Source organism: Anopheles ziemanni, chromosome 2 (assembly GCF_943734765.1).
Source record: "Anopheles ziemanni chromosome 2, idAnoZiCoDA_A2_x.2, whole genome shotgun sequence".
NCBI lineage: Eukaryota > Metazoa > Arthropoda > Insecta > Diptera > Culicidae > Anopheles > Anopheles ziemanni.
The window spans coordinates 85772564-85843501 of NC_080705.1; the positions used below are offsets into that span (position 1 = coordinate 85772564).

At 43.4% G+C, this 70938-nt stretch overlaps 6 protein-coding genes across 7 annotated transcripts; 4 read left to right on the forward strand and 2 right to left on the reverse strand.

Annotated features, from left to right (window-relative positions):
• The first annotated feature begins 2366 nt into the window (after positions 1 to 2366).
• Positions 2367 to 4039, forward strand: LOC131281664 (uncharacterized). The gene is made up of 3 exons (XM_058311010.1): positions 2367 to 3167; positions 3247 to 3922; positions 4014 to 4039. Exons 1-3 carry the CDS (start codon positions 2367 to 2369, stop codon positions 4037 to 4039), a joined length of 1503 nt encoding a protein of 500 aa, XP_058166993.1.
• A 1172-nt stretch (positions 4040 to 5211) lies between these two features.
• Positions 5212 to 6684, reverse strand: LOC131294683 (nuclear migration protein nudC). The gene is made up of 5 exons (XM_058322730.1): positions 6510 to 6684; positions 6136 to 6419; positions 5865 to 6045; positions 5361 to 5755; positions 5212 to 5284 (listed from the first exon to the last, which is right to left on the reverse strand). Exons 1-5 carry the CDS (start codon positions 6582 to 6584, stop codon positions 5233 to 5235), a joined length of 987 nt encoding a protein of 328 aa, XP_058178713.1. The 5' UTR covers positions 6585 to 6684; the 3' UTR covers positions 5212 to 5232.
• A 10800-nt stretch (positions 6685 to 17484) lies between these two features.
• Positions 17485 to 18921, forward strand: LOC131294604 (basic helix-loop-helix neural transcription factor TAP). Its single transcript, XM_058322650.1, has one exon. It carries the CDS (start codon positions 17485 to 17487, stop codon positions 18919 to 18921), a length of 1437 nt encoding a protein of 478 aa, XP_058178633.1.
• Positions 18922 to 34367: 15446 nt separating this feature from the next.
• LOC131289613 (pyridoxal kinase) lies at positions 34368 to 36117 on the forward strand. Of its 2 annotated transcripts, XM_058318918.1 has the most exons (4): positions 34368 to 34556; positions 34621 to 34787; positions 34853 to 35102; positions 35283 to 36117. In XM_058318918.1, exons 2-4 carry the CDS (start codon positions 34695 to 34697, stop codon positions 35864 to 35866), a joined length of 927 nt encoding a protein of 308 aa, XP_058174901.1. In that variant the 5' UTR covers positions 34368 to 34556; positions 34621 to 34694; the 3' UTR covers positions 35867 to 36117. The 2 variants fall into 2 exon arrangements, with proteins under 2 accessions (XP_058174901.1, XP_058174893.1); XM_058318910.1 differs by having other exon boundaries at positions 34368 to 34787.
• Positions 36118 to 41593: 5476 nt separating this feature from the next.
• Positions 41594 to 48395, forward strand: LOC131282459 (serine/threonine-protein kinase PRP4 homolog). Its single transcript, XM_058311933.1, has 6 exons — positions 41594 to 41619; positions 41730 to 43260; positions 43327 to 43928; positions 44014 to 44122; positions 44209 to 44745; positions 47212 to 48395. The coding sequence occupies exons 1-6, from the start codon at positions 41600 to 41602 to the stop codon at positions 47413 to 47415; spliced, it is 3003 nt and encodes a 1000-aa protein (XP_058167916.1). The 5' UTR covers positions 41594 to 41599; the 3' UTR covers positions 47416 to 48395.
• Positions 48396 to 50432: 2037 nt separating this feature from the next.
• On the reverse strand, positions 50433 to 58974 carry LOC131281675 (uncharacterized). The gene is made up of 7 exons (XM_058311022.1): positions 58806 to 58974; positions 53481 to 54179; positions 53337 to 53414; positions 52862 to 52903; positions 50909 to 51046; positions 50702 to 50798; positions 50433 to 50586 (listed from the first exon to the last, which is right to left on the reverse strand). Exons 1-7 carry the CDS (start codon positions 58972 to 58974, stop codon positions 50433 to 50435), a joined length of 1377 nt encoding a protein of 458 aa, XP_058167005.1.
• Positions 58975 to 70938: the final 11964 nt, after the last annotated feature.

Here is a 70938-nt window from a genome sequence, read left to right on the forward strand (position 1 = left end):
CGGAAGAAGTGCTTGCGGACGTAGAAGCGTACTCCAAAAACTTCAAACGCACAAGGTCGTTCATTAGCCGAGCCGAGTTCGGAGAGGGTCCTTCTGAAAATAAACCAGTAGCAACTGGCGGCATTTAACGCAACACAACACATAAGCGCCAGCCAAAGCCAATAAGCCACACACGGTCGGACAGCACAACCTGCCTCACTGACCACTACGGATTGGTCCGCTCCATCGTAGTGGTCATCCATGTGTTGAAGCGTTCTTCAGAGCACCGAGCCACAATCGACGGAAGTGCTTCGGTGCCTACAGGAACTGGTGATCCTTTACGAAAAACAAACCGAAGCGACACCATTCTCTACCCTTCACTTCATATTCCGCTACGTGCAGCTGTATGAAACGATACGAAAAGAGATACAAAAGTGAGAGCGAAAGAACAAGGAACTCCGGTGCAGGAGTGTCAAGTGGTTACCGGCCTGCGGTCTGCATAAACGCCGAGTAATGTGACCATGAGACGACGCCGTCGATTGCGCAACACACAACACATGCTATAGCTCACGCAATCATAAGTCGCAGCTGTTTTCGGGTCGGGCATGCCGTAATATAAACCGGGACACGGACCATTCCTCTCGGGGGGCGGATAATATCCCATGACGCTGTGCAGCTCCAACGATCCGACTGGAGGCAACGCGTTGTTTTAATCCCGTGTCTGTGGCTCTCTTCCCCTGGCTGGTCGGTTGCGATTAATTGTTTAATTTATATTGACCACTTGGAAGGTGCCACGGGCGTAAACACGTACACGTTCGCGAGTGCCATACGGCAGGCAGTGTCCGTCGCCGCCGCCGTTCGGGCCAAGGTGTGGCCGGGTAATGACATTACGATCAGCTCCACTCGAGCCGGACCTTCTTTTCGGCAAGGAGGTCGCACTGCTTTGTGTGCAACTCCAAGGCAGGCCCCGCAAGCCACCATTATTCGCTGGATGGATACGGGACGCTGACTCATAGAGGTGCCCCATTCGAATATCGTTGTCCCGGTGCACTCGATGCTGCAAACGGGGCACACAATCGTGTGGCTACGTGCGGATGCAAGCGTGCAATGCCGTGGTTTATGACTTCTTGAAGGATTGGTCGCTACCAGCGACGCACTGTGCTAACGGGGCGTCGGACGTAATTGGGGGCATGTGTCCGGATGGTGGTGTTTGCTAAACATAATGGCAAGCGATTTGTTTGTTTCTGTAATTCTGCCATTCCAATAAGGACCCAGGGGCAGATAGATAGGGCATTCGTTTTGCACTGAAAACTAGATTGTCTGTAAACAAAAACAAAACAAAAATAAACGGAGCAAAAGTGCATACTTGTCGTTAGCGTCCCTTTTTCGTGCTTCGGACAATTTGATCATGCCGGGTTAAAACAAGCTAAGTGGTTATTATTGAATTGCCGTGTTTCAATCACGATCAGAAAAATGGCGTAAATTAAATCGTTCGCTAGACACCGTGGAAAAACACATGTTTTGTTCTGTTGCTATTGCTCATGTGGTTTTTTAAATTAAACTGTACAACAAGCATTTGGAGTTTAATGTTTATCAATTCAGTATTGATATGAATTTTGATCTTTTCTATGCTACAGCTATGTTATGGGTATATTTTCCTTGTCTCGTTTAGATTTGTCTTTGTGGGAGGACTCCCATAATTGATGAAGTCCTTAAGCTAACTTTGCACCACAAGGACCGAATTTTTCGTTCTATTTAGTACAAAAAATTGCTGACTTTATCACTACCGGAAAATCAGTAATAAAGCATTCCACTATCACTGATTTGGTAAGAAGTCTTTAGGTTATGCTTAACAATTCGTTTGCCCCTCAAATACCAAGGCTTATTTTTACACAATTAACAAATAGACTACGCTTCCCTAAGGATGATTTTTTGCGAATGATATGACCTTCTTCTTTTTTAGTGTATTACTACAATAGTTTCATGTCAAGATCGGAATTGCCTGCCCCCTACTATGTGGGTCATTGGCAGTCAAAGTGTTACGGGAGTACTAACCTAATGTACTTAAGAAAACTTGGTACCTCAAGTAACCGATATAGCGTACTATTAAAAGTTCTGTTAAAGAATCCCAGACCGAGTGATCACCACGAAATCAGAAATAAAGCATTGCACTGACATGCTATTTGTTCAGAAGACTAACAGTTACGTAAAAATTATTTTTAATTTAATTTAAATTTTAATTATTCGATGCGTTTCTTTGGTATCTACATTTAATTGTGTTTATGTAATTTAATAACCAAACAAACTATGTTCACTTATAAATACCAAAACACTCCTACCTGTATACTGAATGTTTCTGAACTATAAATTGTTTTTTCCTTCCCCAGATGACTAACAGTTGGGAGGCCGCTCGAGCCTCACTAGGCTCCCTCTCTGGCAGCAGTAGTTCGGCACAGTCCAACCCACATCAACAACAACAACAACAGCCACAGCCGCAGCAGCCAGCGAAGCATAAGCAACAGAAGTATCTAGCAGCTCCTGGACCGGCAATGGTGCCCACTGCGCCATCCGGTAGCGGAACCTATAATTATTTCGATACCCCCGTCAATGCCAATGCCATCGTGTCCGAGCGAACCAACAGCCTCCGCCGGCTGCGAAGGGCAGGTTACGCCAACAGAAGCTTCATGCACCACGGCGAGTACCTCCATCATCAGCCCGCCGAACTGGACGATGGCTACGGAGACGACTTCCCCGGTGGTGGTGGTGGTGGACGATTGCCGTACTTTGTGGAACCAACCTATCGGTCGCTGGAGTACGATCGACGACAAAGGCGCCGGCATAGCGTGCACCAGCTGGCGAGCTTGAACGTGGCCCAGTTGGAGGACGCGCGGCACCGATTCGACGACTACAACCAATCGGCGGCCATCGCCAAGGGAGCATACTACGGGTACTACACGCTCGATCGCAGCAAGAAATTGTCCCGGCAACTGGCGGCAAACCAGGCTCATCATCAGGGGATGACGTACGGGAAGCCTTTAACATTTGGGCAAACCGGAGGCCGCGGTTACAGTGGGAGCAGAACGTTAGAGCGTGTCGTTGTGGAGGATGAACGGGGGCAGCATCGAAAGGGCCCCAAACGAGGATCCCGCTCATCGCAGGGTTCCACTGATAGTAATAATAGTACACATGTAAGTGAAATCCTCCAAAACGTTGGACATTTGTTGATGGTATGCATTGTATGTATTCTTCTCTCCACTGACTTTCCAGAGTGCATCATCCGGGTCGCTACTGCTGACGGTAGCAAACCTTGAGAACTTTGCCAAAATACACCGCAAACCGGTGTCCGGTTCCGGCGGCAACTCCAAGCTGCCAGGTGCCGGCAGCAGCCGTACGCTGGAGCGATACCTTTCCTCGACGCTCGAGCTGGTACCCCATCACGGAACGCTCGGTCGTCGATCGCGCTACAACAGCAACATCCTCCTGCCGCACGAAGCCATCGAAGACGACGAGGACGACGCCGCCGACGATGGTGTACATCCGGCCGATCGTGCCGCCATCGACTACCGGAAAGACGTGCAGCTGCAGCACCAGCTTCAGCTGGCTACCAGCACGATCGTGCCGATCGATGAAATTTCCATCGACGAGGGCGACGAAGAGGCCAGCGGTAATGGAAGCGAACAGCAGCTGGCCGGAAGTGGCCCCGGTGCCGGCGGCGGTGCTGCACCGAGCCTCGTTTCGCCGTTCCGGTCGCTAAAGGGCAAGGATCCGGATTCGGTATCGATGGCTAGCTCAACGCACTTTACCATGGTGAACGGGATCGGCGGACCGCAGCGCGTCATGAAGAGCGGTATCTGTTCCAGCGGCCATCAGATCACGATACTGATCGTAACGATGAGCATCATATTCATGATCGGTATCTGTTCGGCCGTTTTTCTGCTCGAAAGTAAGTAGCAACGTCAGCCAAAAACCATCTAAGGTCATATAAACTAATGATTTCCTTTTTTCTTCCTTCGCCTATAAAATTCCCGTTCCAGTGCGAGCAAGAGAAATGCCAAAGTAGCATTTCATTTCCTTCATAAAAGTTCACAAGGAAAACAAGAGGATCACCCCCGGATCCATCCCCGATGGACTTCCAATGGACATGGATTTTCGCAGTAGATATAAGCAAACGAAACTGATAGATTTAGCGCTGCCGGTCTGCAACAAATCGTTGCCATATGGAATAAATTGTACTTAATTACTTGGAGAAGACTTTTAGCCACTAGATACCCCTCTATATATATTCCCATTGTGTCACACGACTGTGACGCAGAGGACCAATTACCGTTAGGAAGCAAATTCTTCCCCAAACCGACACGGTTTGAAGGGGGAAGGCGCATGTATACCTTCTTAGTTTCCTGTTAACATTAAAGAAAAAAGCTCGAGAAAAAAGCTACTATTAAATGATTTCATTTCCTTGACGTGGGTTTAACTACAACCCCTATGTCCCACATCTTTCTCTCCACGAAGGGAAACAAAGATAAAACACGCAATAGGTGTTAGTTTTAGTTCGATTTAAGTAATGAGTGGTCGGGATGGGTCATTGTTTTGCACATCCTACGATTTGGCAAATGTGCCTCTCACATAGCCTGGGATGGCGCAGTTCCACTAGTGCCTACCATATAATCCTCTCCTCTCCTTCGAAAACCCAATTCCTTTCAAGGAGCCCCCCCCACTATCTTTTGTCTTTGCCTTTGTTTACTCTACCATTCCTCTTTCAATCCTGATTTTCACTGATTCAGTTCTGTGATATTTATTAAATTATTTAAATTATGATGAGAGGATAAAGCAATACATGAAAATCTTTAATAATGTGTTTTTTCTTAAATAAGCAATACATGAAAGAAACTAATTGAGTTCTAATTACGACCAACTACAATCATGCGATATTTCTTTCTCTGGGCAATAAAAAAATCGATGTTACTGATGAAAATTGTTTAACAAGACGAAGTTCTATTGCTTATATCATATTTTAAGTCAAATATTATAATACGTGAACGGGTGCCGAATGGGCGACTAAAAGCGCTCATGAATGGTAAGCCTTTACAACCACAAAAGTTTACGTGCGCAATTCTACCCCCTTTCCGGAACCGACTGACAAAATGGTCCAAAACAAAAATGGAACGTAAGCCAGCTCACTACCGTTCAATGCCGTATAATTCTTATAAGACTCGGGGCATATTTTTTCACAGATCCACAGGAAACGTGCAGGTTTTAGTTAAATTTACATTTGGAAAAGTCCATCTCAGGATGTTGTTCCATAAACCTGGCGGGTAAAGAGATATGGGTTATGTTATTGACTCGATGGAAACCACTAAGAAATCAGCCAATATCAACATTACTTTTTCAACACCTCCTGCTTCTTTTGCTCGTCGCTCGTCGGCAGGCCCATCTCCTTCTGGCGCTGGTCGTACATCATCTTTTCGACCATGCTGCGCGTCGATCCGTCCAGATCGGACAACTTTGACGATTCGGGATTAATTTTGCGCGTATTTATGACCGGATCTGTCGTTACCAGTCGCTCCCACCAGGACATCTGATTGATCTTCTCGAAAGTTACCACCACCGTATTTTTGTCCAGATGCCAGAGGGAATCCTCTATTTTGATCTCACTATGCAGCTCACCGTCAATCACTGGCGGGTGACCTTTGAGACCGACCTTAAGGGTCTTCCTTTGAATATTAACCACGACATCTTTTGCTTTCAGTGTGAACTTTACATCGAACGGAACACGCAACTGTAAAATGAGGGGAAAGTACAGGGCGTAGAGATATGACAGACGACCGAAAAGCATCGGGGAAACCATGGGGTTAGGAGATTGCTATTGTTAGTCCCATAATGCATACCTCGATTTCTTGCAGCGTCTGTGTCCATTTATAGTTGTCTAGATCGCAGCCGTTGCCCCGGTTCGGTTTTAACTTACCTTCATCGCCTGGTTCTATATCTTCTGAGTCACTTTCTGCTTTCTTATCTTCACTGTCCTTACCGCTACTGGAAGGTTCGGGTTCCGGTTCACTCACTTTTTTCCTACAATCACAAAAGTAGGTACGTTAGCAATCTGATATGCCGTGCCGCAGCCATAGCAACCACCGATCAATAATATATCCATAGACCTACTTTTTCGCGTCGAGCTCTTTCTGGAGCTGCTCGGCCTCCTCATCCGTAAGCTCGGTTATCGTGGCCGTTTTACTCTGTTCTTCCTCTTCGCGCTTCTTGCGCAGCACCTCCTGACGACGCCTTTCTTCCTCCTCACGCTGCTGGCGCTTCTTTCGCGCAACCTCCTGCGCTTTATTCGCCTCATTGCGGAATATTTTCAACACCAGTTTTTCCCAATCGCAATCTTCGCCACCGACGAAGAAATCAGTCTTTCTGTTTAGAAATCCGGCGATTGTTGCAAGCATCTGTGAAGACCGGAGGAAAGCGTACCGGCGGCAAAATGAAATAGTAAGGTTATGTGCGGTTCGATGATGTAGCATTCTCGTCGTATTTACCTCTGGCACACCACCGGGATGCTGTTCTGCCATCGCGAACAGAATGGTATCGAATTTTCCTTCGTCATCAGACATTTTTGTTACTCACTAGCACGATAAATTCGATCACAAAAGCACTAACGCACAAACCACACGCGACTGATTCACAGATGTTCTGGAAATGTCGGTAAACAACAACGGTTGCTGTCAGATTTGTCTAAAATTGCTTGTAGCTTCTTTATAGAGTTGGGTAACCCAGATTCGGATTTAGATTGGTTTGGAATTAATTGGTTTGGAATCTGAATCTCAAAAAGAGGAGTCGATGAATCTCTAAAAAAACTAGAAGATACCTGCATATTCATTGATCAATGACAAAGGGGTAATAATAAAAAGGGATGTCGATGAATCTCTAAAAATTCACGAAGATACCCGGATATTCATTGATCAATGACGAAGTATTAAGAATTATGATAGTTTGTTGATTTATGATTTAGTCGATTGATTGTTTTGAGATAGTTATTTTGAAAGATACATTGATCAATTCGAATGAGACTTGGGTGATGGATTATTAATATGACTGAATCTCACGAAAAGATTCATTAGATACAACTCTACACCACTCTATCTGCAATAGCTTCGATGCAACAATCTTAAACGATCGCATGGATGACGGATTTTAAACGAGGAATTTTTTTATGAAAGCATATGCGACATATTAAATTTAATACGTTTAAGCGTGTTTCATCTTCCGAACCTAATTATTTAGATGTAATTTATAATCCTTCTTATATTTTCTATGTTGATTAAACTGTGTTTTCAAGGTGTTCCTCAATAACACCTGCACCACAATCACTTCCCCTCCCCATCTTCAGCAACCCTTTCGTTCCGTGCAATGGGAAATCCACAGATCCGTGGAGTGCCTGTTAGCACTCCCCACGTAGGATTATTTTTACGACACGAACGATGATGGATCGATTTCCCATCAGCACTATGCTAAACGGTGGCCAACGCAGGAAAATTCCCAGTGCAATACTTTCAATATTTACCAACAGTTACTGTTTGCTAGTGTACATAATATCGTAACGCTACCAATTTGTATGGCTTAATTGAATATCGCCCAAGTGTGGGGTGAATGATAGGCTTGATAAACATCGCCGTACTATCAGCTATAAACATTAACTACCATTTAAATTTCCTCCTTCGTTTAGCATCGTATAAATTTATTCTTTGTTTTTGCCACCCACATTTTTCGTAATCTTGAACAATACAAAAATCGTCCTTTTTACACTCAAGCTTTAAGTTTTTTTTACTCAAGTTAAATATTGTCGGGTTTCCCCTTGTCTCTCAACGTTTTAGCCGTTATTGCTAGTTGGCACCTCGTGAAGCGATGTCTAAGCTCGACCCTACCGCCATCAAACGACAATAATCTCGTCAAACTGTCCACGGACACGACAAGAGGTCCTCGTTAGCGTCCAGTGCACACACCGCGTCCTGAGGAATCGTAATTATTTGATTTCTTTTTATTTTTCCTCCTATCATTGTTTCAATGCCTCTCTGGTGCAAATCCGATGCACCGCGGTTATGATGGCGTTCGCAGGGTTGGTCACCATCACCATTAAAGGATATCCTTCGGCAGTTTCAGAAATCCGTTAACCCGTTTCGCATGTCCCGTGACGTACCCCCGGGTACCGATTATGATTGCGATGAAATTTATGGGTTTTTCCCCCTCCGCCACACCCCTAGTTCAAGTTTCCTCTTGTCCCCTTGCATGGGGTTATGCCCCGAGGGAGGTGGAAAACTTCTACCCACATTCGAACGATGCCCCAATGCAGTCGATTAGCCCTTTGCTTCCAAACAAAAAAAAAACCCGGGAAAAACAGTGCAGCAATTGTTTTTGCATTTCGATCTTGTCCCAAGTATGTGTGTGTGCGTGTGTGTATGTGTCCTTCTCGTGGAGGAGTAAGCGCGGCGGTCGGGAAAACTAACATAATTTTTTCGACATTAACGGTGCGGAGGTTTTTTTCTTCTTGTGTGTGCCTTTGTTGTACTTGAACGATTTTATGCTCCGGCGGCGGGTTTATGTGATTTTATGACATTATTTTTTTTACACCCTATATCTCAACCCTCTCTCCCTTTGGGATGCATTCAAGTAAAAGGGAGATAAACTACATCCACTGATAGGTAGGAAAAACCGGGCAGTGAACGGGATGGATGGTCGATTTTTCCTTGCCCACTCCGCTTCCGAGCCGGTGCAGGCGGGTTTTACTTTTTCACAACTTTAAACTGGTAAACTGGGACAATGCGAGTAGAACGTAGAGGCCCTCCGGCAAAAAAGGGGTTGCCAAACGGTTGCACACAGGGTTTGCGTTTCGGGGTTACTGCTGCATTTGTTTAACTTTTGATAGAGTAGCAATAACTGTCGGCGGAGGAAAATCCTGCTCGTGCGCGCGAAAGTGAGAGAGGGAGAAGGATTGGTTTAGGAATGAAAAACATACACACGTTCAACGGTACGGGCAGCTGAGAGGAAGAGGACTCTTCAAATACCGATCGTGAGGTGAGGCCAGGGGGACAGGGAAGCGATCCTCTATCAAGGAGAAAGTCAGATAGGGGATGTCCGTTCCGGAACACGTGTAGTTTTTGGTACAACAAACGCGTGTTTACAGTAGCCTTGGGTTGGGTTAGTTGAAAAGTTCGTTGGATTGTTTTGTGGAAGGATTTTTAATGCGATATCAACGGTGTCTTTGATAGCTTTTCAATGGAAACTTAAACTACTCGTTCTGTTAAATTGTCACAAACATTCCTTGGTGTTGGAAAATTTTATAAATTAACAGAATATTCGCTAGAATTTTCGTAGATTTTCAACTTTTCAAGGTTTCACATTTTCCGTAAAAATCAATTCAGCAAAGAAAAACAGGAACTTTTTATTACACCTAAAATCCACATTTGCTGGCTACGAAAACTAGAGCACTTACTCTACCGCCAGTGGAAAGGGGTAGCAACAACAACAACATCAACAAAAAAAGGGGATTGATAATTTACTCCCCCTTATGCGCCTACCCTTGTTTGCGCACCCTTCCATCGTTCATCGAAGTGTAGCATTTATTTTGATACTTTTTCATGTCGCGCGCGCGATGCAGTGAAAAATTGAAAAAAGAACCAACCCCTTTCCCGGAAGAGCGCCTCGTAGAAGCGCCAGGAGATCGCGATGCCCGATGGATGCACCGACCGGGCGGCAGGAAGTGAAGGATTAGCCCGTGAATGTATTCATTACCGTCGCGTCGATGTGCGGGTTTTGCGCCGGGTGACAGGATTAAGGCTTGTAATTAGAATTTTATTCACATTTTACAGCCTAGCGGTGAAGGTAACCGATAGAACGAAACAGTAACAGTGAGGTTAAGCAAAACATATCACAGGCGGAACCCGGAAGGAAAATACAATCCATACAACTACGTGGCGGAACGGATTCCGATCTTTTTTTACCGACACACAAAACATCGAACAAACCCTTCCAGTGCTTCCCATTCAATTGTAGTGATCTGTAACGGGTTGTATGTTTACGGAGCGGCTGATGAGGAATAATCCGGGTAGTGTTGTAAAATATGTTATTTTAAAGTATTTATCAGTTCAAATACGTGCCGGATTAGTGCCATTCATTACATGATTTTGATGGGGATTTTTTATTTTATTGATGTTGTTTTAGTTATACTATGACGATTCTTAATTCTAAATATTTTTTGTTGCATTTACTCTGGTAGAATGAAAATGTGTTTGGGCGACTCGTTAATTTAAATTATCTATGCACGGGCTCGTCTCATTATAATTCATACCGGCATTGAAGTCTTTCGATAGTGTTTTCATGCGATATCAACAAATTCCCTTTGAAAAAAACCGATAATGTAACCTATCATTTAATTTCCTCATCATAAAGCCAAACGCAATCATTGTTGTGCATTGACGCCCCCTACGTTTTTCCCTCAACCGAACGCTCCCAGTTTCCAAAAGGTCGGAAAATCCGGATTCCTCCCTTGTGTACCATTTTCCGACGGATAAGGTGGCTGTGGTTGAGCGTTTTTAATTAAATTTTTCCACTCCGGTTCGGTTGATTCTGGACGCTTCCTTACGCTAATGAAAAATTGCCTCTCCAAAGTCAAAAGGTTCATTACCAATGTGATTGTTATTCAAATCTATCCCTCGTTGGACATCAAACCTTCCGCACGAAAAAGATAGGCTCGAAAGGGAAAAGAACAGTAACACTAGATTCCGAAAGCAAAAAAAAAAAAACATAACATAAACCGAATGCATTTCGATTTCTTTATCGTTAGCAAATGATGAAGAATTTCATTTGTTTTATGTCTCCCGCCGCTTGATTCGCTGCAAATGTTTTCCACCAGCCATCCTTACGGCAGAAATAAGCTCTGTTGAACGGATCGGAGGTCGAGAACTAACGAGAAGAATCCGGTATGCGCTGCTCATCAGTCCATGGAACCGAAATCGTTTGCATAAATTAAATTTTTCATGTTTATTTGCGACTGACAAAACAACGCATAATTTATGGGCCAACGCCATCCCGAGCTCGTTGCATTCTCTCGGGGGAACAAAATGCTATGATAGTGAGGTGTCCGGAAAAATGGGCCAGGAAAAGTGGCCCAACGTGTGACTGTGTGTGTATATATGTGTTGATGCGTTGCTCTAGAGAATGGATCTTTGCTCCTCGTGGGGGAAGACAATGTTGCCTCGATACTCTGGCCCGAAACTGGACGTGAAAAGTCTCGGAGGGAAACGTGCAATACCGAAGAGGGAAGTGAAAAGGTGCGAGAAAACGATGGATGTATAAATATTATGCAAATTAATTTTCATCAACGAGCATTCCGTATTCCAGCCACGATTAGCTACACACGACGATACATTAGTTTTGGTACGATTTTGGTTTGGGTTTTAAGGCCTTTGGTTTTGGAACAATCACTATTAGCTCAAAAGGGTAATGTAGAACGAATGTCATTAAACAACGGGCTATCAAGGGTGGAAAGCCGTTTTCGTCTGTAGCGAAACGATTCTGTGGCCAACCACTTGAGCGATCGTGAGGCGTTAAGGAGTGCGAAGAAAATAAGACCTTTCGTTTAATTCCCATTTGCATTTTTAATCATTGTGGATTTTTTATTCCGACAAGTAAATATAAGTGATATTAGAAAAATGTTCCTTTTTTCCGTGAAAAATATATTGCACAAAAAATATTTTGTGATATATTTGTGATATTAGAAAAATGTTCGCATCGAAAGAAAAGGAATATCAATTTCAAACATAAAGGAGAAACCGCGAATTATTCAGACATGCAATTGAATCTTTGTATGCAAAACATTTCATGATACACACAAAGAAAGTTTACGTTATATATTTTATCAGTTTGTGATTAATTTAACAAGACTTAAAAAATTAATAATTTCAAAACGAACGTTGATAAAAATACATGAAGAAGCAATTTAAAAGAAACCTATTTAATTACATTATGTTCTGAATACTTGGGTTTTGGTAATTTTCTACGATAAATCATGGTACAAAAGTATGTAATAAACTGACCCATATTTTTATTATTAAGTTTTACACCTTTGATGAAAATGAAAAAAAATTATTTGAAAAAATTGACAAAAAATTATCAGAAATAAATATTTCAAATTGTACGATTTAAATGAGTTTATACTTTGAAGAGTTACACAACAACAGCTCTTATACACATCCCTCCATATTGTATGTGTTCACACAAGTATATAAAATGCTCCAACAAATGTGTCTGTAATATCGCTGTTACTTAAATAGAAAACGCAAAAGTTCAACTTTCCTATTAAGCACGTCACACGCCATGAGTGACACAAACTATTAACTTTTTTATGACGAAAAAATAAGTTTTTCCAACTCGGGAGAGTGTCATAGCACGCGAAAGGTTTGACTGTGTTTGCCCACCGTATGTTTACCATTCGAAGCCAATGCTACGGTGAGCAGATCGAGCATATGTTCCATTTATGATCTGTAATGTTTGCATTAGCGGCATGATGGCGATGATGATGGTGAGGGTGGCGGTGGGTCAGCTTTACACCTACGCACGAACGTCACAGGTGTTCTTGCCTTTCGTATTGTTTGCTATGTTGATTGCTATCGAGAGGTGGAATAAAAGTTATTAGTCGTTTTGGACGGTAGTACACAAATAAACTACTGCATGATAGTTTGTCCCATGGGGGTGTTGGGGGCGATGCATATTTGAATAGAGTTTGATTAAGAAACAAATTGTTTTCTTCTAATGAAATAATTTTTAAACCATTTCAAATTTTTAAAGCAACATTTTGGCGAAAATTTTCCTATAGAAAAATAAAAATAATATTTAAGGTCCTTTCCGAAAGATAATCTTTTTCATATGAACTTTTTGTTTTGGTGAAAATTATCCTTCACAAGAACTAATTGCTACCCTTGCATCGGATTTCTTGCGTATGCAAATGCGCTTCCGGAAGGAAGTGTATCCTCCCAGGAATTCAAACCATAATAACAATAATCAACCCAGGTCCACGACCTTGCCCACATGCTTTTCCGCCGATCCGCAGGATGATCCTCCCCGGTCGGATAATTGTTTCCTTCCTTTGCTCTCCTTCTCGGAAGCCTGACACTGCACTTTCTGACACTGCTTCCGTTTTCCGGTCCAACTCTTCCACTCCGTTCCTTTCGGTGCAGATTATCCTTCTCACTGTAGTGCCATCAGGACACGTGCGAGTGGTTTCGCTACCATCGCTTCGGTGTTGGCAGGGTTGAGAACTTTGTAGGGGAGCTACCCCCGAAGACTTCCTGGTCCGTCCAACCCACCGTAGCAGTTTAGGAATAACAATGTATCGTTTGGCTTCGCACGTGTCCTCACTTAGTTAACGGATCGGCAGCAGGACCCGTTTATCCGTGGCTGTTTGTTTGCTTTAACGCCTGTTCGATTGTCGTTTTCGACCAACGCTCAACTGCTTTCAGCGACTCATCTTTCGTGCTTCCTCTGGTTGGGTTTTGTAAAACCTTCGAGGCGGTCAAGAGTGTCCGAAAATCAAAAGTTCACTTCAATCCTTTCAGAAAAGGAAATAAAACATCCCGAATATCTTTCGAAGAAAACTGCTTCTGAAGAAAGCAGCAAAACTTGAGACAATCGTCCTTCCGCGAGCGAATCCAGATTAGAAGGATAATCCCTTTGCATTGTTTATCCACTCGTAAACTCTTTTGCTTGGAAGATTCAAAGAGGTTTCGAAGAACTTCGGAACAGGAACCACTCGCCCACGAAACGGTGATCAACATCCACATTTTACCAAGCATCTGCCGTTCAATTTATCACTTTCAATTATTAGCCGATTCGGGTGTAAAAAAATATGTGCACCATCAATAAAATCAAATAAAATTTCGCTACGCCACCGAACCGAGTCCCATTTTGGGACAACGGAAACGGGTTAAACGGGCGGGTGCCGAAAAAAGCGGCTGCGAAAAGGACATCTTTTGCACTTCGAACAAATAAACAAAAAAAAGTGCCACACCCGATTTGAATTGATTTGGCGAGAAACATTCCGAAACGAATCAATCTGTCGGCGGGTCGTAAGGTTGGCAAAGCGTGCTAAAAAGCCCGCTGCCATCAAAGGGTTCACACAACAGAAAACCTGGATCTCGATACCGGATGGAACACCTTTGGAAAACCCACGTTCAAAAGGACCGACCGACCAAACGGTGGCCTACTTTTGTCAGCGCGTCCGGAAAAATGGAATCGTACCGACTCATCGATCAGCATCGATCAGCGTAAAGTGCTGACCCCGGGCGACATTGCCATCCGAACATAAAACACGCACAATCGAAAGGGGTTGCAGAAATGATGCAGCATAAAATAGCTCCGAAACCCGGGCGGGGCCGTTGAAGAACAAACAATTTTCATTGATCCGGCACCGCCTTCGGATGACTCTTTTTCAAGGGTGAACGAACGATTCGTGGCACTTTTTTTTTTGGGTTCGGGGTGTATCTATTGTGTTTCATCGTTTGATTCATTGCTGTCAGGACTCGTGCCGTGGTTGATGAAAAAAGGACACATTTTTTATGGAACTTGTACCGGGTTGCAAATTTTACGCATATTTGTTCGACCGTGTTCAAACGATGCCAGTGCATGGGACTGGAACAGGACGAAATCTGAATAAAAGTAAAACATTTTGTCAATGATTTCACAATATAAAACGGAAAAAAGGCCTGAAGGAAACATTATGTGCTAGTAATTTGCTACTAAATCATATCAAAAATAGATGACCAAATTTGTTTAAGAAATGTGAATGTGATAATCCTGAGTTCCTCAAGAATTAATTGTTTGCTAGTGAAAAAAACGTTCTTGTAATATTTTCTGCTAAAGCCTACATGAACGAGGTGATAAAAGTAGTGTTAAACAAAATATTACTTTAAGCTTATGTATGACAGTAAAATATTATCATATCGCTCATAGATTGAAACTGATAAACAATTAAACAAACAGCATGACTAAAGAAGCTATAAATGATTAAATTAATTGTTATGATTTTTTTGTTTTTACAAATATGTTAAATAACAAATTGCAAGTTAGGTCAGTTTAAAACACTTAATAAGCTTGAATAAATTTATCAGAATATGAAGTCAAAGTTAGATGAATATGAAAACATTTAATAAATTGACTTTATTTGGAGATTTAACCGTAAGTGATACTCCATTTTTTTCAAACTATGCAATTATAAAGCAACATTAGGGGTCCGCGACAGCCGAGCGGTAGCGCCGGTTAGAAAATCGGCCCATGAGCGCCGGGGCTCCCCACCTCGACGGCGTGGGTTCGAATCCCAACCGAGACCGGACCCTCCCCTGTACGAGAGGACTGACTATCCACGTACTACAACAGGGAAACAAGTCTCGTAAGCCCTTAACGGGCAGGCATGACCAAGAGGTCGTTACGCCAAGAAGAAGAAGAAGAAGAAAGCAACATTGCTGAGTAAAATGTCAAAATATTTCCTAAACCTTACCAAAAGAAGGAAAACATAAAAGAAAGTAATCTCCTTTAAAGAAGCATATTATCAAAAGCGGAACTACTGTAACCCTAGAATTATATGTCCTTACGAAATAAAGAATTTTGATTGATTTTCTGCGTACACATACAATTTATAAATGACCACAAACTGTTATTATGCTTATTGAATTTCTCTTCTGTACAAACATGTCACTTACCGAACCGCATCGCTTCGTCGTCTCAACTTCCAGACAGCACCCGAATGGACTAATCTCTACCGTCGATTTACAAATTGTTTGTCACTTCGCAATGGGATGGCAGTTCCATTAAAATTCAATAGCTACCACCGGTTTATCCCGGTACGCAGGCACAAGGCGGGCGAAAGTGCTGCCGAGATAAATCCGACAAGATTAGCAACAGCATTAGCAGCCCTCTCTCCGCAGAAAAAGGCTCGATAATGCATCGTTACTCCCGCCCCGTGGCGGGAGGGAAGAAAAAATGTCCCCTCCGGCAAAAACTATCCGGCATCTTGAGATCGAGATGTGATCGTTTTCCGAACCAGCCTCAACAGCTTCAAGTTCATTTTTCCAAGCCAGGGCGAACTTCCCAAACAAAGCGGGGGTTCCTTGAAACGCGGGCCGTGATTAGCATTCGTAAAATGAAACGTCTAGCCGTTGGTTGGGTGTTGGGGGAAAACACATCAAAAGGACATTTTCCTCACCACCCAATTGGTGGAAATTGGATTGATGCTCGCCGGAGCTGGTGGAGGGAATCGGCGAGTAAGTTTTTCCTGCTTGTCGTAATAAATAACACCCCGAAAAAGGTTAGCGTTGTGCTCTGGATAAATGTAGTTTTAACATTTTACATGATTTGTAGTTCATATGTGTACAACACTACGGAAACCTAAAACAATCTCATGCTAAAGAAAAAGATTTATCTTACATATACTGTGGGCAAAACATGCTTTACTAATGCTCATATTTGAATCTCAACGATTTTAACTAATTTCATGTTTGATACTTTCTGTTCCAAAAGTAGCATTTCTCGGAGTTATTAAAATATTAAAGCATATAACTTTTAAACATAACTCGTTGCTCTTGAAGACGTCACCGCGCGAACCACCACCCATTCGACCGGGGAAACCGGTTGAAAATACCACCTCCCGGAAACTGACCTGTAGCAGCGTCCATGTCACCGGGCGCGCGAACAATCGAGCACTCCACCAACAAGTGAATGGTGCGCCGAACGGAGGTCCTTCGAAGAGAACTACCCTTGTAACGATTTTCCATCTCACGCAAGCACCAGCTCGGCACGATCCATCCTAACGAGGGGTTGCCAAACAACCCCTGCGAAGTTGAAAGGGTGAGCAGGACGATACAGGGACCGATTTCGAAGCGACAAGCACATATATAGAAGAACAAGCGAGAACGAAATGGAGAGAAAATGTACGAAAAACTCTAGCAGCGTGTAGGGTTCGGAAAACAAATCGGGGAAAACAAACCTCTGGTGGACGGGAACGAAGGTGGGACAAAGGGCAATACGAGAGGGGACGCCCAAACGTCCGACTCGGGAGGGTGAGCGAGAGGAAGAAGGGATCCTTTGGTGCCGGGGTTTGTACCCGGTACCAGTTTTCCAGGGGTAAGTTATAAAACTTCCCCGTCCTTGCTGGTAGACGCTTAGTTGGTGTTCGTAGACGGTAGAGTACGGGTGGCGAACCAGTGCTCACCAAAGAGATCCGTTTTCTCCATGATTTCCCTCGCAGTACTATGAGTCGGTTGCGACATTACAGTGGTATTTAAACCTTTAAAACTTCTTCATGGTAAATCAGTGCCTGAACGCAAGAGTGTGTGCCTATGCTTTGTGTATGATTGTACACTTGAACTGTGAAGCAAAAAAAAAAACATCGAGTGATCGTGCAATTCTGAGGATCGTTGAGAACTTAGAGGCTCCCGGTGAGCTCCGGAGTCGTTGAGACCCTCAAGAATGTCCTCTTACTGTGGATTCGATGATCGTTCGTTTGAGGACTTCGACGAATACACGTCGGAGGACAGTGGGTTCGAGAAGAGTTATGAATCGTGTCCTGGGGAGCTACCGTTCTCCGGCTACACCAATGTCGGTCCTCGGAAGTTGGTATTTGAACATCTGACGCCGGGAGTACAACAGATTCCGGGTGTGCATCCTACCGGAGTGATACCAGCGTTGGAACAAGCTCCACCGATGCCAGCAGAAGGTCAGCCAAAGAAACGAGGACGCCAGTCGCTTAAGGATAAGGCGGCGACGGTGGCGCCTACACCTGGCAACGACTCGGTAGCATCATTCTGTCCAAGTCTCGGTGTGAAGACGTCCACCCCGGTCAAACCCACGCCGCAAGAGAACAAGGACGGTGTCGAGCCGAAACCGAAGCGTAAGTACGCCATGGGCAAGAGCCGGATCACGCGCAACCGAAGTCCTATGCAGGTGATGCGCATCAAGCGCGTGCGCCGTCTGAAGGCGAACGATCGCGAACGGAATCGGATGCATACGCTCAACGAGGCGCTAGAGAGGTTACGCCTGACACTGCCCACGTTCCCCGAGGATACTAAGCTGACGAAGATCGAGACGCTGCGGTTTGCGTACAACTACATCTTCTCGCTGGTGCACCTCCTCGAGCTGGACGGTTCGATCGAGCTCGACCTAGAGAAGCTCCAGAGTCTTACGCTGAGCGGCGAGCGCATCAACAAGGACCTGTTCGATGCGATGTTCATCAATCCGTCGACGGCGCACCACCATTGGGGCTTGGGAGGACCGCAGCCGTTTACGGCGGGCGATTTCTACAGCAGCATGCAGCAGTACGGCTCGACGATGGGCGGTCCCGTGGCTGCTGAAGGCAACTCCTTCGTGCCGACGGCAACAGCTCAACCGGTTGGACAGTTTTCCAAGCAAAATTATCACCTGTTCCGTGGTGCCTTCGATGTGGCCTACGGTGGACGGTCTCCCGCAGCACAACAAACATATCCCCCAGCATATCCTGCACAGGCAGCACCTCAACAACGACCTCACCCACACCCAGCTGGACACACTCCAGTGACACATGCGTGCCATCTCCCGCAACAACCTCTACACAGCAACGTTCGACCGATGCCTTCCACCGTAGCTCCAACGGTGCCGCATTCGTACAACCGTGATGGCTACTACCCTCAGATGCCGACAACAACCTGTGGACTTCCGAACGAGACGGCCAACTACGGACATCCAGGAATGGGCGCTTCCGACCTACCCGCCCAGCGACATTCTCCCTCGGGAAGCGCACAGGCGATGCACTTCAACAGCAGCTTCTACAACCAGACTCCACCGTGGCGCGACAGCAATGGCGGCGATGGCGCATACTCCGCACTCGACTCGGGAATATTCGACGAGTTTGGCGGTGCGACTGTTGTCTAGCGTGCGGGACATCCCGCTGGAAAATGGCAGCCCAATGTTTACCTAAAGTTTCCACAGGTGATACGAAAGAAAAGGAACATTTTCTAAAGCAATCCTAGAGGTATCATGTTGCTAAAGTTAAGTGGAAGAAAAAGTTGTTCTAGGTGATAGGATTTCGATTGCTTTGCGTGGCTCATTCAGAGGCTTTGCAGAGTGGAAAAGAGTTAGCATTCATGCCAAGGCAATGGACATTTTATCCCAGTGTAGTTATCTGATGGTGCATGCAATTGTTCGACATATTATTCTCTTTAATGCAACCATGTTGGAACAAATAATTAGTATCAGTTTCGTACCTTATTTTTTTTAACAATATTTTGTTCACTGAAAGATCTAATTTTAGTTAAATGTTTATACTTTTATTTTACGTAAAATAGTTTTATTTGCAAGACTTCATTTTATTTTATTGATAATTTTACGATTTGTTCAAAATGTGTTTCTTTAATTTTTATACTCTAGTTATATTTTTTAATATTAGTTACTTACTCTAGTTCTTTTCTTTGTTTGATTTAAAGAAACTGTCTATCTTCCAATATGGTTACATTTTTTAATGTAAGGTTTATTATATACTTATTTGTTTCTATGCGATGCAGTAACTTTCTTATTTCATTTCAAGAAAACTAATTCTAATAAGAATGCATTTACTTGAAACGAAGTGATGTAATTACTGCCGGAGAATGTTCTCTCAACCAAATGGTCTGATGCAACTAGTCAAGTTAACTAAATGACCTCAACTATGTGAACCAAACAGGATAAAGGATCTGATCGGACGCGTTTTCGTTTTTCCTGTTGATGTTTAAAGTGCTTGTTTTAAAACTTGTCGGGAAAAACCTTCTCCCTTGATCGATGGGACGAGACTAAAAATCGAGTACGATTTGTGCTGTTTTTACTCTGGCCGATCGACTAACACGCGTCCGTGTGTTTCAATCCTTTCGAAACATATGAAATGCCTTCGAGATAATACAAAGCGGATAGATTTTAGCAGTTTAGGAGGTTAGCTATTAAGTGCTCTTCGACCGTTTTATAAAGTATCCATATACACGAAAAACAAACAAATATTTTTATCACGATTTTAGCCAAGCAACGTAGGATAGATGAAACAGCGGAGAAAGATGAATGGATGAAACGAATAAAATATGAAACACCAACAATTGAAATTAAATGTGTTTTCCATGTAGTCCGCGTAGTGACCTCACCGAATATGGGTGTTAACAACTATTGCAGGGAATAATAAGTAGCGTCTAATCAGCGCTTCCAATCGCAATGTCATGCCATTCGTTGCGCAAATCATGCGCCTGGACATCGAAGTTACGGAGGAAGAGCAGAGAAAAACCACCGCAAACTTGCCTAAATCTTTTTTTTCTGTCCAAGCGTCGGAAAGGACGAGATCTAAAATTCATTGCCGTATCGGAAAAACGGACTGTCAGCCCGCACAAAGGTTGACGTTTGTCGGGTTTGGAAAGCAAAACAAACGCACAAAGCAATCCAACCCCCTGTGCAGTACGAAAAGCGTGATTGCAAAGAATTGACCAGGGAGGAATGGTGGAGTTCCAGTTCGGTCGCCCTTTAAATCTGCCAACTCGCCAACCTGTCCGCTAACTCCCCGCTCGGAAGAATGGCTACGTCACTCCGTTCGGTAAGCGCGAAACCTCAATTCATCACAATTATCCGAAGCAAACAAACAGAATGCAAGCCAGACAGCCAGCCGGCTTCGACAAACCAGCGCCGGAGGACGGTTTGAATTGCAGGGTCGGTTTACATCGACGGTGTACGCGTGGCAAGTACAGAACGACAAAAAGGACCCCACGAAACAGGGCCCTGCGCTTCGTGCAGCCGGGAAAGCGTCCCCCGAGTTGGGCGAATGGTGGCTGACAGCATCCTTGACAACCGACTCCGAGACAGCCCTGCCGAGGTCCTTTTCGACCCCGGATACCCTCGTCGCTATATTCATACCTTTCCCGAACGGCTCATGCGATTCCTGTCGAGCGGCCGAATTATGCGAATAATCCGCCGTTCAACACCTCAGGGGTTCTCCCGGGCCCGTCGGATATAAACGAGCCAAGGCCGGCCGAAGCCACGGATTTCCGGGCGCCCCGAAACGAGTCCCGTGCGTTCTCGAGGGCTTGGAATTGAATTTCCACTGCACCATTATTTTTATAGCCATTGTTCGGGGAACTCACGCTGTACGCGGTGTGAATCCTGAATCGTTCGTTCGTTTGTGCTTTTCCCCCGTCCCGGTCGCCTCGCCATAAATCTCGCCAATGCCCTTTCACCTCCACCCAGATTTTCCTTCGGGGACACACTCTCGTCTGACAAACTGCTAAATGCGGCTGATTGATGATTTTCTTCTTTTTTTGTCACTGACAGAATCCTTGCCACGGTTTGGTTCTTCTTTCCCAAAACAGCATACGTCGGCGGTGCCACTAAATCCAGCAGTCAGAAGCTCCTGGTTTATGCCGGTTGTAGCTCATCTCAGAAAAAAACTGTCCTCTTCGCTGACCCGACCAGAATCATTAACTAACTGGCCTCGCGCAGATAAGAGCCGGCTAATTGCACCGATTCCACGCCGGCAAAATATTAATGTGCTTGGTGCAGTCTCTCCGAACTCCTTCATCAATCAGAACGATTTGATGGATGACACCGGGAGACAGAGAACCCTAACAAAAACAATGAAGAACTGTCGTATCCTCTTCGAACCTGCATATACTTTCGAACCGCTATCCTTCTTCTGAAGTTGGGATCTGTAAAACATGACTAACTTATACAAACAATGAGAGGGAATTAAGGAACTGTTACTGGTTTATGTTTACTCTCGAGAGAATAAGCTATGTACCTTCGGTAATTTGTAGTTCTAATCATTAATGCTAATTTCTATCAGGATTTTTTCCAAAGAACCACCATCGGAACGAAAGCCAACTTAAAGTACCGTAAAACATATTCCAAAGAAATCAATTAAATTATTGAAACTGAAAACAGTCTTTAATTTGGTATTAAAAATTATTCAATTTGTAATTAACAATATAAATTGTAATGATCTTTTTTTCCAACATATTAAAAATTTTCTTAAAGATTTAAAAAGTGTCTATATCAAACTGTAAACAATATACAACTAACTGAATTATACAAGCTTACTTTTTTTAGAGAATAAAGAATGTACAGCAAATAATTTGAAACCGTCTGTCATGAAGACATTCCTGGATTACAAAACTGATTCTTTTCAAAACTTGTTCATTAAAAAACATGACTTTCCGATGTCCTAAACTAATAATTGGCATAAAAATATGAGCAAGTCGTAGTGCTCAAACTATTAAGCACTTTCTACATTCCGCTAAAGATAAACTTATTTAAATAAATCCTTTTCTCATTCGAATTGAAAGTAGATTTCGATGTTAACGTTGCTGTTCACAACTTGCCTTATTCAATTTATTACGACCTACTACACATTTCTTTACATAACAAGATTTCTTTAGTTGAATAAACTCTGCTACATCCCTTTTTCATGTGAAAACAGCCTTTAGCTAGCGAAATCTTGTATGAAATACGAATCACATATTCAAATCACTACTATCCACCATCACCTTGACGAAGGTCCTGTGCTAGTTCCCCCATTTTCGAACGACCTTGCCGAAAACGGGAAAAAGGGCACAATCCATTTACAAACAATGTGTAAAACTCAAATTTGAGTTGCGCTTCCGATCCCTTTCCGGTGGCTTCAAACAAAAATAGGACGAATGGTGCGTCCCTTTGCTAAGCGCTGTCCCTACGAGGCGCATTACAATGGTGTCGCCCCCGTATAATTCCGCCATAAAGTGCTGGAGCGAAAGGAGCCGTTCGCTCCGTAAGCCCGTTATTGCCATTCGATCGCTGGACAAATCAAATATTGGCATAATTTTTATTACCAGTCGAGGCCTCGAAATCGGGCAGCAGGAGGTCCTCGCTCATTGGGCATGGGCATTTGACCGGTCGTAAAAATCGCTGCCAGTTTCCGGGACCGTAATTGGCCACCAAACCAGACCGCTGCAGTAAACGCTAATGCACCACACAGCGAAGTGGCCATTTGGATCCAGCGGGAAGTGGGATGACATTTTAACGATCGTCTGCCAACGTTCAAGGTGTCCCTAAGGCAGGACTAGACAACGGCGCTGACAACTTTCCATTGTTTCAAATAATTTCTTTGTGATTGTTATCGTTTTGCAGTCGTAAAACGAATCAACGAAAGGAAAGAAGTTTACTGTAAAGTAATAAAATTCATCCTCAACCGAATTTCAAGTTCAAAGTACCCTACGATCGACCTAGATCAGGGTTGCCAGATGCATTTCTACGGCGTCCATGGGGTTCCAGTTTTTCGATCGTAGATTTATCACCAGCACCATCGCCCACAGACTGCATTGAAGGCGAAACAACATAAAATATGCAGCACCCAATTGGCAAAAGGGTTTGCAGCTGCCGATGGTGGTGTAACGGTGCTGCAATTGTCACCACGGCTAAGTCCTTTTTGATTCAAGCCCATAGAAACACGGCCAAAAGAGGTAGACATGTGAAATAACAGAAGCGTTTCAAGTGACCAGGACTATTTATTTTGTCGATGATTGATTCATTCGGTTTCCTAGCATAAGAAGTGAAGCAACAGATGGAAGGCATTGAAGTATTCTACAAGTGTAGAAAATTTTCAACACAACAATCATTTGTGGACTTCATGTAAGGACTTAAAAACATGTTAAATAATAAAGGAAAGTATCATTTTTTTATACGAATTTTGCTATTGTACGTCTTTTGCTATTGTGTTTGCCTATATTTTCAAAATTGTTTTATTTTTATTTGATAAAAGCCTTATAACGTTTTAGTTAAAGATTCCTATAATCAGTTTTGAGCAAACTAAAAGAATTGCTAAAATGTATAAACCATGTTTTCATCTATATAACACCTTCTCAGTGTTTTTGATCTGTTGTTGTAATGAGGAATTTTTTATTCTGTTTTTTTATTAAAGTAAATTTTCCAAATGTCTTTGATTTGAATGAATTCTAATTTTTTTTTTATAATGGATACTTTTGCATATTTGACTTCACTTCAATCGTTTGCTTGAATTGATCTTTTATATTTGTTTACATCAATTCTTTCGCAATGTTTCCAATCTTTTTGTTAATCGTTGCGTAGTGTTCAGAGTAAAAACTTTGTTGAATGGATTTATGTAAGTGAAGATTCCGTACAAACAGAAAATTTTCAATTCATGGAAAATTCATGCATGAGAACCAAAAAACATCAAAACTAATTCGCTTTTACACTAACTTTATGGAATAAAATTAGTTGAAAAGGTAGCACTCAAAAGTATTGTATTCCAAGTACGATAAATAGAAAACAAAACAATTTTCAACTTTCAATTGACACGTCAACGTCAACAAAAAATAGAAATCACTCGGCTTATCAAGGCATTAAACTTGTTGAAATATAAAAAAATATAAACTTAAAATCAATCCATCACCATCAGCTGGCTTCGAGAGGTATTACACTTTAAAGTACAACGGTTTGCGGTTTAATGTTTCGGGAGACAAACAAAAAACAAACAACCACCGATCAGTCCGTTCACCTTCAATAGCAGGATTCGTTAAGCAGTTTTTAATTTGATTCGATTTGGTCACGACCAACGCATGGAGAAGAAATTGGCTACACTCTTCTTCCGGTCGGATAACATGCGTTCTGTTTTATCCTCACTTTACCGTTCAGATAAACATTCGCTCCCGGTGCGTAGGAAACGGTGAAGCTAAATGGTAAGGCCAACTAACCTCTAATCCTATCACCAAACACTATGACGGGTTGACGGATGTCGGAAGGGAAAAATCAGACGAACTGAGCCGCTACCGAATCATTCCAACGAGCAAACGGTCTATGGATAATTCCAATTCCAGTGAGCCAATCTGCCCCTCGAGCCTTTCCTTTTCGTTCCATGCGTCCTTTTCTCGTTTGCTTCCAGCAAAACCGCTCGTAAGCCGGCAAAGCATGATTGACGTTAGGTAAATATGTAATGAATGCATTTGCGCAGCGCGCATCGAATGAGCGAACCGAATCGTGTTGGGCCAATTTTCCCGCCGCGTCACCAAGGGCGGAGGAAATGTGAATGTTTTCCGATTTTATTAGCTTTTAATAGCCAGCGGGCATTCGCTAGTGGAGGATTCGACTCTCGGCGAATAACGAACGATTGTTCGAATTTTTTGACTTTCAGGTTTACGTCCTTGTTTTCCTTGGGGTAGTTCCGGCAAAGTAATTTCCCGGATGCAGGAACCGGTAGATCGGAGGAAAACAAAAAAAAACGAAATGCCTATTTCCTCAGCGTGGGACGGCCAATTGAATTTTCCGCCCACCCAGATGCAGTCGGAGCGAAGCCACCCATAATTAAGCGTGCCCAACATGCGAAGGAAGCCGGTAATATTTCACTTACCAAACGGTACCGCCTCGGGCAACGGAAAATAAGGCCACTACACCGTAACTTCCAAATACTTGGGAAATTTTAAAAACTGATAAACAAAACGAAGGCTTACAGTTTCGTCCCCGAAACGATTCGATTCGCCTTGTGGAACCGTTTTTCCTTATCGCGCTCGGGGGCCGCATACCCGGTTTGCCCGAGGCAGCGGAAAGATTTACATTTCCTGCCATTCCGCTTCCGGTACATTCCGCGGATTTTGGAACAGATTTAGCATGAAATTGTCTCCGATTGGGTACGGGTTTACGATCGGGTTCCTTTCACGTTCCCGATCGCCCGCATCGGCATCTGCTCGTGGTAAAAGTGAAGAAACCATCGTGTCACCTTCTTTCTCAAGAGGAACGGCAAACGAAATCCCAGAAAAAGGAGCAATAAAACCGAAATTTCTAACGATATTCAAATATACCACTCCGAGCGAGATGATTGACCGTGCGGCGAGACGAATCGGTACAAAGTGTTTTCCAATTTTTACGACCTTAAAATGTCCTTTTTTCCCGTCCGCACCCGTTTCCGCTGACATGTGACATTTTCACTTTCTTTTCCTCTGGTTCTTATGCTGAGATTATTTGAGCTGATGCAATGGAAATCCACTGAAGAACAGATCCCATCGGGGCAACTAGCCCCTTACGGGATTAGCCAGATCGGACCCTAAAGCATAAATGACAACCAAAGAAGGAAAAATGAATCAGTGAAAAGGGGACAACGAATGCGGTGCAGAAGAACGCAATCAAACTAACGGGTTCTTTTGTAAACAAAATTTAAATTCATCTCAATTTTCCTGCAGAAAAATTCAGTCCTGATGCATCGAAAATCCGACAAATGTCGCAAACCAACCGCAGTTGGTATGTACAGCGGAAGGACAGGCGGAACGAATTGCCAAATTTCACGCTCTTTAAACAACTCAATCGGCAGGAGGACCGTTGGCCGGAGGGGTTCGAAGTATTTGAATCTTTCTATGTGATTTTGCTACCAAGGAAGCAGTTGAACAAACACATACGATGATGTGCCCGAGAAGCCAATTATCCAATTAAACAGATCGGGTTGACGCGTTTGACACGTGCCAACAGACCGCTAAAATAGTTGTTGAAACGTATTTAATTTGGTAGATATAAAAAATGCTCACATGTACCTAGAACGTTGGGGAGATGATTTGCCTAATTGTTTAATCATTGATGCTGATTTTTCCTGCCACGTGACATCCCACTCGAGCGAGTGGTGGTGAAAGGATAAACAAAATACCGAGCCGCCGCGGCGTTTGTTGGTAAGGAAAGGTATAACCACCCGGTCGCCACGTGGCAACCACTTGTTGTTGGCGGGCGTGCGAACGCGTGGCGTCACTTAAAGGAAGCGACAAACCGTTCTTCACGGGGGAAAATGGTGGCCAACGGAACGGCACGACTGTACCGGAAGCCGAAGTTAAAGGAGCAACTTATAGGAGGAGCTGAACGGGTTTCGGTATGGACTAACGCCTCCTCGAGTTTACGCACTCTAGTCACGTTTCGCGCGCGTTTCCTCCATTTCTTTCACCAGAGTATCGTTTACCGACCGACGCGTGGCGGCGTGTGAAAACGGACAGCTTGCAGGCGGCACAATAGATAAACCACACTGCCTTGGCATATGGTGGAATGGTGGTTTTGTGGATGATTTTTTGGCATGCGTCTTCCCAAGTGGATTGAGAGGCGGTTAAAAAGAAATTAACCAAACGCCATCGATTTGGATGAGAAATCACGCATGGTTTATTTTGGCAGCCGGTATAATTAACACCCAATAAAAAAGCATAACAGTTTCCTGATAGCACTTCGCCACACACGTGCGCCAGCAAATGAAGCATTTGAATACTTGAAGTGTAAACTGTTTCCCATGGGAAGATAATCAATGCCATTTGGGAAATTAAGAGACTCGTTCAGTTATTATGGTAAAATACACTGGCGGATTTAACGGTGCGCGGACTGAGCGGCCGCGGGGGGTCCCAAGCTTGCAAGGATCCCCGAACTTTCAGCGGCCAAGTTTGTAAAATTTATACTTAAACAAATACTCGATAGAATTCATTAATTTGCTCTTATGATCGACAAGTAATAAATTGTAACTGGTCAATAATGGATAATTTTACTGTATCCTATAAAAGTTAATGCTAAGAACCATAATAAAATAAAGAAAGTTTGGTCCGGTATATAATCAAAGTTGAAGAGTAACAGAAGATACATTTTCTATAGTTTATTAATTGTAAACAAGCATGTATTTGCATCAAAACAACAAAATTTTGGAATATATCAACCATAAGAATAAAATAATGTGAATGAAAAACTTAAACAACTTCAATGTAAGCAATGCTTTTGTTCTGCATGCTATTTTTAATAAAAATTCTTTATTGCATAAGACTTGTTAAACAACATATACACTGCGTCCCAAAATGATAGCCTCACCTAGTTTTTTTCTGTGCAGGGCAAATACCAAGCATACAATTTTTTTCAAAAATACACAAATATTTATAAGTATACAATGACTACTTTGCATAAATATTGTTGAAGAAAACGAATGAACAATCCCTTTTTTAGCAAGAAACTAAAATCAGTGGTGTCCCAAAATGATAGCCTCACTTAGAATTTTGATTAAATTATCAACAAAAATAGCATAAATGAATTCAAAAGTCATGATATAATAATCAGTACGATTTATTGCTTGGAAAATTCGTGATGGCATGCTCTCCGATAATTTTTCTAACGTATTTACTGATAAGGAACGCCAAGCATTTCGGATAGCAAGTTTAAGGTCCTTTATGGTCTCGTAATGTCTCCCATCTTCACAAATCTCTTGAACTAGCCTTCCGCAAATATTGTCTATTGGATTAAGGTCTGGGGAAACGGCTGGCTAAGACATTGTTTCGACACTCGATCGTGCAAGGTGAGTTCTTGTTGTCTTGCGTGCGTGCCCGGCAGCATTTTCTTGCTTAAAAATGGGCTGTTGGGTGTTGTGATTTTCCAGATAAGGCTTCAAATGATTCGCCAGGATGTCGATAAACATATCGCTGTTCATACGTGTTGGTACAAGAGCCAATTCACTTTTACTATGACCGCTGAACGCAGCCCAAATCATGATCGATTCACCTTCAAAGTTGCGACGGTAGAAAAATCGTGCTATCGTCTCAAATCTCGCCAGTAATGGATGTAACTATCCCATCCATCAATATTTTACTTTTTTTCATCAATATAATCCACCTAACATGAATTATCAATTTAAAATTTGAACAAGACTACAAAGTGAAAACTTACGTTTCTCCACACATTCTTCCATGTCATATGTTCTGTAGCAAACTCCAATCTAGCGACTTTTTGGTGAAGTTTGAGGGCAGAAACTTTCTTCATGGACTCTCTTACAACATCAGAACATTAATTCAAAGCACGCAACACAGCAGTTTGGTGCACATTCAACCAGAAATCGTTTTTTATCCTACGGCAACCTTTGGTTGAATTGAACGCAACTTAAAAAATCATCCGATTATCACGCGAGGAAAGATTTTGAAGATGACCAGGAGACTTCTGAACCCCATATTAACTGGAATCTTTTACATAATCGTTAATGACGTTTGTGAATCTATTTATTAGCACACCAATCTCATGACTTGACTTGCCATTAAAGCGATAAGCATCAATTCGACTTTTTTCTCGTTCCTAGAGTTGTTTTCTGCCTCCAATGTTCAAATTAAATTACAAATTAAAGTAAGAGAACTTAAAAATTACTTTTGGCAACTGCTAACGTGGCTAGGAACTGGGTTGCTTTGTTAATTTGAATGATTTTTGAAGTGAGGCTATCATTATGGGACACTCCATTTTTTAAATTTTTCACCAAAATGTTATAATTAAATTTTTTTTCTGATAAAATAGAAGTGAAACACATTTCTTTTAGATTAAGGAATATGTTTCTATCGTTTGTTTTACCTTGCGATCATTTAAAATAGCATATGAGTGAAAAAACTGGGTGAGGCTATCATTTTGGGACGCAGTGTAGATAGCACTTCGAGGAGTCAGCCAGAAAACTTTTTGATGTTAAAATAATATCTAACATTGATTTTATTGAAAAGCATATAAACAAGACGAAAATCGACGATGAATTTTTACGGTAGTGCGGGGGCCCCATTCATTTTACCGCTTAGGGCGTCCAAGAGTGTAAATCCGCCACTGGTAAAATATACAATTTAACACGTAAAAGAAGCATTATTTGTGTCTTGCAGGCTCGGTGATATTTTCAAAATTGGAAAAGCCTAATTTTGTCCAGTTTTTATGCCCATTTCGTTCAAGGAACATGATTTACGTAATTTTTTCAGTAATTATGCTAGAAAAACTGATATTGCATAAATTTAGAACCTTACTAATGGTTTCAACATGAAAACATACAACATTAAAAAGTCACACATGGGTACAAGTAAATACGGTTATTTTAAATAATGCATGCAAGTAAATGATTTAATTCCAGGCACGTGGTTAAAATAGCCGTACTTTACATAAAGTAGTAGTAAAGTTTAAACATACAGAGCTATTCCGAGATCCGAACGTTCGAGATTTACGTTCGAGATTCGATATTCGGCATTACCAACTTCGAATTCGAGATTTATCAAGGTGTATGCAAAAGTGTATTAAGGGTTTCCGCTTAATGGTTTGAATAAACCTTTGGTGATGTTCGATAATTCGATTTGATTGTTATTATTACTTTTGGGGCGGTGATTGATATATGCGTACCATTAAAAGGAAGATAATATCAGTTTACATAGATTTTTTCACGAAACCCTACTAATAACAACCGATTTTTCCACATTCAACGTCCAAATCTGTGTTGACCATTTGATTTTGACAACTGCCGAACAGCTATGTCGACTTTGTCGACTCGATTCGAATGTTAGAATATCGAAAAAATCTCGATTCGAGACGAGCGCTCGCATTCGAGACCGTTTCGAAACGGATCTCGGAATAGCTCTGATAAATTTAAAAATATCAATAAAGGTACACACAACTATTTAAAAGGAAGGAAAAAAGAGAAGCAATATCTTTCAAAACACGTGCTTAAATATGTTCGATAAAAGGAGATGAATTCTAACATGAGGATAATCGTGGTCGACCTGCTGCGAGCGAAACTCGTGCCGATTCACCACCAACTGTGTCCTACATACGTGTGTGTATGTCTCCCTGTCCCTTAGATCCCTAGAAAAAAATCCTATTGCTACCGTTCCGCCTCAGTGCGGACATTGTTGTCCTTGTGTCGCTTTGTGTCCACTCACTGTTCGCACCTTTCCACAATGGGCCTGAAGTGGCAATGTTTATGAGATTACGAGTCGGTGTGAAACCACCAAAACTAATCCCTGGAGAAGCGCACCGAGCCTCTGAGGGCTTGCAAGCAAGATCATTCGCTACCTGAAGTCCTTCCCCTGAAGTCGCTCGTGTCTTCGTGATAGTAGAAAATGAGCGAACCCGGACAGAATGTTTGGTATTTCTCCTCCATTTTTGCTTTTTCTTCAGGGAGGCGTCAGAATGCGAAAAACCGTTGACATTCGAGGTCCTTTTGCCTTCGAATCCTGCTGCTGCCCGTATGTTGTGAAAGGAAATATGAGAGTAACGAGAAAAAATCAGTTGCCCACAAAAAGAAAATAAAGAAAACGGTTCCAGTCTGCCGCACACCGTAGCAGGAGGCTTTTCCGATACGGATCGGCTGGGGGCGCGCGCGATAAAGTTTAAACGTCGAGTTCCGGCCGCGTGTTCGAGAAAGGCATTCCACCAAAGGGTGTCGAAGGAATCCAAACTTAGCAAGCCAAGGTGTAAAAAGCAGTGAATTTCATGAGCTTGACGTTCATTAAGCCATTAAGTCAGGGACGGCGTTGGGGTTGCCGACTGTTGCCATACCAGCCGTGGTCATACCAGCAGTGGACCCGGCCAAGCGGAACCCTGGTGACAGCTGCATTTGCATAAATCCCGTCCACGAATCCAAAGAACGGTATGAAACCGGAAGGACAGTCCAGTTTTTATTTATTTGACACAATACACACTTCTACCGGTCCCTAATCGGTCTTCCGCACTTCCGGCCCTGTACGGGAGGTTCAACTGAAAATTAATTACCAACTCTCCTCCCAGTCGAGTGCTATTTCTACATTTTCCCTTTTTTCCTTCGACCAGGAAAGGACATCACCAAAGTCGCAGTACGTTGGCACGCACCTAGCGTAACACCGTTGCACCGGGAAACATCCGACAGATGCATGTGTCGATCACAATCGGTGGTGGTACATTTTTTTTGCGTGATTCTGATTTTCCCTACGTTTTTGCCAAAATTTATTTTTTATGTGCACAAAGTGTCCGTTTTACTATTTTTTCGTTCCCTTTTTTGGATTGGAAAATAGTTATTTTGCGAGGGTTGTTGTTCTGGGGTCGATATGGATTTTACTATTGTTATAATTGTAATTGTATCTAATCTAAATGCGGTTGTGCAAGTGAGAGAGGGCGAATAAGTAGAGCAGTTGACGCATGAGTTCCGATCAGGCTTCGATCAAAATGTCACACTTTAATCGATGCTTCATTTAGGCAGGGGTTGGAAGACGTGTGTTAATCCCGGGACTTAAAGCGCATTTATAGAAATAGTTCAAAAGTACAAGCATTTTTGTGCCAATAAAACTCACTAGATGCATAGGATAATATAAAAAAAGTGAGATTTCTATAGTTCAAATATCCTAAATGAAAGTATTTTAGCAACATTTGGGAGGAAATGTATAGTATAAAAGATACATAAAATGTTGTTTTCCAGTTGTTTCTAGCTTTCAATGTCAACTCATAGACCATGCTTCATTGACTTGTAAATTGGCGGCTCGCTCAACAGCCATCGAACAAATGCTGGCCAGTTGCAGTGCACTTCCGGTCGGACATATTTGCAAACAATCGTGCCCTCTCGACTTGAATCGATGCGTTACCATCTCGTTGCGCCACTCAACTCCAGGCACGAGCTTTCCTGCTCTAGAGGCCACTTCACAAGGACCGGACCAACATTATCTTTTCTCTCCTTCAGGGAATAATTATGCCGACAAACCGGGTTTCGGTGAAAAAGGACTCTCGATCGGGTCCTCGGGGATTGCGGTTTTAGCACGCTTCCGAAGGGATCCGTTAAAAAAAAGGAAACCATGCCACTTCCCATTTCTGTTCGTTGCTGACAGGTAGTAAAAGGTACCAAATTTCAACCACTTAGCATCCAATAACGTTCATGGTAAACGGATACTTTATTCTCTCGCATGCCCGGAGGCGTGACTGATCCTCGGCAGAATGGAACTACAAGATGAGATACGATCAGTATTGATAAAGCTGAGGATTAGGATAAATTGGTGTGTATGGCCACGTGCAGCGTACAGAAAACTATGCATTACGGATTGCCATTTTGCCATTTATAGAAAAATATCGAATACCACTACCTCTTGCATCATCACCGGGTCAATGAAACCGTTAGAACAGTAACAGGATCGATTGATGGTTGCATAGTTATACAGGAAGTACTAAATTTAATGCGAGTCGAAATTCAAACAGATTGAGAGATATTCCTGCAAATTACGGGCATGCATGTTCTTCGTAAATTACAATTTTGAATTTTCCAACTTGTTTTAATTATTGTAAATTTATTACCAACCTATATTAAATGTGTGCGAACAGAAGAATAGAGATGTACCCACATTCTTTTGATAACGGCGCTAAAGGCGCACAATGGCCTACAAGAGAAAACAATAGAAAACGGTCCCAAGTGGATGCTACAGTTACCGATGCATAAAACGGCATTTTCGGTAACTTTGCGGGACATCCACCCTCCCAGCGAGATTCACGCAGCGCCAACAAGTAACAAGGGGCAAGGGAAGTAATTCAATATTTTTTATTGAATGTAAAATCATATGATATGCCGACCCCGGAGATTTCCTCAAACGTGTGATCATGAAGCTGAATGGTGCGTGTAACAACCCCCGATTTAGTTTTGCAACCCTGAAAATGTACCCTATTCTGTAATCATTATCATAACCACCTTCATGTAGATGATGGTGCTGGTAAAAGGGACATCGGCTTTGATCTCGAAAGTTAAGATACTAGAAGCGTATACTAAAACATCTATGAATCTATTTTGAGACCATGCATTAGAAATTGTTTTTAATAAAAAATTTGAAGGAACAACCGTTCGCGTAAGCGTATGCTTTAGAAATTGTTTTTAATAAAAAAGTTTGGAGGGACAACTGTAAGCTTCGAAGGTCAATGTGCTGGGGCTCCAGTGAATTTATGGATCAGAATTTATGGATGGATTCTACTATTTCGATAAACTAAATTTTCGGTAAATTTTTAGAAAATTTTTGGATTTTATTAAATTACTTAAAATATTACAGTTTTTCCAATAAAAACTATAAAAATTTGTTTTATCCCTTTAGTGAAACTATTTTATACCTATTACAATATTAAATCGTAATTAAACATTCCAAGTTTCCATAAATAAATCGCGAGAGTAGAGAATAAATGAAAAATAATACTTTCATTAAGTATTTTTCATTAAACTATTCGAAAGTTGGTTGGCAGTTACAATTCGAAATATTTTACTGCAGTTACCACAGTTGATCTCCGAATGACGTAACAACAATTAGCTGTCAACCGAAACACACCGAAAGTGATGGGGAAACTAAATCTCTACAGGGATTCAAGATCCGGATCTTCGAATCCGAATCCCAATCCATCAGATCATGCGTGCTTACCTAACTTGCCGATTTTTTATATCATTTGTTAAAGCAACAATTAGACAATCCATGGTTGAATTGCTCTAAAGGCTAAATCGGTTCTGTGAATGGTCCCCAGGACCATCAGGATCGATATCGCTATCCGCTCCCAGGAGGGGCTGTTTAATTTCAGTTCAGAGGGAGCTACCCACCACTATGGGCCAAAAAAGATAAACAAACAAAATGCCCAAAACATGATGAAAATAATGGTGAAAAAACACTTATATTTGTCTAATCTGTGAACACAATACAAAAGTGGGAGGAATCTAAAAGTCATTCCTTGGCAGTTGATCATCAGCCGAATATTTGTTTGCGTTATCTTATCGCGGTCAGCTGTTGGCTCACACATGCACATGTGCTGTTTGGAGGGTGGGGTGGTGCTACCAGCTTTAAATTGTTTAAGTAATAGCATGCAATTTTGTAGCATATCGTCAGTCGCCCGCGTGAAGTGAGCTAACGAGCATTGCATTTTGATCCGGTCGTTTGCCTCTCGCAATCATGTCTTCCAACATCCAGCATCGTGTACTCTCGATCCAAAGTCATGTCGTGCATGGACATGTTGGTAACAAGAGCGCGGTATTTCCGATGCAGGTAAACAGTACTCTTGCATGTTGTGCTATTTTCATTAACAAAACATATCTCATCCCAATCAACAGGTGCTTGGTTTTGAAGTGGATCCAATAAATTCGGTGCAGTTCTCCAATCACACCGGTTATAAGCAGGGCTTCAAGGGACAAGTGCTGAACGAGAAGGAACTGGCGGAAGTTTACTCCGGACTGGTGGATAATGACTTGCACAAACTCTACACCCATCTCCTCACCGGGTATGTCGGAAACCCGACGTTCCTTCGCGAAATCGCAAACATTCTCAAGTCGCTGCGTGCGGTCAACGAGAAGCTCGTCTATGGTAAGTAAACGTGTGCGTGTATGGAAGTGTCTATATTTAGACGCACCGTGGGGACGCATCGTTTGCAACAATGTTGCGCCTCCAATATTTCAAACAGGGAGATAACATTGTTGCATCTTGCCTTGAGAGCAAGAGTTATAGCGAGATAATGAAAATAATTGAGTCATTCCTTCTTCACAGTGTGCGACCCGGTGATGGGAGACGACGGAATCATGTACGTTCCGAAGGAATTGCTGCCAATTTACCGAGACGAAATTGTTCCACTCGCCGACATTATCACTCCGAACCAGTACGAGGTTGAACTGCTCACTGGCAAGCAAATTAAATCGGAGACAGACATTTGGGAGGCGGTTCAATGGTTCCACGAGAAAGGTGTTGAAACGGTGGCAATATCGTCGTCCGAGTTGGGATCGAAGGAAACACTGCTTGCGTTCGTCAGCAAACGTGTAGCTTCCGGTACTGAACGGTTTCGGCTTGCCATTCCGAAACAGGGCAACAATATTATTCGCTTCACCGGCACAGGTGATTTGTTCGCCTCGCTCTTTTTGGCTCACTCGACACTGACCAATTATGACATGGGCGCCACGCTGGAACGAGTCATTGCGTCCCTGCAGGCGGTCATCACGAAAACGCTACACTACATTCCGGATGAGGTGCTCCAAGGCAAGGTGGCAGTAACTTCTCAGCAAAGGGAATTGAAGTTGGTGCAAAGCAAGGACGAAATCGAGCATCCAAAGATAACGCTGCGTTGTGAGCATGTGTAACATATCACGTGGCGACAGTTAATTGGTTTAATTTTAAAATGTGACACCGAACAATAAGTTTTACATGTTCTATTTTGAAAAACTTTGTAACGCATTCTTTATTGATATAAAACATTGTTTATGTTAAAAGTTAAAAGTGTTTACCGATAATAGTTATCAGTTGAATCATGGTAGGGCACTTCATAGAGCACTTGATAAACATGCAGCAATGTAACTGGAGATAAGTATTGCAATGTACTCACTTATTAAATATGCTCCTGGTAAGTAACCTTCCATTTTTTTTTTTTTTATAAAACATACTATTTATTTATAAAATAGTTTACTTGCTTATAAATATGGTCTTTACAATAGTGTCAAAGAAACAATGTACATTTAAGGACAGCTAGATCGATCGCAGTATCATTGTTTCCAATGATATGGATGATGTAGTTTGCATACAGACGAAGCACTTTTACTCGTTGCGCAGTACTCATTCCGCGGAGTACTGGAAAACGGAGACATTGAAACGAGCACTGACACCCTGGAGCTTCATTCCTGATGCACTGCTGCAGCAGGTCCCAGGCGGCAATAACGCGAGTGCAAGAGGTGAACCTATGTTCCAGGGTGTCACATTCAACACAAAACATACAGGACGATGAGGATGCGCGTCCCATCCGCATTAGCAGATCGCCATGTGGGACCTTGCCGTTCACGACAAGGTAAAGTGCCGACCGCTGTTCCGATGACAACTTCGGGGAATGGATGTTCTTCCATACCATCTTCCAGACAACATTTTGAAACTGTTCCTGGATTTTGGGATTTGGGAAACGTTGCACTAGCGTCTTGCGAAACGCTCTAGTGGACGGGTGTTGCTTAAGAGGGGAGGGAACGTATGCGAGTATCTGGACAACACTCCGAAGGCATGGATATGTTGATGGGATGGCTGCAATGTCAGGCGGGTTGTCAGCGTATTGTATGTGGTCCGCACCAATCCGCAGGTACTCCTGTTCCACCACATACCGGTTGGTCAACAGGGCTATAGTCGTCACAGCTGGGATGTGGAGGTTGAGTCCCCCACGGTTTCGGGGCAGCGCCAGTTGTTGGAGTGGGATCCGTATTCCGCCAGCACCGCTCCAGAGGAGAGACCCTACCAGGCTAGTTACCTTGGCTGTGTCCATTGCGCGTGCACCAACAACCGACGCAACGAACCACAGCTTCGGCAGCAAGAAGGTGTTGAGCAGAACCACTTTCTGCATAAGGTTCAGGTCTCTCACCCTGTGTAACCACACCAGCCGACGAAACTGGTTGATCACCAGGTCCCAGTTGTGACCGGCTGCTTCCCGAATGTTGTTGGAAAAAAGGATTCCAAGCAGCCGCAGGCGCTCCACAGTGTGCAGCCATGGTATTAAGAGCCGGTGCCCGTCTGATACCGCTCCAATATCCAAAGCCAGAGTCTTGTGGACATTTAGTTTGGCACCAGAGCAGACACCAAAAGCCTCGATTGCCGCTCTCACTCGCTCAATTTTGGAAGGGGACGTACTCACCACTGAGACATCGTCAGCATAAGCATTGACCAGGTCATCCGGATCGCAGCAAATACCTTCGATTCTAGTGATGAGGGGATGAAGGTATAGGATAAACAAGTGCATTGACAAGGGATCTCCTTGTCGCACGGAGCGTTGGATAGGAAAGGAAGAGGATAGAGAGCCGTTCACAAGGACACAAGAAGAGGACTGTTCTCCAATTTTCCTCAAAAGGCAGACGAGATCCGGATTGAAACCCAAGGAGACCATCGATTCAAACAGAAAGCCCCTATCAACACGGTCAAACGCCTGTGAAAGATCGAAGGAGACGAGCTTTCCACACTTCCTCCTCCGCTTTAGATCTATGATTCTCTCCTTAACAGAGAGTACGGCCTGGAAAATATTGGCGGGCTTGTTGCTGCATTTCTGCGCCGGTGATATCACCTGCCACTTATCCATAATTCTTCCAAGCCGAATCCTCAATATCCTCGAGAGGAGTTTGTAATCCGTGTTAAGGAGAGAGATCGGGCGGTAGGAGGATAACGTGCACCCATCACCCTTCTTTCTTCCGAGGACAATGACCCCATTAACGAAACTCTCCGGAATATGGCCATTGAGGGCTTCGTTGAGAACTAATACTAGTTCTTTCCAAATGACCTCAAATGTCCGTAGATAAAACTCTATTGGGATTCCATCAGGACCAGGTGACTTCCGAGGTTTCGATTTTTCAATTGCATGAAGGATTTCACTCACGGTAATTTCATCCATGCAACCGTTGTTGGTTTGACAATCCTCGGGAATTGCACGGTGACATGCGAAAGACAGGTCAGGGTACGTCGATTCGTCGGAGTACAGGTCCCTGTAGTACGTCTGAACATAGTTCAACAGTTCGTCAGGGTTGTCTATAATAACGTCATCGTCAGTTCTTAGGCTTGAAATCACGGTACGACCCTGCCTTCGTTCTCCAAGCTGAAAAGTGGAAACTTTTTCACCACTTACTCTCGTTTCGTTTATTTGAGCAAAGTCCTCGGAGAAACGCCTCTGAAGGAGGAGCATTTCCCCTTTTATACGATTAATATTAGACAGCTCACTAGGATCTGCCAAATACCGATCATATGAGGACCTTAACTCCGCGTAGAGGATGTTATGAAGCAAGCGGAAGTTGGAGTATTTTTGGTTCGTTTTCCAACGGAAAAACGATTTAATTTTTGGTTTGGCGAAACAAATCCACCATTCCATCCAGGAACCATAGTTCCTTCGTTGTCTTGTCCAATAATTCCACTTGCCCCTAAAATCATCTATATTTTCGGCTGTCAAAATATGTGGCCGTAGTTGCCAATAGCCATTTCGTCGCGCGTCAGGTATGTTCGGAAGGCAGAGACGCACCGTAAGTGCCTTGTGGTCTGAGAACGACACCAAGTGCATATGCGTGTTACGCAGTTGGTCGTTCATAGTCTTGGAGACGTAACAGCGATCGATTCGCGAACCGGAACCACGTGTGATGTAGGAGAACTCAACATCGTTTCCTCTGATGGCCTCCCAGCTGTCACACAAAGCTAATCCATCCACAACGTTTTGCAAAGCAAGGCTCTGACTCCCTCCACCGGTAGCGTCCTTGGACTTCAACACACAGTTGAAGTCCCCTGCCAGAATGACCGGTCCTGGTACATTCCGCAGGTAGTAGGCTATCGTCTGGTTGAAGAACAGTTCCCGCTCCGCTCTACGCTGCGTTCCTGACGGAGCATAGATGTTGCATAATGTGGAATTATTCTCAAGCCGAACGCAGATGAGACGTGAATCCAAACTGCGTTCGACGTGAGAGAATTTTATCGGTTCGCGAATAGCGATCGCAGTACCTCTCCTTGTGTGGTCAACGTTCGTTACAATGTTGTACCCAGGGAGCGTCAAGTCAGAGTCATAAACCTCCTGCAAGAATACAACGTCAGCGTCAATATTCCGCAGGAAGCTCCGTAAAGCATCTAATTTAGTCAAGTTGGAGATCGCATTGATATTAATCGATGCGAAAATGATCGATTTCAGCGATTCATCCATCTCAACCAAATTAGCGCGAGTCTCGTTCTGTCGGCTTCGGGTCTTGTGTCGGGGGTTTTTGCAGCCCAGGGTTTTTGGGGGGACGGCCAGGCTTGCGCTTGGGCGGCGCCTCCGTCCGAACTCCCGGTCCGTCTGTCTCTACCGTCTCGTCCGATCTTCTCTTACCTGTCACCAGCACGGATGATGTGGAAGGAGTAGGAGAGGGAATGCGAGGGGCGAGGAAAGGCAGCGACGAAACCTGGCACTGCTCCGTTTCCATGTCCGAGTCGGCCTCCGATGTTGCTGCCGATCTTGAAGCTTGATGGATTTTGGCGCCAGATGTCAAGTTCAGCGAACTTGCTCGCAGCAGACTGGAGACGACGGGCTTAGTTATAGCACCCGGTGCCGTATTTACTACGCCTATCGAGTCGCTTGGCAACGTTGTAGGCGTTCTTGGTGATGATGCCGGGACGGCCGGTGCGACCTCCGTGACGGTCGGTGTGCGCGCCAGGACGGTTGATGTGCTCACCGGGATGATCGGTGCACTCGCCGGGACGGCCGGTGCACTCGCCGGGACGGCCGGTGCGCTCGCCGGGATGGCCGGTGCGCTCGCTGGGTAGGTTGGTGTACGCACCGGGACGGACGGTGCGCTCGCCGGGACGCTTTTTGGAGGTGCAACCGGTGCAGATGCGCGTGTCGTTGAAGTTGCTGAACTTTGCAGGGCAGACGCGTACGATAATCTCTCGTTCACACTTGCTTTTTGAGCAACTAGTTTCCTGCCTTGGGTGCAGGTCATGCCATGGTGCACCGAAAGCCCACAGGTACGACACGTTTGGTGCTGGCCCCGGTAGGTCACCATTGTTTCTTCACCTCCGATAGTGACGTACGAAGGCACCGGCTTTGTGATAACCGCTGTCACATAGCGGTATCCGTCCGGGATTCCGGCGCATGGATAAGGTTTTGCCCAAACGCCGGTTCGAATCGCGCGCACCTCTCCGTAGCGGGAGAAGAAATCCGAGATTGTCTTGTCTGAAACATCTTCAGACAAGTCGTGGACTTTCACGACCACGGAGTTGTCGACCATGGTGATCGGGATCGGGAAATGCTTCCCGTCGCATTCTAGCGAGTGCTTTCCGTCGTTCTGCTCGACGGTTCTTAGAGCGAGGCTCTGTTCCTTCACACGGATAAACATTGCGGATGTCGCTGGCTTCATCCGGATTGAGCTGATGTTGTTGCTGGTAAGACCCAGCTTTGTCATCACGAAGGTCGTTGCCTCCATCACGGGAGGCCTTTTAGGAATCTTTGAGAAGTCCACCCGAAGGGTACTTCTCAAAGCTGCCATTGTTAGGCTTGCTCTATTTTGCGGAGATAAACTATTTGCTCTGCTTCGTAAAAGAGCGTCCGATCGCTACGAGTCTCGGAGTGGAACTGTATAAACGTTTGTTTTCCACAAATTTTTGTACAGAGTTTCTTTATTGTATATCCGAACAATTCTACGGAGTGGCTACAGCCTGCTATACAATTAATTCATTGGGCTGACTTGTTATAGCTTACTACAACAGGAATGAACACTGGTATTTCAAAATTCTTTTACCTCAAATAATTCAAAACTGACCTTGGGACAGAGTGTAGTCTTGGTTAATTTCCTAAAAGCAATGTTTTATTTAATATAAAATCGGCTTAGAAAGATAGAATAAATCGGCTTAGAAACTTTAAACAAATTAATTATTTCAACGGTAATTTCAACTTAGGACCAAGGTTTTTTAATTGAACAGGTAAACATTTTGATCAACTGAAAATGACAACTTCGCTGACAGTATCAGTGTGATGGACGTACTCCTAACTCACATCTAACAGAGGAGTGAGTCCTTGAATTTTATCCACGCAAAAGAAGGTTTTATTTTGGAATTTCATCATTTAGTTCACATGCAATTGCCTAGATTAGCACAGGTCGAAAGCTTCTGTTCGTTGTCAATTATCTTTTTATTGAAGATAATAAATGCGATAAGGAGCTCACATTGGAATCGGATCTACAAGCTCCCTGTTGGGAGCGGCTCTAATCAGCCGATTCATCTCTAGACTCACATCTCTAGTGCGTGCAAAACGAAAAAAAGGTGCTTCTGCGAAGCAAGTTGTTTTATTCCGGATTGCTTATTCATTTTTAATCTCACGCATTGTGTTGTGGAAAATTGTGAAAACGATGACATCACGTGAAGTAATGTAAGTTAAAGTGCGACCGCCAGAATATTGGGTTGCGTTGTTTTACCACCATTTCCTTTCGTCATCAGTATGACGCTTTAATTTGGTTCCAATTATCATCCCCTTTCCAGCAGTATCGCTTCGGACGAAAGTGATTCGGCCGAGGAGGAGCAAAGCCCTCAGAACAACAAATCGGAGCAGAAGCAAAGCAGCAGTTCCCGCAAACATAAAAAGCATAAGCGTCACAAGAAATCATCAAAATCCGATAAGGCGGAGAAGACCTACAAGGCCAAGAAGCATAAAAAGCACAAACGGAAGCACCGTGGCGAGGACGAAGAGAACGAGGCAAGCAGCGGGTCGGAAGCTGACCACGCCAAGAACAATGGCGCAAAGGTAGAAGTGCGTAAAGTGGAACAACCTGCACGATCCAAGCGATCCGCCGAAAGCGACGTTGGCGATGACACGGCGCGTCCGAAAAACAATGGCAGCAGCAAGGTGGCGGAAAAACGGAAAGGGCACATATCGACGGACCCGGACAAACTGGTACAAATGCTAACGCAAAACCTGGAGAAGCGCAAGGAGGACGTCGTGTCGGTGGAAAGTGAAAGTGAGGGAACGGCGGTGGAGGATGCACCCAGCCCGGATGTGGCGGTCATCGAAGACGATGAACTCAATCTGGAGGATCTGATGCGCCAGAAGGCAATGCTACAGGCTTGCCTTGGTGAGTATGCGACGGACGACGAAGATGACGGAAAGCAGTCGAAGGCTAAAGGAGGAGAACGTCCGGTTAAGAAGAAGCGTGTGGAGCCGAATGAAGCGGTCATAACAATCGATGGAGATTCGACGCCGGATGATGTGGATCGGCTGCTCAAGAAGGCAGCTGTGAACCGCACGACTGCGGCGCGCAGTGGCCAGGATGATTCACAACCTCCCTCCCACCGGAGCTCTAACGCAGAGGTCGACAAAAGGTCATCGAAAGAATTCCAGTCACAGCAGCAGCTAGCAGATGGACGCTCAAGGCAATCGGATCGAGACCGCGAACGGGACCGGGAAAACAGAACCCGTGAGGAGCGCCGTAATCGGGAGGACGATAACTACAAGCGCCGCATGGCCGAGGAACGCTTCGAGCGGGAGAAAGCTCGCGAGCGCGAACGCGATCGGGATAGGGACCGGGCGAGGGCCCGCCAGCGAGAGCGCGATCGTTCCATGGATCGGTCGTTCCGCGATCGACGTGGCTATTCGCCGCGTGATCGTAGCCGCGAGAGACGTTCGATGGAAAGGGATCCCCGTGGTCGGGGAGGAGGGGGTCGGTTGGGATCACGTGATCGTTTCCGTGGCAGAAGCAGGGATCGTAACGTGCGCGGTGGTCCGGGTAGGATGGATCGAGACTTCCGCGATCGCGATTGGGATCGTGGTCGCGACAGGGATCGAGATCGAGGTTATGGGCGTGGTATGCAGCGGAACGGGCGCGACGGTCGGGGTGGCGGCGGCAGGGGTCGGAAGGTGGAAGACGATCGTTTTAAGGATTCTCTTAGTGAAGGACTCAAGCAGCAGAAGGAGTCTAGTAGCGACAGTGAAATTGCCGACATCGACATTGACGATGAGGAGGACGAGGAGAAGATCATTGAAAAGAGACGCAAGGAGCGCGAAGCGCTACTGAAGGTAGGTCGTTAGCTAAAAACCACATCAAACACACGAAATGAAAGAAATTAATGAACTTTTTCTCAGAAACTGGGTGCAGCGAACGAGGACAGCAACAGCATGACGGAAGTGCAACCGCCCGAACTGCGCCAGCTGAGCAGCAGTACCGGCCCGTCGTCCCGGAACGATTCATCCACCAACAACAGCCGGGAAGCGACGGCCCACCACCAGCAGCAGGATGACCGCGATGGGACCGACCAGTCGCTCACGCCCCCGATACCGAGCGAACGGCGGGATCTGATGGATCAGGTAGAACGTAAGCAGAAAGACCCGGCCGACCCACCGAAAGGGGACCTGGACAGGCAGAGTAAGGAACCGAAAAGTACTGCGAAAGAAAATGTTAAACGCCCCGAATGGGACATGTTTGCCGAACAGGACATCGACTCCAACTTCGACTCGCCGAACCAGGTGGTGGCGAACAAGCAGGCGCACGAGAACCCGGCCTTGACGGACAACTGGGACGACGCGGAAGGCTACTATCGTGTCCGGATCGGTGAGGTGCTGGACAACCGGTACGTGGTCGCCAACTACACCGGCCAGGGGGTGTTCAGTACGGTCGTGAAGGCTCGGGATCAAGCCCGTGGCAGTGCCTTCGTTGCTGTTAAGATCATTCGCAACAACGAGATCATGTAAGTTTTTTTTCGGGAAGATTATTACCATGAAACATGTTTATTGCTTCGTACATCAATCGGATAATTTTCACCGTCCTTCCAGGCATAAGACGGGCCTCCGGGAGCTGGAGATACTGAAGAAACTCAACGACGCGGATCCAACCGATCGGTACCATTGCCTTCGCTTGTACCGACACTTTTTCCACAAGCAGGTAAGTTTTGCCGGCTTCCTTTTCAAGCTCATCTCTTTCCACATTTCTAACATACTTTTCTGTTTTTCGTTGCCTTCCACCTCAAGCATCTGTGCATGGTCCTGGAGCCACTCTCGATGAACCTGCGGGAGGTGCTGAAGAAGTACGGCAAAAACGTCGGTCTGCACATCAAAGCCGTACGCAGCTACACCCAGCAGCTGCTGCTGGCCTTGAAGCTGCTGAAAAAGACCGGTATCCTGCACGCGGACATCAAACCGGACAACATTCTGGTCAACGAGAACAACTTGGTGCTGAAGCTGTGCGATTTCGGATCGGCATCGTCGATCACCGACAACGAGATCACGCCGTACCTGGTGTCGCGCTTCTACCGTGCGCCGGAAATCATCCTCGGCCTGTCGTACGACTACGGTATCGATATGTGGTCGGCCGGATGCTCCATCTACGAGCTGTATACGGGCAAGATTTTGTTCAGTGGTCAGTCCAATAATCAAATGCTTAAGTGTTTCATGGACCTGAAGGGCAAGATACCGAACAAGCTGATTCGCAAGGGTCAGTTCAAGGATCAACACTTTGACCAGAACTGCAACTTCCTATCGCACGAGATAGACAAAATCACCGAGCGGGTAAGTGTCGCTGTTTTGCATGTGCTTATTTTTTTATTTCGCTTTAAATTTATTGCATCTACAGTCTATCAAGAAAGTATCCGTACAGTCATCAATTTCAACTTTAAGCCTAGTTATCTCAGCGACTACGTGACCTAGGACAATTATTTAAACGACATCTCGTAGATAAACTTCTATTCTATCTAATGAGGTCTTAACATTTCAAAAAAGTTACTTGTAGGTCACTTTGCTCTAACGAAACCCCAAAAAAGGCTCAAAATCGATGACAAAAAAGTATCCGTACATGATGAGTATTGATGATGTGCCATCCGTACATGATGTGCCAATATGGTGCAATCAATGCCACTTGCCTCAATAATAGCCTGTAAGTGCCAAGAAATAATTTCTACCAGTTTTCTTTTCGAAATATGCTGGAAATTTGACCCGATTCCATAATAGTTCTAAAGATGTCTACTAAGATCAGGATAATGTTCCGTTGATGGTAGATCTAGGCATCTTTCGACAAATGTTGTATAGAGATCGATTCCGGACACTTTTCGACTATCGTCAACACTTGTATGATCTCATAAAGTGGTCACTCTTGGACAATACATGACCTATTCTTAGGATCGTTATTTTACTCAGAGAGAACATTGTAGAACATTTAAACTTTTACCAAGGGTTGGCTTGTCCAAAGAATAAAATGGGCGAAGTAGACCATGTCCTACAGATGATTTATAATTAGTTCAATGTTTCCAGTTTGATTAATGGCCTCCGAACGCCATAACACATACTTTCAACTACTGTGTTTTATAGTTGGAACAACGTTGCTCATATTGATGATTGAGTTCGACGTTAAATCTCAATTGTTGTTCGTTGTTTTGGCCAAAATTGCTTAATTTTATATGTATTAAGTCTGTATATAGTGTATAAAACACTGTGCCGACACGCCAATGGCATCAAAATACAGCGATTTGCAAATCCCCAGTCTCCCTTATTCTTTCCTTAGAAACGAAAAATTTGCAACGTACAATTATGCAATGTTATTGTTTTTTCCAAAAAACCTTCTTAAGAGTTGTAATCCAAATCATATGATTGGTGATCTAGACACTTCGTTCGTCATGTTTGAGAACTCTAAGTATGGAAGACTTCATAGCTTTTCGAGCTATCACCACCTCATAGCGATTGAGTAACCACGAAAGATGTCTGTTTGAAGGGTTTAGTCTAGTTGTACCCTGGTTAATTCGACAAATTATAAGTTCCTGAGACTTAGCATGAGATTTGCCACAGAGTTCATCAACTTTCCATGTTAGGTTCCCTTGACATCACATGAAAAAGATAGCTCTCTATTGGTTGCAGCTGTATGCTAAGTTTCACTGGCCATTTCACGTTAAATGATGATATAAAATTGATGCCGCCATTTTTTTAGACCCTTAATAACTCGAAATAATAGCTAGGTTGATACTTTGACTACTAGAACCTCACCAAACCGGTGTTTTTGGTCAAGAAAGCCGGGTGTACGAATACTTTTTTGTCATCGATTTTGGGCCTTTTTTGGGGTTTCGTTAGAGCAAAGTGACCTACAAGTAACTTTTTTGAAATGTTAAGACCTCATTGGATAGAATATAAGTTTATCTACGAGATGTCGTTTAAATAATTGTCCTAGGTCACGTAGTCACTGAGATAACTAGGCTTAAAGTTGAAATTGATGACTGTACGGATACTTTCTTGTCAGACTGTATATATGATGGTTCAAGCAAATGTGCATGAAATTTCAATTTTTGTTATTATACTTTTAAATGGCCTAAAAGCTTAAGTGAAAACGTAGGATCTGAGTGGACTCCGGCGTTAATGTCTTAAAATGGCAGAATATGTCTTGTTGGACCTCAACAGCCAATCAAAAAATCAGTATGTTTTTATACGTATATAAATGCACTTTTTACAAGAAGCCTATTTTCGGATGCTATTGCACTTAAGCCATTGTGTTCGTCTTCGTCAATTACACCGTTCTATTTGTCTAATGATTGGATTTTTAAACATACAACTTTAATAAATTGGATTCGTTAATCGATTGGGGCTTATTATAGAAGCGTTCATGTATATTTGCCGTATTTTCGCGTATATAGAATCACCTTCGTGTAAGGCATAGTAAGACTTCTAGTTTCCTCGTTTAACATCATCACTACTTTTGCCATGCAATGATCGTGGATAAAAAAGATGATTATATACACGCAAAAATACGTTAATTTAAACATCGCATGTTTGTGGAGACTGCTGTACATCATTATGCGCGTACGATTTTAACGAGTTTTGGTAGTTGTTAATGGATTAAAGGAGTATTTAAAATAATTTAATGATTATTTAACATTATCCGTTAAAAGCTGGCAAATGAAACAATATTCACAGGGACCCAACGTTACATGTTTGCAGTGTATTGTTTATTTAATCCCAACAATCGTCTCATTTATGTTTCTCAATATTTTGCAGGAAAAAATTGTGGTCGTATCAGTCATAAAGTCGACGCGGGACTTACAGCAGGAGCTCATTGCCGGACAGAACCTTCCCGACGAGCAGATACGCAAAGTATCGCAACTGAAGGACCTCCTGGACAAGGTGTTCGCCCTCGATCCCGCCAAGCGAATCTCGCTGAACCACGCGCTGGCACATCCGTTCATACAGGATAAAATCTAAAGGGAAACCCGTAGAAACCGAATAGGAGAGCGAATGCACCTGAGGCCCCGTACGCAACGGAAGTATACTCCTTCCAAAAACCCCTTTATTTGGACATAAATGAATCCATTCTCTCCAGCATATCTGCAGCTCCTTCATGTACATTAACAATGACCTTTTCTTACTTACGCGCTTCGCCGAACAACAACAACAACAACAACCACGTCGACCGCAATCCGCACCACTTTCTGCACACACCACACGCGCGCAGTCGAATTCATCGAACGATGAAGGAAGCCCTACCCGATGAAGATGATGATGCACCCATCAATCTCTCGTAGGAATCAAAGTGTGTGTGTGTGATTAGCAGGCTATGAAGACCGTGCTGCAGAACTTGTAAAGAAAAACACAATTTCTCTTGTTTTGTTCACGAAGCAAGCAATGAGAGAGGTAAACAACTAAAAGCCACTCATGTAGTAATCTTTAATCGATCTTAATCATTATGGAAGAAGAACAAAAACAAAAGCCCCATACATATGCGAAACACTAGACCAACCATAGGAATGATTACGATTTGTGAAAATCTAGCATCGGAGAATTAATCTTTTTCTTTCGTTTTACGTAACGAGGATACCGTTTTTCTTCTTTTCGGTCACTTTAATGGTACCATTTTTTCTTTGCTCAACAACACCTTGACTCTGGCCGATTTAGCAGGTTGCAGAAAGTATTAAATTATCGCCAGGCATGATTAGCTTAAGCTTCGGTACTGACACGAACTTGGTGGCAAGTGAAGAATGATTTAAAATCATTTTGTAGACTATGTTTTAATTGTTTTTATGTTCGCCATTTGATTATATTTCAATCAAATTCTTCACCAGAGGGGTAAATAAATAGAATTTACAAATCGATTGATAGTGGAGGTAATACCGTTCATACACAAATGACGAATTGAAATAGAGAGCGCGATAATAAAACTGGTTCCTTGCTTACGAGGATACAAAACAAAACCGGATCGAATGAAACGTAGAGCAAATGCCAACCGTCTAAATTTAAGTTAATTGAACATTCACTGCGTTATGTTTGACCACTCTCTTCGCTGTTACCACTCGACAGTTTTAACCACATTGATTCATCTTATTTGCAGCGCATGATGTTGATAAAATGTGCGTGCGGGCATTTCCTCAGCCGTGGTCGGGATGGCCCATCGCCCAAAAGGGAGCCACGTGAGGGAGAGGCATTCGTTGGCCGGGCAAAGCAGCAAACAGCAGCGATGTTGGAACGTACACTTACGCACCGAGTGCTTGAACAAAGTAATCAAACCCTACACAACCATATATGCCGCAAATGAACACGATGCACACGCAAACTAATCCTGTTTTTCAAACCATCCTCCACAAGATTTGCCGTCCCACAGCAGCAGGAGCCCTGGCCGTGCCTGTTCGGTGCAAGAAACGGGGAATATTTTAGGTAAAGCAAAATCCAAAGCCAGGTGTCGGAAGGTCTCCGGTTTTCTTGGTCCTTATCGCCGGCCTGAGCTGGGAAATGAATGTGCCTGCTGTGAAGAGGTAGTGAAAGAATTTTATAACATGCTTGTTATTTTACACTCGTGCAACTAAACAATTTCCCACGTTAATATTGACCCTTTTGTAGTGTACTAGTTATCAAACTAAATTTCTTTCAAGTCCCATCCATACGCATTCGTCAGTTTTTAGTTAGTCGCCGGCAGTGAGTGGTCTTTTCGATTTGTACATTTATCTTTCCTTTACCCACCACTTGGTCGATCTTTTGAAGAAACGTCTTGGAGTGCACTGTACGTGTGGCGCTTGTACTTTCCATGGAAGCTGGCAAAGAGTTTTCCTTGCTCCGTGGTTGATCAGGTTATTATGTCTTCGTCGATGCGGCTGTCGATTGTGCAACAGTTACTTGCCCGTTTTTGTGCTTTATTTCATTTTAGACACCCGATCCTGTTCGCTCGAACCGCATAGGTTCTTGAGCCGAAGACACCACCAGGAGGTAGAAATATCCTTGTTCGTAAAGATTTGTTCGATCACGCGGTTCTTTATGTTGCAGGAAGGTAAGTGCGTGTTAACAAAGCATTATCCGAATATACACGTATCGCACATAGCGTACAGCAATACAATTTTGGGGGGAAACCGGAAGTGAAACCGACGTATGGCATGGGCTCGCACCCTGATTTGTTGATGTTAAGGTTCATCGATAACACGACAATAAAGGGCTCGGACACATGAGGTGTGACAAAAACGTACAATTAGTATTTGTGATTTAAAACGGTGCTGATGACAAATAATATTGTGGTAATAGTAATAGAGGACAAAAAAAAATACTTGCCTTCTTCTTCTTTTTGGCGTAACGATCTCTTGGTCATGCTTGCCCGTTAAGGGCTTACGAGATTTGTTTCCCTGTTGTAGTACGTGGATAGTCAGTCCTCTCGTACAGGGGAGGGTGCGGTCTCGGTTGGGATTCGAACCCACGCCGTCGAGGTGGTGAGCCCCGGCGCTCATGGGCCGATTTTCTAACTTGCCTTATTGGATTCATTTATTAGATTAATTTCAATCCAAATTCTATTTTGACGGAACACAGCCATATGGACACCATTTGTTTAACCCATCTTTCTTATCTTTATTATTTCGATAACAGTTAATGTAACAGTAAAATCGTAACAGAAAATCGAATCATGAGTGAGATATAGAGTATTTAAAAAAATAGTTACAAAAAGAAGAAACCAAAATACGAATTCGCGTAAAAAAGGAAGAAATACAATGTCTTAATGCTTCTTGTTGTCCATCGTTATTAGAGTAGTTTCGCTTCGAATTCGGACGTGCTTGAAGGATCTTGGAGAGCGAATTAAAAAGAAACGAATCACTTCTCGCCAATCCCCTTCCACCATCGCGTCCTCCTACCTTCGTCTTTATCGACCGGCCGTCCCCCTCCAGGATCCAGTAGTTGGTTGTCTTTGGTCTTTGGCTTGACCGTCCACTGTCGATGCCCACCGTCGTCACTCTCGTCTGCCTGTCGCTCTATCGGCCAATATTGATCGGTTCGTCGGCCATGCCCAGCTCCTCGGTGGCCGCCTTGTTGCCTTTCCTTTTCTTCGAGTACCACATGAACGCCAGCCCGGCGTAGATGTTCGACAGAAAGACGAACCACGCCAGATAGAATCCGTAGCCGTAACTAAAATGGCAGTAAAATGGTGTCGATTAGATGATTAACAGGAAGGCAGCGAGTGAGAAAGAGTGGGGGAATGGGAGGGGAATGCCTGCGACACACCACCATTTGAAGGACTCACCTATATTTGGCACCTTTCGGGAAGGTGTAGGATATGTTTTCCTTTTCGTACTCCACGGAAGCCACTAGCACTTGAATTACGACGATGCTCGTCGCCGCTGTAATCACGTTGAAGAGTTAAAAAAAAAGAAGTTTAGTAAAAAACACACCTTTTCGTCACTTTAAGATCGACAATCCATTGACCCCTTTTCCCATCCATCTGACTTACCAGAAATGAAATGTATTCCTCCGGCTAACCGCTTGAACATGTATCGTGGATTCAGGAAGGTGTAAATCGAAAATATGAAACCCATCACCATCACGAACACGGTGATGCACGCAAACGAGGCCTCGGTTCGGCTGTAGTCTGGATGGAGGAGGAGGAGGAGGAGGAGGGAACGAAAAGGTTAACATGATATAGAAATTTGTTTGATATTACTGTGGGCAATCAAACATTGTCGTATCGAGTTGATGCACTGTTACTAGTATTATTATCAACTGGATTAAACACACTACCGCTAACCTTATCATGCAAGCGATTAGGGGGACTAGGAGGGGTTTTCTATTTGATATAATGTTTTGTTTTCCTGAAGACATACTTTACCGTCAAGTCACAAAGTATCGTACTTTCGCGTGTATAACATCACCTTTTTATAATGGCGGAGTTATTCCAAAGCAATGTATTCTAGTGTTAAGTAAAAATATCAACGTAAAGAAAAGGTTCCACTTTGATATTATGGGAGTACAGAAATTAGTACAAACAAAAATAATTCTCCTGTTTAACGCTATCTCTAATTTTCAGAGCATTAATTTTAAAAGAAAAATAGAGTATTATACACACCAAAAACCAAATCGGTTATGATATAATACTACAATACATCATTGTTGTTAATATAACTTGAAAACAGCTAGTGTTTTACACATAATAATAGAAGTATCTTTAAGTCTGTTTAGACTTTTTTTTTTATTGTCTTAGCTCTTTTATATTTATTGTCTTAAACCAAGCCGCGCAAAACATCTTAACGTATGTGAAACGTGAATATCCATTCTTAACTCGTGCATTCGTAAAAAGTAATGAGCAGCGGGAAAACATGATGCAACGCCTATTCAGAAGCGGCCAGAAGCGAACAACGATGCAATAAAGTATGTGCGTTTCGTCGATTCGCTACACTTCAAACCTTTGACGACTTTAACGCCGTGTTGCGCCTGGTTTATGTTCAAGTCGTGCAAAAAGCAACATGAAATGTGTGTAAAGAACTGTTTAACCGCAAGATTACCAACTCCGAGGATGCTTGTGTGCACCGCTTCGTCGTGCGCCGCATGCAAAATTTTACGACCGGCTGTTTATGGTCGGCGCGAGAAAATTAATGAAGACAACGAAAAGCTCGATCGGATATGAAATATGACCGGCAAAAGAAGTGCGCGACAGGAAGTGCCAAATGACAAAACGGGAAGAGCAAAAAGATGCACGGCATTCGTTTCTTATGCAGCTTCGTTGCGATTGAGGTTAATTATCACATCGTAAAGATGCACTAACCTATTTTACTTTCCCAGATGATGTGTGAGTACAATATTGAGAAGTTTTACTTTTTTCGTAACATAAAATGTGTTAATTAAATTGATTCCATTCCAATGAAATGCCGAAGGCTTTCTATTCTACTCAGTTAGGTGTAACAAGAAATACTTCTTTTATACTATTTTGTTCCCAATTTTAATGTAATGCCGTTCCAAGCGGGACACGGTTTTTGTAAGTGGCTAGAAAAGCGCGTAAGGTTATGCCACATCTACATATAGAAAAAACTGATTAATTGTAACATTGATGCGACTAATGATTTAACATCGAAATTGCAAAGGAACCACACATAATTTGTCTACATTTTGTAGGTTCCAATTGTTCTAGTAGAGTTACAAAGAGAAGGCAATTTAATAGAAAGGAACAAGACGCACAGTTACTTTTCAACTCATCGCATTAGCTAAATTCGGCTTCAAATATTTCTTTTCACTAATTTGCTCACTATTTGCGATCAAATATTGCTAACGGAACCAGAACCTCTAACCATCCGGCTTCCGTTGGATGTTTTTTCAATCAAAATCAATCATCAGATTTTAGCTAGTACGATAACTTTAACAAGTAACTTATACCTTGTTTCCCGAAACTATGTGAGAAACCAGTGCTTCATACCTTCCGACTGGAACTCGGGATTGTAGAATGCTTCATCTTTTTCTACTCCAATCGCAATCGCAATCGTCGTCGTTTTATGTTTGATACAGAAAATGGCAATCGGTTTTATTATTCAATCGCGCGGTGCCCGGTTAGCAGGCCATGCACACACGGACACGGAATAGTGGTATGTGTATGTATTGAGGGGGGTTTTTTTTTTTTATAAAAAAAACAAATCATGTTATTTACGTTGGGTGCATTTGGGGGATGAGATATTTCGATGCCAACGCAACCACACGAAACGAAAACGAAAGAGAAATGTTTAAAAAAAGTAACACAAAATCAAATCAAACTGGGCGGGAAAATGGAATCGTACGGGGGGGGTGGGGGAGGCGATCCTTCCCAGATTGATCGTGCTGTTAATAATAAGTTTTTCCGGTGGGAAAGAACCGTAACATGGAGTAAGGCATCCGAAACGCGATCCGCGATCACTCACCTAGCAATTCGTCGTCGATGGAAGGATCCTGCTGAATTTCGTCATCGCTCGGGAAAAGATTGTGGAATTTGCATTTTTCTGTAAGAGGGAAAGCGTGTTAGTACCGGGCCGAAAACCGTGGTCGCGCCATGGCCGAAAACCTACTGAACGGTGTGTACTCGTAGCCGTTCGCTATGCGGCCCTTCTTCGGTGGAATCGGCGGCCGGATGATGTACTTGGTGCCGTTCGGGCTGACGACGTACGGCGGGATGTTCATCGCCTTGGCGAACGCCCAGAGCAGATAGATGACGCCCGGTTTCTGCTCCCACCCGTCGAACAGGGCCTCCTTGAGTGCCTGCGGCAGCAGCACGTTGATTTCGGTCGAGTTGATGATGACCGTCTCCACGACGGCGGCCACCGTTTCCTCCTTCAGCGCTTCCCGCACCCCGTTCAGATCGGTCGGGTCGAGCATCATCAGCGGCGGGTTCTTCAGCTTCTGCACGGCCACGTTGTCCTGCTGGCGCAGCTTGCCGGTCAGCTCGTGGAAGACGGTCCGCAGCTCGCCGAACTGGCCCGCATCGTTCACGATCCACGACGCGAACAGGTGCCGCCGGAAGGTGTCGTCGACGTCGGACACGTTGTCCGTCCGCAGGTCGGTGGCCAGAAAGTCCTGGATGTACGGTTCCTTCGCGATCGTCTTGCGCATCGTGGCGATGCGGTTCTCGTTGACGAACGAGAGCGTCGTGAAGTTGCGCGTCACGTTGGCCTGCGCCAGCACGGCCGGTATGACGCCGTAGCGGCAGATTTTCCACAACCCCGAGTGGGACGTTTTGAAGTATCGGCGCGTTTCCGGGATGAAGATTCCTGTCAACAAGCGGGAGAAGAAGGCACCCATCAGTGTCGGTTCAGCGAAGTCAGCGAAGTTCTCGGAAATGGTATCAACCGAACCATCTCCCTTGGGAACCGGATGCTCTACTAAGAATCATAAGACGGCCTCCGTGTTGTGTGATATCGTGTAAAATACAGCCCGAATAAATCCCTGACACAGGGTTGTTTGTCTTCCGCATTAATTACAATCGTTAATCGTTGCATCCCGAAGGTCCCCTTCCACACACCGCAACCGTTCAACCCGGTCCTTCCTGCCCCGGGGGAAAACATTCTTGCCATACCACTTGATGAACCGTGCAACGGTGACCTATGGGGTCTTATTTTTAATCCCACCAATTTGCAACGCGCTTCGCAAACGTTGAACATCGTTGTAAAATGAAGAAACGCTCGCTACCCATGTCTCCATGGGGTCTTTTTATTCTCGAACACATAAAACATTGTGACTTGGTTGTAAAAAACAAAAACAAAAAGAAAACATCCAACTGTCGAACAAGAGAGTCGGAGCAAAAATAGATAGAGTGCAAAAGATAAAACAAAAAACGGCACTTTCTCTCTCCCGAGGGCACTGTTGACTTTCGCCGAGGATTGTGAATCGCACGGCAAACAACCGGCATAACTTGCTTTACGGTGAACCGTTCCAGTCAGAAAGCATGACCGGAGCGGAAGTAGGAGAAAGATTCAATGTCAATATTGGCTCACCATTCGCCGTTGTGCTGTCCGGCATTCTGGGTAGAAGTTGATGGTATCCGAGTGGTAAGTCATGATTTTTATGAAACTGCTGCTCGGCAACGTTCAAACAGTTGATTGCATTCGAAACTAGTAGAAAAACATCTGGTTGCATATTAATGCTTCCGGCAGACGAGTGCCTTACACTTGTAATGTAAGTGCTTATGAAATTGCGGTTTTGATTGTTTTCTCTTGACCCTTGCCGGTTGCATATCGGCACGAGGTTTTATTGACTTTTAATCACTTTATTAATAATTTGCGAACTGCGGGTTGTTAGTGGTTAGTGTCAAAGATCAAGGATCATTTAACATCGTGAATATATCATAAATGATTCAACAGACGTACGTGCAAGGAACCAGAAGCAAACTTTTTATTTGTTAAATTAGTTTCAAATGGATCAGATTATTCGTCAAATGTGAAATAATACTAGGTTTTTATTTTACTTTCAATTAGCATGACTTTTATGATTATCTTTTATTGGTTTCAAAAATACTGCTGCGTCATATTCATGTATAATAATAATAAAAGAACTTACTTTTTTATACGAAAAGGTTTTATCTTTTCGAAATAAAATCAATTATTTCTCTGCAACATTCACCATCATGCATTACGCCATTTTAATATTGTTCATAGATTTACTAGATTTCTCCTCATAAGGCGTCATAAATCGTACCTAAATGTAAAAATTATTCATAATTTCAAGCATTTTTTGTTCTCTTTTGTTTATAGACTCAGTAGTATTATGGATATAATGTATCATAAGTCGCACCACAATGCAAAAATTATAAATAATTTAAAGTATGTGCTGTTCTTGACACGCGGGGTTTTCATCATTCTTTATCGAAATACGTATGATATCAAGTTGTAATGGATTGTTTCCTAGGTGTTTCTGTAATTTTTAACAGAAAACATTTATAATTTACCAAACAAATCTTCTGACGAGAGGGTGTTATATTCCCGAGCCAAACGCGCTAACAAAATGTTTAATTTACATAAATTAAACTTAATTTTGTTCTACATTTTTTTATATTGTTCTTTGTGTCCTCTGTTTTTTTCAGACTTTCTAGGGTTATTGTCATCACTTCATCATTCCTCATTGATAAGACACGTAATTTCTACTTGTAATGCAAAGTGCTTAAAAGTTCTGTGATTTTTAACAGCAAATCAGCTTTTTTGATTCACCAAACAAAACATTCAGAAAACGGTATTATATTCACGAGCCAAATACGAGTATGTAAACAAAATGTTTGATCTATTCAAACTTGACCAGTGGCTTTCTGAGAAATGAGGGTTAAAAGGTGTGTTATTCTAAAGCAATTTAACCTGATAAAAACATCAAGCGAGTAAGCATTAAAATGGTTCAATCAATCTTTGTTATGTATTATCTAAACATTTGCCTTAACCAACTGTAGTTTCGCACCCATTTTCCACACATGGTAGCGATGATAGAAAAACAAAACAAAACATTCACCTTATGTTGTGCTTTAAAAATAGATTAGAAAATTACACACCTCTTCGACGATCGAAAAATCAAACAGCCATGTTTGAACGACATCATTACACATCCAACATTGGGCTTGAAAATGTTACACAAAGATGTTTGAATGTGTTTGGAAAAAAGGTAGGCAGAAAGTGTTTGGAAAAGAAAGGGAAAACAAAACATTGCCAAACCGCACATGGCTGCCCTCGGTTGGTTTCGTTCCGGCTTTTCCGCTCGGCAATGGTTTCAGCCATTTGGCCATCAATTTCGAACGCACCCCTCCCAACGTTACGGATCATGTGATCGATAAAACGTTCAAATCATTGACTGTTTATTTGCGCTAATGCATATTTTGACATTTTGTTTGATAAACTTTACAACACTACGGCGAAGGGCGGTGGGCAAGCGGGCAAATCGGCAAGGCCGACAATCAATCATGCGCGAGCGGTACTGTCACTCGCAAATGCAACGTAAATGACTTTCGATCGGGTGGCCAACGGAATTGTAATTTAGCATCCGACGGCACGCCAGACGTTTGCCAACTTTTGCCACTGCGGCGACGGTGGAGACGATTAAGCAGTGAAAGCTAAACTCGAAACATGTGTTCAAGTCACTTTTTATGGGATTTTTTGATGGTGGCATTTTTACTCGCGAATGCAAATGGGTTGACATTTTACAGCGCGACAAACTCGTGCCGTGTAAAGTGGAAAATACTATGCAGTGGCAGGAGCGCGATCGGTTAACGAGATTCGGGAACGCATTACATTGGTCGGTTAACATGGACGGACGAATTAATTATTGTTCCTTATTCCTGCATTTGAATATGGAAAAAAACATGTTTGAGAGAGTTTCAGTTCTGGTATTTAATCTATACGTTGGGAAACTTTTTACGAGGTATATGAGAATAAAGAATCTAATATAAACATGTTGCACATAAATTTCACTTTATTTAACAAGTTTCAATTACTAATTGCACGGTTGGCTTACAGTTACCAATGGCAAGGGTGGCAAGAATATGAAAATGTGTGAATTATCCAAATCATTTGAAATGTACTATGATGCATGAATGGTGCAGCGGTTTTTGCATAAAAATATGTGATTGATGCACTAACGTATACTAAGAGTTTCAGTTTCTAAAAGAAGTGGAAAATTCTCAGAATAGTTTGAGGATATTGGAAATGGATAAGCAAAAGAAATGTCCGGCACATTTCCGAATATAATAATTTTTCTTAAATTTTTTTAATTTTTTTCTTTTCCAAACATTTCACAATTGTAAATTTTAACAGGATTAAAAAAACATTGATTCAAAAAAGTAGAGAAATAAATTACTTGTCAATTTGGGTAACTGATGGTTTTTCATGAAATAAATCTTTGCAAATCAGGCTTCTGGCAATGAAAACTCCAAAATAAAATTAAGGAAAATTGTTTTTTTTTATTTTCAGAAAGGACGGCCTGGCCGTATTGCTTAAGAAGAAAAACAATTGTAGTTAAATTCAATTTTGATCCCGTATTAAAAATGTTTGGTTTGATCTAATAAAAATGTTAACGGTAAATGTATTGCATGTTTTTGGGGCCTTCAATTCATAGCTGCTTAGGGCATCACAGTGAAATCAAAACCAGACGTGACTCATTAGATGTAAATTAAATCGAGCTGCTTAGAATCCCGTCTGAAAGGTTCATTTCCCCGACGCAGTCTTGCACATTCCACTGGTGAGCAAATCACGATAGTTTAGTCACTTTGCCAACTTTGCGTCGCTTACTGCTTACTTGGCAGGTATTCAATTAAATCTCCCGACCGTCTGGCATCGGTTGGATGACACTACCGTCAGTTCTAGACCACCTTCGAGGTGACTTTACCCCGTGGCGCAGTTGTTGCTAAGAAACAATGTATTTTCCTTGCTGCTGGGTAGAATTAATCTCAACCAAATCCAATTGTATCCAGTTCCGGGGCTCGATGGAGGCGCCTGGTGCCCGACACGTGTTTCCATTCAAACGCGCACCAGAAACAAAACACAAAAAAAAACAACAACAACACTGGCCCATGGATGGATCAAACATCCCCTTTGAGTAAATGGAACCGTTACCGATGCCGATGGCCGTAACATCACACCTTACGGCAAGCCATTGGCGCAATCGTTCGTCCGTTCGTTCGTTCGTTCCGCAGAACCAATTGAACCGACGCGCTGCGGTTCCTATTTATAGACCGCATGGGCTACGGATCGGTGAAGATTTGTGTACGAATTATTTGTGGATTTGTTCGGAAATTATCTCACTTCATTATACCATCGGGCGCTGGAATGTTTACGACCACGAGGCGGCGTCGGTCCCGCCGTCGAAAGAGGCGAACAGGCGAACAAGGGAAGAAGAAATATTACTACCGCACCGGAGTTGCTTACCTTGGCCACCTGTTACGACGAACCAGTGGTCGGTGGAGATGGCCACTATCCAGATGAAGGCCGCCGCGCCGATGAGCACCGTGCAGCCGAGCAGAATCCGCCGCTGCCGGTAGAACTCCTCCATCAGCGGCTTGCGCTCTTCCTCGCGCGAAATCGACGTGGTCGACATGGTGTTTTCGGTCGGTTTTGGGTTATGCTATTGAAATCGCTGCTTCTACTCTACCACTGAGATCGGAGTACCACTTTCGCTTTCATCAGACACTCACGCACTTCTTGGCAAAGGAAAAAAACCACTTGCGAAACGGGAACTTGCGCACAAGATCGATGGCTTCACGCCTGCTTTGTTTACCACTGTTGCACTAACAACTATTCTATACTACTGTATTAACGCGTTGGCTTTCGTGTTTCATCGCAGCACTCGCCGGCTGAAGGAAGCGAACGGAAAACGGAAAGAAAACAACACAGAGCCTCCTCCTTCGAGCAGGTTCACATCTTCACGCACAACTACACACACACACACACACTACGTGCACTGGCAGGAAAATTTTCACCGAAACACGCCGGCGGCGAGCTGCGAAAGGAAAAGGGGTGATTTGAATGATTTGAGTGAAAGCCAGCCTCCCCCCGGTCACTGCAGCGTGAAAGTTCTGTGCGAATTTTCCGCCGCTTTATCGTATTTCGGTATAGCTTGCCAACCGAATTTGGCCGGGCGAACTTTTTGGTCGGGCGTGGAAATGTCGATCGATGGCGGCAGGCCGTCGGCGTTTGCTCACACTCTTGCCGGGATTCACTTCGGAGCCGGCTTTCGGGGGGGATTTTTTGTTGCACACCACAGACACGGCACAGCCATCGGAATCCTGGGAGGCGACAGCTGCCGAGCAATTGCAGCAAACGCCACAAGCAACACAGCCTTCGCCGTCGCATTGCGCGGTTGACAATTTATTTGCGCGCTGTACTCGAACGAAATTCGCGACTCGGGAAGGCTTGGGTTGCCGGCCGCTCTGTTTTTGGGGGGAAGTAAAAATAAACCACGCGTCCGCGCTCGAACACAGCCTTTTTGGTGGTCGGAACCAATGAAGGTAGGAAGGCGGGGAGGGAAGCCGAATGTTAAACAATACGGTGGGCGATTAAAAGAATCACGAAGTCATCTTTCTCATCCCCCCGGGATGGGAAAACATCGGACGGATTTGCGTTGAAGCGGACAAATTCACTCAACTTGCGGCTTACGCATGTTCCAGCCACGCGACACACGAAACCCCCCCTCGTCGGTGGAGGAGTTTTCGTGTTTTCCTCTCCCTCTCTCCCATCCGTCTTCCTTAACAAGCACCCCGCGAAAGGCGAAGGCGAAGCAGGAAGTTTAGACAGTAAATGAAATACCGCCGAGACCGATGAAATACGACACGCTGGTAGGAGCAAACAAAAAAAAACAGAACTCGTTGAATTTTCAAACCAGGAAAACGGAAACCGGTTGACGGGGAAACAAGGTGGAAAACGGGAAAGACCAAACAAAAAACACACGCCGTAGTAAAAACCCGCCCGCAGCCGAAAAACCTCAGCAACAACGAGTGACGATCGCCATGACCACGACGACTGGTGCGTTTTAAAAATAATCCTCAATCCTGCCTCCCCTGGTGGGAAAAATGGGAATGAACTTTTGTGTTTCTGGTCTTTCTCAGCGGGGTCTTTCGCAGCATGTTGACATGCGGCGGCAACGGATAAGATGCACACACACGCGCGCGCGCGCGTGCACGAGGCGCAAACGACAGTTTTTGACAACGGTGTCTGCCTCGGAAAATCCACGTCGAAAGTCACCAGGAAATGTGTGACGGGCCGGGCAGCAGTGTTGGAATGGTGTTGTTTTTCCTTCCCCTTGTTTTTTTTTTTTTTTAGTTGAATTGTTTTCAGGTCACACTCGCAACTGCATCGAGGGCACATCTTTACGCCAGCACGCGCTGGCTTGTGATTAAGGTACGGGGTGGGAACGTCCCATTTAGTGGCCCACGTTCTATAATTGCACCGTGAAGACGATGGTGGTGCTCTCGATTGCACGAAAAATGATCTGCCAGTTGAGAGCAGAGCATAACTTATGTATAGTCCTTTGCACAATTATTTAAAAATATATTGATTTTATCACGTCATTTTTTTCTCCTTATGTTTCATAATGCTTTTTCTCCCATTTTAACTAATCATGTTTTCCACCAAATGTTTTTATCACAGCACGCTATGTTGGTGATTTTGCACACACTTATTCGAAGGTTCTATATTCGAAATTTGAAACTAGTTAAACACCAGTGTCCTTTTCTTTTATCGGCAAGAATGTTTGTTTAAAATATCTGATTTATTTTTTTTGCGTTTATCACTTGGCAACGTTCATTTAACACTTCATTAAACGGAACAGACGACGGAAACGTTGGCCGGTTCCAAAACTGAGCGAACGAACGAAACGCTTACAATCGACCGGACGACAACTCCGGGACGAACCGATTTGCCCGACGATGTTATCCCTCAGTGGCCCAGATTGCAACTGAAAATAGCGATCAACCCACGACCGGCCCCTCGGCGTGTGCGACGCGGAGTAACTCAACACGGTCTTCGAACCATCCCCCCGCCACTTGCATACACGTACGTGTCTTTATCCCGTCTCAAGGAATGGTCATGCGGGGAGAAATATCTCAGCTCGCGGGTCTATTGTACGCTTTTTCCGCTTTGGTCGCGTTGCTCACTCAGCTTTCCTAACGGCCAAAAAGTCACTCACCGTCCAACCTGTTCGCTCATCCGATCAGCTCGGGGACTGGCCTTTTCTTTTTTTCCGTTCCGTCGCAACGCTTTCTCTAGATCCGGAGGATTAAAAAAAATGGTGTTAGCTCGATCGTGGACCTCCTGTTGGGTGGGTGCGTGGAAAACCCGTCCGAGAGTCGTGAGAAACTCTCACTAACGGGTGGATCATGTTACTCCCATTTTTACTCGTTAGAATTTGCTGATGACTTTTCCAACGGGAGTTTCTTATTGCCGGCGAAAGTTGTGAAAGTTGGTAAATCAAGAATGCTAGCATTTTAACGATGTTTCTTTTTCAACTTGCATCCATCTTACCAGTCAACTATAAATTTGTACCACCCTATTTGCATGATCATGTTGTACGCACCTGGACGATTCGGTAGCTTATCATCTTTACATTAAACAAAATGGGGACGGGAAGAAAAATGGGGAAATTATAATTTAAACAAACAAAAGGTGTGCTTCCCGCGTCAATCCTATTTTTAACTACCTTGTAGTAAGCTCACATTCATTGTAAGGAATGTTGTAGGTGCAGTCTATATGCTCCACATCGTTTGGCGGGAATGTTTTGTGGCTCTGCTTATTTGCTTTTGCCCGTCCGAGCATTACAAAAGATACCGGCTGAAGGGTACCATGCTTTGGGAGATTTTGTTTTTCACCCTCAGTTGAAGCTGGATGGTGTTTTAATAGCTTCTTAAAAAACGTTGTGCTGCCATAAAACTTATTATGAGAAATATGATCAGAAATTATCGCTTAGTTAATCTGTAGTTTTGGTTGATATTTAAAATGACCTTGGAATGCAAGATATTTAAAGTAGGTCCTAAGAGTGAAACAAAATATTTAGAAAAGCAAAAACATTGAAAAACAATTATTATCACCACGGCGACATTTACATTAGATCTTGCGGTAACTATACAAATAAATTTCATTTAAAATTGTAACTTGCTTATTTCTAAATTTTAGCCAACTATCGATACGATTTTATTGTCAACACAACACAAAAAGAACACAAAACATAACGAACAATTTTCAAGAAACATTAAATCGTTTCAAAGAAGGCTTTACATCAATGTTTAATAAATAGTCATCTTTTAAAAAATATGTGAAATGATAATATCATTTACAGTCACTTATGTTTAGTAATTTCTTGATGTACAACCTAAAAACAACCTTGTTAAAACATAATAATTTAAAGTGGAATATGACTATCGCATCCCAAACCCAATAGTTGCAGTAGTAAAATTAGTATAAATAATTAAAACACTCAACGATAAACAACACAGAAAAAGTGTTCTCGTATATCACTGTTGTATATAACAATATGTTTTAGAATATTATTAACGAATACTTCATTTTAAAACTGTTATATAACACTAAATTTAATTGCAACAAATTATTGCCTGTTTAGAAATTTGCGTTGACCTCTGCTTTGACTATAAATATCGGAAGTAATTGCGTATTTGAGTAATTTTTGATAGTTTATTGTATTAAATTAAGCTTCCAACTGTATTCAATGAAAGCTCCTACGCAAAAACATCAATCTTGTTGCAAATTCGTTTATTTAGCTGTCAAAATCGTATGTAAGTGTGTCAAAACTACACTGCAATTTAAAAATCACTTCCGAGCCGTGCACAAACAGCCTTATCCACACTTTCGCCCGTCATCCGTGCGACGTGCTCTGTAAATACTCAATTAACTCTTCGTCCAATTTGTCATTCGAGGCTTCTTTCAACATGAGGCCGAGCTACCGAGTTGCTGCATGCTCTCAGATAACACCACAATGTTTCGCGCGATGCCTGAAATCGAGCGCAGGGTTTTCGGGATGAGTAATTGGCTGCTTCGCTGAAGTCAAGTAAAAATATATCGCACCGATAATTGTTTGCATGCGGTAATTTATCGCTCAAGTGCGAAAGACACGCTAAAAGTAGAACCACGGGTGAAGGAAGCGATGAGAAAACCGGTGATTGGGAAAACGAGCAAACAAAGCCAAAAAAGAAAAATACCGAATACACTTTCCGCGAGCACCCGAGCAATTTTACATCCGTACGACATATCGCCGACCGTGCGAAGGCAAGACGTGTGTCTAGAGATAGCGCGAGCCAGGAATGAAATTTGCAGTGCAAATAATTTGTGCGCCTTTTTGTTTCCCCTCTGCGCTTCGGAAGCAATTTCTCCTCACGTCAATTTTACGTGGTCGTCGACTTTTTAATTAAATCCCCATAAACTTCGTTTACCATCAACGAGAGTGGTTTGCTTCTTGGCGAAGAAATGGCAGCTTGGTTTTTCGCGCGAGTTTCCCCACTCGATGAGTTTGTTTTTACTTGTTGTTCAATTGATGGAACGATTGCGAGGCAGGTCTCGGAGTGCAACACAAGGGTTTTTTTTTCTGAAACCGGCTCTATGTTGTAATACGATATCGGGTTCATTTAATCTAACGAAGGTTGATGAGAAATGTCTTTAAAAATTATGAGCTCAAATATCCCGTGGTTAATTCTACATTTTGATCGATTTATTTCATCCATAAAGCTTTTAGAATCGGACCAATTTTTTAAAAAAGTTTTCTGTTGAATACAAACACCAACTCTAGATACAAATATTCCGTATTATTCCAAAGTGAAAAATCATTTATCAAAATTGAGCTTTTTCCCCCAGACACCAATTTTAATCAGGCTAGTCTGGTTTAAATTTAAATATTATGCAAAGCATTCACTGGGGTCACAACATTGATTCACAAAACCTAGACATGGTTTATCTCTAAGTAACTGATCCCATGAAAAATACTTATAAGCAAACAGTAGATAATTTCACTATAAATAAACCGTTAAATTTTATGAACAGCGCGTAAAAAATCACCCTGCCCTCTGGAATCCATGATTGGCGGACGAGGAACCGACGGCGGTGTGACTTTCTTTTTCGCTAAATCGAGCCGTGCACCAGCGCGTCCAGACAATTGACCAACAAATAAACAAAGATTTCCCGCCTCCTCACCGCACGACCGATCCGCCGTCGGCAGGGGGCGGAAGCGGTTGAAGCCATTTGCAAGATAAACTCCATCAAAATCATTTCAATCCACCGATATTGGTGGTGGTGGTGGCGTGGGGAGTAAAACAAAAACAGACCTGTCGGAAGCAAGGTGCACAAAGGCCGCGTCAGTGTACAGAAACCAACCGTTTTCCACCCCACATGGTGCGAACGCGGTGATCACTTTTCCGGCGATCGAAGGCGACTAAAATTAGAAAATCAAACATGTGGCTATCGCCGGAACATTTGGCCGGTTAGCACCAGCGGCGGTGCGAAAGCGTAGGCAATGACGAGGGGGGATGTTTTCCCTTGGCCTGATGCTCCAGAGGAACGCGGCTGTGTCACCCTTCATGGGCGGGAGGGAAAAGTCTGCCGGTGCGGATCAGCAGAACAGGCGGAACAGTCGTTTGCAGAACTGCAAATTTATCGTCACAACACGATCCTATAAATCGCGGATTTGGTTGACTATAAACCCTTTAGAGACTGGCAGTTTTGTAAACGGAAAGATAATTTAATCTTGTTAAAAGATCACAAGGTGCTTTACGTAGAAGAAAATGGAAAATATATGTTTTTAAACATTAAGAGGATATACTGCATGTTATATTCGTGGTCGGATTTGCGGATTATCAAAAATCACACCTGATTTTTAACACTATTTTTTCCTGTTGTTTAGCAGTATTTAGTATAAAAATGGGGTTTTATTTGTTTTCTCATGTTCTTCTGTTCTTCTTTTCTTCGATATCAACTGATTACTATGTGACATAAAAATGTGTAACATGAGGGTATCTGAGTTTTTTTTTTAAATTTTAATCGTTGATTTCAATTATTTTGTTGAATGTTTTAATCATTTTGCAGATTGGCATATCGGGAGCCCACTACATATAATTTCGATGTGTGTCGATGGTAAGATGTTACCAAATTATTAGTTGTGTTTCTGGGTGATTTTAAATGTTAGGCATTGCAACACTTAAAGGCTATTATGCAGGAAATTTATCAGCTCTCGATTAGCCATTGTTTTTTTTTTCTTTGTTTTGCCATTAATTTTTCCATGTGACAGTCTTTAAGGAAAACGTTACAGATATGTCATAAAACTAAAAACTTTAGGTTAATTTACAGACGGTACAGATATGTCTTAAAAATAAAAACTTTGGGTTAATTTTAAATATAGATACAATAAGTTAAATTATTAAGTTTACTTCCATTTCCACCAGAAGGGTTTGTGGAAAACCGATTAATCAAGCGGGAAAGCGTGAAGGATTCCACGCGGCAGCTGTAATAAGGAATCCACTAATGTTGATGTTTAATTTCCTGGTCACCCTCCGGTCTTCGTTTCGCTAATGTGTCACCATAAGTGTCATCCACAATATCTTTGCTATTCGCTGGGACACACGCACATACACACACACACTCCCAGAACTTCGGAGGACAGCTGACATTTGGGGGCAACTCAATTAGCGATCGTACGCCCGGTGCCAGCGCCGAGGATGCTGGCAGCAGCTGTGCATATCGCGATGGCTTCGGTTCGGATCGAGCGTTTTCACGACACACGGCTCGAAATCACGCACTAATTGTGCACTCACGTGCATCCGCTGGAAGACTGCCACCGAACAGCGGCCAGACGTACAAATTGACTAATGATGCGAGTCCACGTTGGCGGGTGGTGGAGGACGCGCGTCGTCGTGGTGATGAAAAGGTGGATCACTCACGCTCACCACGCAACACCCCAAGGGAGAAAACGGAAAAACCAAACCGTGGGCATCCATCGGGCGTGTGTCGCGTGCGATAAATCAGCGACGGCGGAATGGAATGCTGATGTCATGCCGTTTTATGACTTTCGTTTCGCTGCTGGCGCCAAATAATGCGTTCGGCACACGTGGCGCCACAGAACGGAGCGGCCGATCCTGATCCGAGGCGTCGTCGAGATCGAGTAAACCGGGCCGGTGGACGACGGAGGAAGTTTCACTTGAAGAAAACATTAAAACACATTACCTACCCTGGGAAACCCGGGACTACCATCAGCTGTACCCTTGTACGTTCAGTTCCAAGAAGCGAACGTGAAAAGTCACGCTGGTCGCTGGGGTTTAATATTTTCCCAAAACATTTGTCTACACCCACTTTGCGGTTAATTCGCGGAAAGAAGGATTCTCCTCGCGGCGCAAACGACGGTGGAAAATGTTTCAATAAACAAACACCTGGCGGGCGATGTTTAATCGCAGGGCGAAGTAAATACTCCCCGAGACGACGAAAAAGGAAACTTAGTCACGGTTTGTAGCGAAGGTTTTTTTTTTTAATGTTTTGCAGTGAACCACTTCGTCATAATCTGTTTATGTTTACGTCACTGCTCAAATTTACTGGCGGTTATTATTATATCTTTGTCGAAAGTGATGTACTATATACTAGCATTTTATACACATCGTTTGTGTAAATTGTGTTGATAAAAATTAAATGAAAAATGTTCTTACATGGAGTCGAACAAATATCTCCTCTGTTGATATTGATTTATCCAAATAGAGTTGCTATGCGGACTGCACGTATTGACTAAACAAGATGCGCCCGTTGTGCTACCGAACAATATATGGCCATGATGGAATGCAAAAAGGAAGATATCTAAAGATAATACTGTGCCGTTCGTACTGTTTATTATTGTATACCGTAGAGAAATTCGCTTTCAGCCTCTCCGCCTTCGCAAAGGCAGAAAGAAATCGTTCTTGAACGAATGGAAATAGGGGGTTTCCATCGGGCGGCACGGCAATCGAACAATGTCCATTGTTCTGACATCATCTGGCCTCAGTCTGTTTAACTTGAACGATGATGAATCTTTTATTTGTTCCGCACCCGAGGTTTTGCTGGTCCGATCCCGCTCCATTCGTTATGTTCCTGACGTACGTTTGTGGCAAACATTCCCGACTCGTTGCAAGAGCACACACCGGTACAGCTCAGACCATACAGTTGCCATGCCGGTGCTGCTAAGCTGTCCATTATCCAGCGTTCTAGGCTACCGAACACGACGGGGACACACTCTCAGATGCCGAGCTCGTCAATGAGGTCTCGTAAAATGATCCCACATTCCCTCCGGTGCGGGAAATGGGAAAGGAGAGCTCGATAGTGTTGACAAATGAACTCGATGCTGTATGCTATGGTTCTTTAAGACGTATCGTCGGTTGGAGACCAACATAAACACACAAACACACATATCTATGACACGAAACCAACGGGGTGTTGACAGGAAGCGAATGGCGGGAGCTTTTCACTCGTGACTGCATTATCGTTTTAGGTGGCATTTTTCAGCATCTTGTCGGAAATGTTGTTAGCAGCATGTGAGCTGGCCATTTAACAATGCATTGGTAGGAAACAGTGGCAGATGGAAGCATAAGACTTCCGCAAGAAGGAGAGAAAGTAAAAACAAAAACCTACTCTTATTCAATATCGGTTATGGAGGCGCATGGTGTTTTACTTCAGAGGGTTTTCAGTTTTGGTTTCTTTGTTTTTCAATTTATATAATTTTATTACATTTCAAATATTTTACTTCCATATTCTCTGTTTCACGTCAAACCTTGCACAACGTCAACGAAATGGAGTGGAACACATTTTACGACAACTCTGCGGTCACGTTCCGCCAGCACCATTCTGGCGTCATCTGTCATTCCAATGAAATAGCACAGGAGGACTTTCCGCGCTTCCATTTTTCCCAGCATCCCGGGCGGAACGTCCCTCCTCCCCACGTGCTGGACATCGGGCAGACATCAATCATCATCCGACGCCCGCACATTGTTGCGCAAAGTTTCGGTCCCGTTTTCAGGCGTTCCCGATGCTGGCGACCATTATCTTATCATTTCCGGTCGCAGTGGGGATCTCGGGACATCTGGGTCAGGGCAAAGAATATCGCCGGACGCTTCCCGAGTTCTCTGTGACGAAGTACGAAGATCCGGGGTACAGTTCGAAGAAACGCGCACACCATCCGCTGCTAGTTTTATGTTTTCACAGACAGTTCAAGGTTTGCGTTGCAGCATTCTCATACTTGGAGGGATTAAATTGATTCCCCATTCCATTTTCACTTGCACAGTGGTTTTTCTTCGACTGTCGATAGGTTTCGTATGCAACATGCTAAAGGGGATGCTTTTAAATCGATGTTCGAACTCGCAGATCAACGACTAAGTTGGCTGTGCGCCTGCTGTTTGCTTTCACATTGGTCTCATCAACCCATAATCCCTTCACTGGGAGTTGCTTGTGGAAACGCAAAGGACAGCTGAATAAATAAGTAAATAATAATTTACCTCGTACCTTCAGGCACGAAGGGGGCACACGGCTGAAAATGGAAAAGGAATGGAAATTTCGTTTGGAAAAGAAAAATCCTTTTATGAGATTTATGCTCAAACATCCCAAGGCAACCGAGACCGAGGCATAGTTTATTATTGGGAAAGTTTCACTCAAACAACCGTTCTATCGCCGAAGGACCCCTTGTTGGGTCCGAGTCCCAGGGTCCCCGTGGTGCCCGCACGGAAAAATACGTCCGTCCCGCTCTGGCCAACTGTTTGGTAGGGGTTCGCCAAGTTTCGGTTTCTATGGTGAGGCATAAATATTCGAAAAGCCACTTGTTGTTATATTGCGTTCACCCCGCCCGCTTTAAGTGGATGGGAATGAATATTTGATGAACGTTCGTTGCCAGTAGCGAACGAAATGGACACCTTTTACAAGCGGGCTCCAATTAGAAACATGATGGAGTTACCATTACGCGTATTCTATTTCCTCCGAACTATTTTCCATGAAAATTAACAAAACTCACCTGAAAGAATGAAAAATTTATTTTCTTTTGAACATTTGGTTGAATTTCCCTCCGCTAACCCTTTTTCGTGTCGCGAAACCACTTCAAACATTCCGTTGTCTTTGTCAAAATGCCCCCTGCGTGCGGGTTTTCACGGGCCGCGACATTCGGCACGCTTCGAGTGACGGGAGGCGTCAAAAGACGGGGAGTTCTGCAACTCACTGTCAGAAATTACAAACATTTCGCGACAGGGAAATTCCGATAATAATAGACAAAGGGAGGCGAAGAATGGCGCGCAACGGAAATATACTCGCCTCGCCACCGACCGTCGTCGGTCGCAACACTTTGTTTACAATTCAACTGCTGCCCGTTGACGGACGTAACGCACACGTACACGCACATGCACACTCACTCGCCGTAGCTCAGGCATGCAAGATCCTTCTGCAGTGAAGTGAAGAAAAAACACCCCTTCCACAATTGTGAAGAGATGAAGACAAATGGCCAAATTAACGCTACTTGAACCTTTACTCGATCGGAAGCCACACTCGCTCGACACGCTGGGATTTGTGCTTGCGGGACGAGCTCTTCGAGCCAACTGGCTTGCGGTACACGCACTTTCGCCGTGCAAGACCATGCTTGTTGGTGCTTCTATTCTCGGCTTCGCTTATCAACCGAGCATGCGTGGGTGTAACCGAAGGAATATACAGGGCTGGGCGGAAAAACTGCAACACCGCACATTTCAGAGAAGAAATCGTTTGTGAATAATAATGTTCATCGGAAAATGAGCACCGGAAATTAACTTGAATTTCTATTTTTCATCATAAAGTTATGATTTTTCTTACGCATTTTTCATTCTTTTATTTTACCAGGCTATAAAATTGCTGTCCCATTTCATGTTTACAGCCCCTCAGGTACAACTAAAGAAAAGTATTCTTACTTGGGCTAGCAAGAAATTGAAAAAGTTTAAATAAATAGAACCCTGAAATCCGTAACATCAGCTGACATTTCTTTGTTTAAATAAATTACTGCTTTTTGTGTTGATTTTACGAGATCCAGAGAAAACTATTTAAAATCTTCCATGATTTTTTTGGTAAAATATTGTTTATCTGTAGTGTTTAAAGCATATTTTTACAGAGTTTTACTATATCGAACACAAAAAATACAGTAGTTTTGATAAGACACGCGAGGATGAATGGAAATAATCAAATACTTGCTATAGAATGTTATAATTGGAACTGTGTTCGAACGAGATTCAATGAACATTAATCAGTTAAATACTTCAAGTTGTCAATTTTTATGTGCAGAAATCATAAATAATTTGATACAGACATAGAACACCTTTTACTTATTCATGAAAACTTACAATTCGTAAAAATTCGGAAGAAAATAAATTTAGCTTATTTGAATACAACTATTACTAATAATCTTTAATTTATCAAACAAAAAGAAAAATGTCTCTTCGCATTAAATCTAGCAAATAATTCTTAATGTTAATATACCTAAGCCGCTCCAATGTTTGGTTTTTACTAACGATTAGGAATCAACCGACAAAACAATGGACTTGTTATCATTGCT

Excerpts from the sequence above, each read along its gene's own strand:
- LOC131281675 (XM_058311022.1), bottom strand. The coding sequence starts at position 58,974 with ATGTCGACCACGTCGATTTCGCGCGAGGAAGAGCGCAAGCCGCTGATG. Across the intron at positions 51,047-52,861 it reads TCCCGAGTTCCAGTCGGAAG|ACTACAGCCGAACCGAGGCC; the intron begins GTATGAAGCACT and ends TCCTCCATCCAG. Across the intron at positions 50,587-50,701 it reads CCGAAAGGTGCCAAATATAG|TTACGGCTACGGATTCTATC; the intron begins GTGAGTCCTTCA and ends CTGCCATTTTAG.
- LOC131294604 (XM_058322650.1), top strand. The coding sequence starts at position 17,485 with ATGTCCTCTTACTGTGGATTCGATGATCGTTCGTTTGAGGACTTCGAC.
- LOC131294683 (XM_058322730.1), bottom strand. The coding sequence starts at position 6,584 with ATGTCTGATGACGAAGGAAAATTCGATACCATTCTGTTCGCGATGGCA. Across the intron at positions 5,756-5,864 it reads AGACGCTGCAAGAAATCGAG|TTGCGTGTTCCGTTCGATGT; the intron begins GTATGCATTATG and ends CTCATTTTACAG. Across the intron at positions 5,285-5,360 it reads AAGCAGGAGGTGTTGAAAAA|GTTTATGGAACAACATCCTG; the intron begins GTAATGTTGATA and ends TTTACCCGCCAG.
- LOC131289613 (XM_058318910.1), top strand. The coding sequence starts at position 34,695 with ATGTCTTCCAACATCCAGCATCGTGTACTCTCGATCCAAAGTCATGTC. Across the intron at positions 34,788-34,852 it reads GCGCGGTATTTCCGATGCAG|GTGCTTGGTTTTGAAGTGGA; the intron begins GTAAACAGTACT and ends CCCAATCAACAG. Across the intron at positions 35,103-35,282 it reads CAACGAGAAGCTCGTCTATG|TGTGCGACCCGGTGATGGGA; the intron begins GTAAGTAAACGT and ends CCTTCTTCACAG.
- LOC131281664 (XM_058311010.1), top strand. The coding sequence starts at position 2,367 with ATGACTAACAGTTGGGAGGCCGCTCGAGCCTCACTAGGCTCCCTCTCT. Across the intron at positions 3,168-3,246 it reads ATAGTAATAATAGTACACAT|AGTGCATCATCCGGGTCGCT; the intron begins GTAAGTGAAATC and ends CTGACTTTCCAG. Across the intron at positions 3,923-4,013 it reads GGCCGTTTTTCTGCTCGAAA|TGCGAGCAAGAGAAATGCCA; the intron begins GTAAGTAGCAAC and ends TTCCCGTTCCAG.
- LOC131282459 (XM_058311933.1), top strand. The coding sequence starts at position 41,600 with ATGACATCACGTGAAGTAAT. Across the intron at positions 41,620-41,729 it reads ATGACATCACGTGAAGTAAT|CAGTATCGCTTCGGACGAAA; the intron begins GTAAGTTAAAGT and ends TCCCCTTTCCAG. Across the intron at positions 44,746-47,211 it reads TAGACAAAATCACCGAGCGG|GAAAAAATTGTGGTCGTATC; the intron begins GTAAGTGTCGCT and ends AATATTTTGCAG.